Genomic DNA, 72,089 nt, shown 5'->3' on the forward strand with positions numbered 1-72,089 from the left:
AAAGCAGGGAATAGATTTATAGACAAAGATAGCAAATAAGTTGGCTTCCACCCTACAACAACTTTGACAAAGAAAGTGAAGCTTACCATACAATCAGATTCTATCTTTAGAAACAATGCTAAAAAAACATGCATGATCGAGCTCATTCCAGGGTGTAGTGGATGAGTACATGCATGATGTAGTGGATGAGTACATGCATGATGTAGTGGATGAGTACATGCATGATGTAGTGGTATGATATCTTGGAAAATAATGGTATGATGTAGTAGATGAGTACATGCACGATCAAGCTCGTATAAGGGTGTAGTAGATGAGTACATGCACGATCAAGCTCGTATAAGGGTGTATAGTCATGCCTAAACCTTTCCTAATTGATGAAACTCCATTGGCACATGGCACACAAAATTAAGATAAGGAACCTATCATCCCTTATACACTTGAGACTAGGTGCACAGAATGAAAATAAGGAGGCCGCCATTCCCCCTCAAACTCATGCATGTGATAATATGGAGAGATTCTTCTTTAGCTCATACTCAAATGTAATGTTCAAAAGACTCATGTATATCAACAAGTAACCGTTTAAATTCATACATAGGAAGGTTTCTCCACATATGAAGCACGAGAATACATGTGCGCACGTAGCTATACTATTGGAGGAGTGTGTTTTATCTTGGGTTACATAGACTACCTACGTGTTCAAATCTAGAACTTCTTGGGGATCTATATGTGAGCAAGTAAACATTTAAATTCATACATAGGAAGGTTGCTCCACATATGAAGCATGAGAATACACATGTGCAGGTAGCTATACTATTGGAGAAGTGTGTTTTAGCTTGGGTTACATAGACTAGCTACATGTTCAAATCTAGAACTTCTTGGGCATTTGTACGGCTATAAAACTAGTACTACATGTGGCATTATTATGCAATTTTGTGGGTTTGATTTTTTTGGGATCTATTACCCTTTTCCTCTCTCCTTATCCTCCCTCCTCCCAGCCTAGCCCATCCTAGATTAGCCCTCTCTCTCTCTCTCTCTCTCTCTCTCTCTCTCTCTCTCTCTCTTCAACCTTTCCCGTTGTGCTATCCTTCTTTGGAGGTGGCTTGGAAGGACCCCCATCAGCATGACTAAGTGCATCACCTAGCTTTCCCCCCTTGTTGGAATTCTTTTATGTTGCATCTACTAGAGTGGCTTACTCTTGGGTTGCCTCCACACATTAGCTAGGCTTGGCTGAGGTCAAGAACCTATGAATGGCCATGTCTACCCACTTTGGAAGGAGGCTCGAAGTGATAGCGACGATGATGCTGAGAAGGCGTAGTAGGCAATCGAAAGAACATTAGTGAGGATGAAGGAAACACAAGGGAAAAGTTATGAGCATTGAAGACAGGTGATTGGGATGTATACAAGCACCTAGCTCTCGGGCAAATAATTCTCACCAAGATCTTCATCTATATGATGGGCATTGCTAATAAGAAGGCATTGCATGGCCATTTTCATAATCACACCTATATAGTTTTTTTTTTTAAATATGGCGTTACATTGATTCTTTGTGTGTGTGCGCGTGCACACATGCACAAGCCATAAAATTTAGCCCTTTCATTTTAAAATATGGCTTTATAATGACCGTGTGTGTGCACATGCACGTGCACAAGTCATAAAAAATCAGCCCATTCATTTTTAGCATAAGCATTACAAAAGCTACTTGGTGGTTCTACCATGCCCTCAAAGAAGCCATTAGAGCTTGCAGTCCATACATCAGATGGGCAACATGGGGAAACCCAGCTTAGGAGGGCAGAAAAAGTATAGAGGCACTTAAGAGGAAGGATGATGATATTAATCACTTGGGCCAACACACATCTAAGCTAGAAAATTGGAATTCTATGTTAAGGAGGATGGGTGAGAAGCTAAATACGGAAGATATATCAAATGGCAATTTCTTCATGGTGATTTGGTGTTAACTAGTGCCCCATGCTTAACCATTCACTATGTAACCTGGGGGATTCACTCACAATAAAGGGGGACGTCACTTGCGTGCATGAACCTCAAGAAAACCCCCTATATATGATGCTCATAAGATGATAACACCCCCCCTCCCCTATTTAAGTTTATAAGGATACCTTGAAAAATGACTGTCATCCCCCTTCCTTATATCTATGTTTTTTCTCTAGCACTTACACATCCCCTCTCCTTAAATTAAAGTATGTTACTTTGAACCTTATTGAGCGAACATAAGTTCTTCATGCATGCTACTAAGAAATAGATGTTAAGTACCAGGAAATCATCAAAGTAAATCACAACAACCTCCTTGAATCGTTATTGAAGCATGTTGTGATCATTTCTTGATATCATTAGATCATTACCATATATGCACCATGAAAGTAAGTACTACTGAGTCACCTCCCCCTAACTTAAATTTAAGATTTAGTATTTACCTAAATACATGGCCTTACCCCTACCTTATAAGCTTATGTCTCCTTAAAAAAAAAAACCTCTTGTACACTCACGTGATATCATAAGTTTTTTAAGAGTGAATCTCTCTGTCATAGGGGTGAGAAACAATCTAGTTTTATATGATATCATAAGTTTTTTAAGAGTGAATCTCTCTGTCATAGGGGTGAGAAACAATCTAGTTTTATATGATATCATAAGTTTTCTAAGAGTGAATCCCCGAGGCTATGTAATAGGGGTGAGAAACAATCAAGTTTTATCTGATATCAACACCAAGAACAAGCGTATGCAACAATAGTACAAGCAATAACAACAACACAAGCATAAACCTTATAAAAGGGTAATGTTCAAGAAAAAAATCAATGGAATATTGCCCATAGTGAGAGAGGGAGAGGGGATTTGTACTGCATGCAGAAGGGCAAGAGGCATCATAACTTTTCTAAGAGTGAATCCCCGAGGCTATGTAATAGGGTGAGAAACAATCAAGTTTTATCTGATATCAACACCAAGAACAAGCGTATGCAACAATAGCACAAGCAATAACAACAACACAAGCATAAACCTTATAAAAGGGTAATGTTCAAGAAAAAAATCAATGGAATATTGCCCATAGTGAGAGAGGGAGAGGGGATTTGTACTGCATACAGAAGGGCAAGAGGCATGCCTACAACCAAAGAACGTCTAAGAGAGAGAAGCATTTGCTACATGTGTTGTTTCCACTTTAGGAAGATGCACTAGATGTCTTACCAAATAAGATTGGGTCGAACTAATGTTTAAAAACATTTGCTGCATGTGTTGTTTCCACTTTAGGAAGATTCAATAGAGTTTTTACCAAATAATATTGAGTCAAATTAATGTTTAAAAACTTCAAAAACAACACACAAAACTTAGATCCAAAAATAGATGGATCTCATTGATTAATTAATTAATGTAAGAAAGCATTTGGTGGCTTACCACCTCTCAAAACTTTCCAAATACACTTAAAAAAACCTTCAAAACATTACTTATTGGTTGAGACCTTAAGATTGGATGCGTATATAACTAATGAACCACAAAAACAGTATTTGGGTGCCCTCTTTATATTCACCAATTTTGTTTCGAGTATTATATTCATAAATTGGGGGCTGACGCCCCCGAGTTATTAACCTTTACTAAGGCTCGGTCTTGGCATACATGCATGTGGCGCCCTCCTCTCCTCCTCCTCCTCCTCGCGCTCCTCCTCCTATCACTCCTCTCTTGCTTGTTGCTCCACCTCTCCCTCTGCTTCCTCGCCTCCCCTCTTCCTCTTCTCTCCCATGCATAATGATGTAGAAGACAAAGCTCCTTCCTCCCAATCGTCCTTCTTCTGGCTAGCAACTTCGGTTCTTAACAGTCATTACAGTCCTCCATCCTTGTCCTGCACCAGCGATTTGAGAGAGAGAGAGAGAGAGAAAGAAAGAAAGAAAGCTGTATTAACGTCTACGAGAGGCCGAACTCGACCTGTGTGTGTGTGTGTGTGTTAGAGAGAGAGAGAGAGAGAGAGAGAGAGAGAGAGAGAGAGAGAGAGAGAGAGAGAACCCCGTAGAGATAGTGACGTGTCAGAGAGAAGGGGCAATGACTTGTTGTCCATTCACACTCCTTCTTTATATAGAAAAGATCTCTAGAGATGTCCTCCAATTTTTTCACTAAAGTTCATAGAGGAAAATCTTTAAGGTTTCTACATCAAATCTGAAGTATTTAATGGAAAAAGTTGTTGGTGGCCTAGGCACTGACAGTTTTTACTTCGTCTATCCCCATATTAAAATAGGAAAAAATTATCGTGTGAATCAGCTTATAAATGATTGTACGATGTACATAGGCGGATGTACATAGGCGGGCTGCATGAGCAGGAGAAGGTTTGACGATCGCTGATCACAGAAAACAAAGCAGGTGAGCTTACGCTCCGGTTTCTTCATGTACTGTGGTTTTATGAAGAGTCTCTGTATATCCTTCTAGCGAAAGGTGAGGCTTGCAGGTCCCAGGCAAGGCAGGTCCAACCAGAGAATATTTTAATAAAGTAAAAAGCAATATTCTGGAAATACATCTACCTAGAGCACAGCAGACGAAGCACCCAAAACCTCTATAGACAATGTACCCACAAACCTCACCAAAAAAGACAGTGAAGAAAGCCACAGTACCAACAAGACTAATCTTATCACCGCACAGAGGTGGGTAGCCAAAAAGTGCCTTGGCAATCTTCTGGTCACCAAGGACTGGTTTCCTAAGTCATTATCATAACCTTAACACCAGCAGAGTCAAAAGACTCCACAGCTGGGTTCAGCAAGGTCAACTACATTCGAGCCACAAGAGCCCCGCTGGATCTCCAAGAGACCTCTACAGACACAAGGACTTTATGAAAGTAGTCCATGGATATTAGTTCCCAAGCTTGGTGCTAAGTTTGCCAGGTAGGATTCTGCACGGAATGGGGAGGCATTGGTCTGTTTTAATTCTCTGGTCAAATGTCCGTGATGAAATCAACCATGTTGGAGCAAAGGTACTGCCTTTGAATGCCGACGTAGTTAATATGATAATTTTCCTCGCTTCTGGCCAGCTTCATGGCCTCCTCTCATCACTTGTATGCATTCAATCATTGAGCACATTGTAATGCCCAGTTGTTGACTGTCACGTGGTTGAGGAAACACCGAAGACCAATGATTGCTTTCCAATTGAAGAGAACTCCTAGTCAGTGTATCTCTTTTTTTTTTCCGGGAAAAAGAACCTTCTTTTAGTTACTAAAAGAACAACCATGAAGGGCTAGATACAAACTCGCCTCATGTATAGGGCGGAATCAAGTAGTCAAAGGAGGGGAAAGAGACGCATCTACATTGGCTGGCTGCTCTCTAAGGAGAAGGCTATCTCATACAGGCAAGTGGTCTGTAATACCAAGTGGGGTCACCACCTCTATCAGTGAGAAAAGGGCCAGGCCGCCAGAGCCTCAAGAAAGATTCCTGCCGCTTTTGCATGCGGTTAGATCCACCCTGCAACTTTCCCCATTGGCTGTGGAGGGTATGTATGATATTGAGCCAAATGCTCTTGATAGACTTAGTTGACGGAGTTCGGGTACCCTTAATGGCTTCATTGCATCTAGCTCACCATATGTGCTAGGCTGCAATGCTACTGCAAATCTCCCATCTCTGGCATGAGCCTGGTCGCCAGTGATCAATAGGTGGGGCTGTGAGACGGTGGTGAGAGACTTGAAGGGCTAGCCCTCCCCATCCTCCTTGTAAGCCCTGACCACCTCAGCCTCTATGGCCCAAGTGATAGTGCCCCATGTAATGATCCGGGTCGATGCCCTGTCCATAGTGAAGATGCGGAGAATCCGCCGCCAAATCTGCTCAGCCTTTGGTAAATTCCAAAGACAATGTCGTTGAGACTCCTGGGGGTGGTTGCATCTCGGGCAAGCTACTGGCCTACCTCCAACTGCCAACCAAGTGCTGACCGCCAAGCTCCTCTGTGCCATTAGCCAAAGAAAGAGGGTAATCTTTCTAGGCCGAAAACTGTCCCAAAGCCTCTTCCAAAAATCTGAGAGGAAACGTTGTGAGAGGCCTTGTGATTGCCAGTGTGTTGCTACTACCGGGGTGCCGTCAATCTTTGGCATCTGGATCCCGCGGCCTAGCTGCGCTGTATATGCTAAGAAGGGGGCTTCCAGAGTCTCCTCCCGATCAGTGGGATGATGCCAAGTCCACTTGCCCGGGTCGCACTGAAGGCGTGTGAGAGGTTGACACTCCCATATCCATAGCCGCCTGAATCTCTCCCTAGCCACCTTGACTGGTGGTGGGTCTATGTGCCACTCCTGAGTTTGAAATCCAATCACCCTCGCCCTCTCTAAGGTGCAGCCACTGAAATCCTCTAAGTGGAGCTCAGATCTCTCTAATTTGCCATGGAATCCAATAGAAAAGGTGAGCGGACCACTACCCTCATCCGCTTCATCGACTGCCACAAGAATATCGTGCCTGGTAAACATGCCTAGCCACATAGGGGGAGTCGGGTCTGGGATAAGAGTCAGCCACTCTTGAGGAATAGCTGAGTCGATGTCGATGCGGAGCCCATCTTTACCCCGGATCCTTGTCAGGTCTCTCTCCTGCACCTTCGGGGTTAACTGTTAGTGTGTGATCCAGCCTCCAAGGGACCTCGCAGGTCCTATGCTCAATGCTCCCCATGATACATGAGGTCGGGCCCCCAACATGTGGCCACTCGGCAAATGGATCAGGGGTTCCAGACCAATGGCTGCCGAAGCCGCTCCTTTGAGGCTACCGGAGCTATCTGCCCAAGGGCCAGCTTAAGGTGATCCCAAGCTAGAATTAAACTGGCTGCAAATCTGTCCTCAAAAGTTGGACTAAAACCGTGGGCCCGCATCTCTGTGAAGATCCATCTGGTACTCTGCGGCCAAGGGCTCCCTAGACTCGAGGTGCGGGCTGAAATTCGGGCCACGAGGAAGACCTTCCAAGGCTCACCACCGGGAAGGAGTCCTCGAACAATCAGCTTGCCTAGTAGGGCATGTCTTTGAATAGCAGGGTCAATGAGGCCTAGCCCCCCTCTACGTCATGGCTGAATGATCACTTTGCATGCCACCTTGGCCTTGGCAGGCCTCCCGTCACTGCCGGCCCTCCTCTCCTCAATGAATCTAATCTCCGTGCGGGCGGTGGCAAGCTGACTCTCAATCCATGGGCTATATTTGGGGACCTCTCCTGAAGCCGCTGTAAAGAGGCCGGATCCCTCCTCAGACTCCTCTCCTACTCCCGAAATCCCTCCAATCTGCTCTGGGTTGTCTCTTGCAAGAAACCGTTGATCTCCCCTAGGCCCACATCCACAATGTGCACCCAATAGAGCTTGAGATAAAATCCAGTCCCACCCATATCTATTGTATCCTACTGCAGATCTCGGGGTCCTGAACGAGGTTGTCCGGAATCCTAGAGTTCATATGCCTGTCATGCTGCCAAGGGTCCTTTAGGGATAGAATAACCGCGGCGTGATCTGAAAAAGTAGTGCCTTTCGAGATACCAATCATGCCCCATGGCTGCAAGCCCACTCATCAACATAAAACTTGTCAAGTCTAGAGAGGTTGGGGCCGGTGCTCCTCCTATCCGATCGCGAGAAGCTATGGCTCCGGGGGCTGCGCCCAAACTCTGGAAGATGCCAAGGGTCCTGTCCCCTAAGTACCAATATCATCTCCTCCCAGGCAGAGTATTGTGCTCCTGAGATTGTGGCTGTGCCTCCTCCAAGTCTATCTATCATGTTGAAGTCACCACCCATGCACCAAAAGTCAGCCTGGGGAAGGGTTGCCAGACTGTGCTCCAAAAAAGGGCTCTACCTATAGCGGCGTTCGGGGCATAAACATTGAGGAAGCCAACGCTATCCTCTCCAATTGAAATGGTAACCCATTGTGCTTGCCCCGGAACTATCTGAGCCTGTCAAACTGCCCGCAAAAGCTGCTCACTGACAAAAATACAAACTCCTCCCTGCGTCCCTGAAGGGCCGGAGGATGGAGACCAGAAAGTGTGACTCCTTCGTGGTAAAATCTCCCGCATTGGTGGGTGCGCCCCTCAGAAAGGTGATGCTCTTGGAGGAAAAGAATGTCGATAGGTTCCCCAATTGCGGCTCTCTGAAGCTCTCCTTTGAGGACACCTCGTCTTTGAAAGCACTGAAGGCCCCCTAAACCCTGTATGTTCCATGAGACTATCTGCATATCAATCTCTATGTGAGGCAGAACTAGTGGAACTTCCCTCCACTCGAAGAGTCTTGGGTGAGGGTTTAGACGGGGAATAATCACAATCCGTCCTAGGACGAAGGCACGCCAAGTGGGCGTGGATCTTGTCCTCCATGTGATGCCACTCTGTCCGAGAGCGAGAGAGTGCATATTCCAGACTCCATCGATCTCAATGGAGGTACGTGTAAGAAGGGGGAAGAGGTACTGCGACAGAAGTATGCATGAACACAAAAAGCAGCACTTCGAGGCTGGAGGCCACCATCTCCCCGTCCTGGTCTCTGTGACCAGAGCCTCCAAGCTCCATCCTAGCCAATGGCCATAGATGGGTGAGTACGTCGGTGATGCGAAGATCATGGAGATGATGGGAGCTCAACTGCCTATCCCTGCATGGCGGCAGCCCACCGACTCTAAGTCCCAGTCCACCTAGGGTTGCACTCAAAGGGAAAGAGAAGATCATCACGCTATTCTCTAGCGTAGAGGGTCTGGAGTGGTGAAAAACCACACATATTCTCTAGCGTAGAGGGTCTAGAGTGGTGAAAAACCACACATATCCGAATAGGGGCTACTGTCTCCTCAAACATATCTGTCCCTTTTGCTAGAAGACATCGGAAGAAACTATGATCCACAGGCTACCCCAAGATCCTGGGAGAGCCCTCACCGGAGAGGCAGCAATGGTCATCTCAACTGGCTCAGAGAAACAGTGAATCAAGCGGCGAACGGAACTCGATGGCTGCCTCCGCTCTGGGTCGGGGGTTGCTGGGGTCGACAGGAGTGCTTTGGAGAGGCGGAAGGGGGGGGAGGGCAGGCTTTGATGAAGACAGGGCATGAGGGACTGCTGCGGGTAGAGTCGGGGGCGAGGATGGAGGAGGCGGAGAGGCCGGAGAGGGGCACTGCTGGGAGAGATCCATCGGAGAGGAAGGCTGCTGGGAGAGGCTAGCCGTGGGCTCAGTAGGGTCTACGGACCTCATTGGGCAAGAATCTCGACGGGGAATGGGCCACCAAACCGGAGGGGCTGAAGGGGCCCGCTCCGTGACTGGAGGGGGCCCATCGCCAACAGGTAGGTGCTGTGATAAATGCTCAAAACGGTTCTGTGACAAAACCGAAACCTCCTGTACCCTGCTAGCTTGGTGCACGTGGTGACGGTGCTCAGCTTTGGTGGTCGGCTGACGGCCAGGCACGGGCCAACCGTCCGCCACTCTCCGGCAGCTGGGTCGTCCGCGGTCGCGGGACCTGATGCTCCGCTGCCTGAGAATCTGCCTCTCTCTCTACCCCCTGGTGAGGATAGGAACGGGGAATTGGGGGGGGGGTGGGGACCACCGGCGGCAGTCTCCTCTGGAGACTGCCTCCGAGGGCAAGCTCTGGCTAGATCTCCCATCTGCCTGCAAATGAAGCATGGACCTGGAAGGCCTAAATACTCCAGGCGTTGCATGATGGGGTTGCCCAGAGGCAAGGAATAGATATAACACGAGGCACTGAATCCGGCGAGGCAACACAGATGCAGAGGGATGAAATCCCGGTTGCCTGTACGAGGGCCAAGGCAGCAGTAGGGGGGGATTCCATCACTCTCTCGGTGGCACCACCAATCACCGAGAGAAGGGAAGGTATTTCTTCCTAAGGCATGGGAAGCCTGACATGCTAGCTAGAGGGTCAGAGGCAGGGTCGAAGCCATGCTACCACCTCACAAAGAAGGCCTGCACCGTACGCAATGCAAGGAGGCTCAGTTGCATGACTCGGTATGACGCCGCTGGCGAGTCGAACTCCACTTGGTAGTAGCCATGCCGTAGAGGGTGAATGTCTGTGATCTTTGCAGGCTCACCAATGAGGCTCGCCTATAAAAAATCTTTGAGTTGTCCGCGCGCAGGGTGGCTACCAACAATTTTGCAAATTAGGGTGGAGGCGTCTAATGTTGCAACAGTCGTGACGACGAGGACCTGAAGGTCCGCTTAAGCAAGCAACGACGGCCTCGGTCGGGGTTGACGGAGCGGCTGCCATGGAGTCCTCTTGAGGGTGAAGACGAGAAAGTGCCGAGACTTGTTGAGATGGAAATGCCTTGAAGAACCTGAAAATTCTACCTATGGGAAGAGGGAGAGGACGGAGAAATAGGGAGAAAACACGGAGGAGGGAAGGCGGGGAACCGGGAAGAAGGGGGGGGGAGGGGGGTGGCACTGAAAGCGGGAGAGCAGAGAGAAAAGGCATAGAACGCCAATGGCTGGGAAGAAACGCGGAGGAGGGGGTGGAAAGGGGGGGTGGGGGGGGTGGAGGGGAGAAGTGCAAAGAGGGGCAGAAAAGAGGTACAAATACTACAAAACCACTACCACATTAACTTGAGGAGCCTTTAGCTGTACTAGCTTGGGAGCTTCTCACTCATGCTCATTCGGCTTTAGTGCAGGAGACTTTGAAAGTTTGAGGTTGAAACTACAAGAATATTTGGATCAGGAGAGAAGTAGTAGAGTGTCATGCTTGCTCTTTGGCATAAGTAGTCTTGGTGGAATCATAGAGTTGGCATGAGAGTAGCTAGAGAGCAAGAAGAGCATTAGACTTCCCACCATCACTCTTTGGTAGAGAATGATAATTTTGCAGCAATGTGATGAGCTATGGTCGATCAAATGTAAGGATAAACATGATCAGTAGTAATTAGAAGGTGATTAAGGTGAGATTAGTACACAATTAATCTAATAGCTTAATGTAGGCATGGATACCAAAAAATCAGCAAGTTCTCATTAGGCCAATGTCCCAATTTATAGATTTTACATCCACAAGATGCCAAGCATCTAGTCCCACTGATTTCTCCTTGATTTGTGCCACCTCCTCTCTACATGTGGGGGCACCTTTTCCTAGAATCTTTCCACGTCCCTATATTCACTCATGCTGCCCTTGATTCTCTCATGCAATATATTCTTCTCACCTTTTCACTACTACCCACTCAATTACAGACTCCGTTTTGTAGTCTCTAGCTAAGAGCTTGTTCCCGCACACACCCATTCACTTGCATATTTCAACACCTCCCCTCAAGTGAATAATTCTAGCACACCTCAACCCTATACCAAGTTTCCCTCTTTTACCAGTGCCTCAAGTCCCTAACTCATAGTCCTTGACACTCTCTCTCTATGTGTCCAAGGCTACTACAAGTGCTCGTAACTTTGACTAAAGTGCTCACACATACATCTACCACATGGCCTACATCATCAGTGGCATAGAGGTGGTTTTACTCTATTGGGACAGGTTACATTGGGTTGTGGGGTTTCTCTCTCTTTCTCTCTCAGAAAAGATGTCCTGACTCCTCTACCTTCTTAGGAGTCTCCATGAAGTTTGTCGATGCCAATCCTTCTTCATTTGGTTTGGTGTAGCAGCCTCTAGCCATGTGTCTTGGCTTCCCACAGTTGTGGCAAGTGAAGGTCCTTCCTCCTCCCCTGCCTCTTCCCTTAAGTACGTACCTTATGATAAGGTACATTTTAGTGTATAGTAAGGCACTGTACCGTACGGTACGGATCCGTATGTGGCAGTAAAAAAAAAAAAGATCCTCCCGCAGTTACCAATTTTTCACGGCCCATAGGTGCCCATTGTAGTCGTTTATTTATCCACCCATAGGCGATGCAATGAAGTGGATTGATCATTGAGCACTCTACACTGTGCAGAGAAAGTGACACTAGTGACTAGAACTATTATTTTTTGGCTTCTCTAGATAGTAACCTGTCTTTTAACTTTTAAATTTTGATTGATTGCTTATAGTATGTAACCCGTGGCATTTGAGTCATGGGTACTGAACGTTTGAGTGATTACATTTCATGAAACCTATTTATGCTTTTGTTTACTGATAGCTCTCATTTTGGTAATTGTGTTGTTGTTCAGAAATGAATTGTTTTTCAAATTTAAAGTTTGTAGTTTTTCATTCATTTTTTTGTATATATATACACTATATAGTGTATTTTTTATGTTTTTATGTACCTTACGTATTTAACGTACCTTAAAATCTCAACCCGTACTTGATGCGTATCTTACGTGCCTAATTCGTATCGTACCTTACATACCTTTCCACCTTGGAAGGGGGAGCGGCACAAAGAAGAGAGGGGAACGGGGACAGCAAGCGGACAGGGGAGGGGGGGGGTGGGGTAGACGTAGAGAAAGGGGGGGAAGCAGGGTAGGGTGTCACCATTTGGTCCCTCCACCAGTCTTGATTAGCATTTCAGACGCTGGGTGGAACCAAGGTGTGAACGAGGATTTTCCACAGAAGAAAGCTAGAGCACTTTACTGGCATGGTTTGGCCTGAAAGATGGCCATACAGCATGAGCACCATGAGATTTTATCATTAAAATGACTTATTATATTTGTAAGTCATTGTTTTCACATGAAGGGCTGGTCATATTATTATTTTGGGCATGGACAGGTGGACAAAAGAAGGTACCTAGATGAAACTTGGGCACCAAGCCAGGAAAAGCATAAAAGTTGATATTTTTGGGCCAAAACTTGGGAGTACAAGCCAAGGAAAGCATAAAGTTGATATTTTCGGCAAAGTCCAGCTATTTTGGGAAAAAGGGGAAAAGTAAGGCAAATTTGGCCCATTGGTTTTATTAAAAGGGGCTGGCTCTCTCTCTTTTGCCATGCACATCCTTTTGGAGGCTTCTCTCAGCCGGCCGACTACAGTTCACCCTCTCTCTTCTCTCTTGCGCTGGCCGTACAGCATATCTGGGACTGTTTCACCTCGTCGACTTGCTCTATGACTTCTACTAGGCTAGTCGACTTCTTCCAGGCCTCCCATAGTGCTGGTTGACTTCTTCCAGGGCAGCCACATGGCTGGTCACATTCTCTGGGAGCTTGACATGGCTGGTCCAATCTTTTCTGGGCTGTTTTGGGACTGTTTCGGGCTGATTTGAGAGCTCTTTTGGTGCTGATTTTATGGCTCTGTTTTGGGACTGATTTGGCACAAAATTCAGGGCTGTTATGGGCTCCGTACCGGCTTGTTTTATGGACAGTTTATGAGCTGATTATGGGACTGTTTTGGGACAGTTTATCAAATGGACTTTGGTGCTGTGTTTGTATCTTGGCACGAGATAGATGAGCTGATTATGGGACTGTTTTGGGACAGTTTATCAAATGGACTTTGGTGCTGTGTTTGTATCTTGGCACGAGATAGTTTACGTGTGCAAGATTTGTGCTGAGGCTTTGTGGAAAATCCAGTGTTGTGTGCACCCGCACCTTGGTATCTTGTAAAAGCTTCTCTATCTGTAAAGAAGTTCCTACGGGGGGCCGGCCGTTCCGGCTTAGTGCAGTGTTATTGTATTGTTTATGGTTCTTCCGCTGTGTTATCATGCTCTGTGTTTGGTATTTGGAAGTGTTGGTCTATTATTATTGTCGTACCGGGTTCTTGCTATTTGTGACATAGGGCTGCACAGAAGTGAAGGGGGGGAGGGGGGAAGCGGGCTGGGTGGGCGGGGAGGGGGGGGGGAGAGAGAGAGAGAGAGAGAGAGAGAAAGAAAGAAAGAAAGAAAGTTGTATTAACGTCTACTAGAGGCCGAACTCGACCTATGAGACAAATCAATGTACAACTGTCAATGTCTTCTGGATGTCCAGAAAAAAAAAGAGGACAAAATGAACATGAAATAAACTATGAAAGTACTGAGCTAGTGGGGGGGTGTGATGGATGGAGCACTACTGCTAGAGGCTTAGTATGCAACCTATTTGCGTAGGGTATACAAGAATGCAATGCAGATCTGTCTAGCTCCAACCAGTACCATAATGGGGGTGTAATATGTGATACATAGGCGATGGCGAGGCAAAAATACCTCGGAGCATGATCTCCGGGTGTGAGTGTAAGTGAGCTAGCCGCTTCTGGATATGGTGCTGATGTGGAGCCCGTATCTCTGTGATCTCCCTCTGATGTAGTCTGGGATTCTGGTAGCCTGGTGCTCTCGGTCTTCGTTTGGGGAGGGGCATAGACCAGTGAAGGGGGGGAGGGGGGAAGCGGGCAGGGCAAGGCGGTCAAAGGGGGGCAGAAAAGATGGAGGGGGGGGGCAGATTAGTGTGAAAGGGGGGCGTAGGACGTAAGTTGAAAGGGGGGGGAAGATCAGAGAGTGCACAACTTTTCCAGTCAATGCATCTCTACCATGCCACTGAATAGAAGACAAGGCTAATTTCCAATCACGAAGATGGGAAGATGCATAAGGGCATCTCGGAATTTTTCCTTCAAATTTACTAAGGAGTGCTTCCCAGTGAGAAATGTGCCAATTGCCATAAGCTCTAGTCTTGATAGAAGAACATATGTTTGCAAGCATTATGGCCCATGGCTGCCGAAGTTGTAAAAAAGCGGGAATCATGGTGGCCTTTCTTGCCAAGAGATGATAGTGCAAATCGAGTATATTTAGTCCACCATGCATTTTAGGTGTGAAGAGTCCAGACCAAAGATCGTCTTAGAAGACGTAGCGCTGTCATAAGGTGCTTCGTTTTCCACAACAACTCCAAGGCATCAGACATAAAAGTGTCAATATTAGTTTTACATCAAATCAACAATGGCAAGTAAAATTGCACATAGGCTATAATGATCAATTGAACAATCGTGAGAAGGCCATGTAGAAAGCTTCCAATATGCTAGCTTGGCCTTCAATTTGTTCAATACCCAATGAATGGCATCTTGCGTAGACATATACCATGCCCTTGGATATCCCAAATGTCTAACCAAGTGATTTGGTGAAATAATTTGTCTTGGCCATAACAGTGCATGGTAGTCACAAGAAGTCAACGGAAGTAGTTTAGACTTAGAAAAGTTGATATTAAGTCCAATTGCTTTACCAAATAATTCCAAAGTTCTGCACTTGAGATCATTTGGGCATGAACAAAGAATCGTCTGCAGAGGCTTGCGCCACACAAATGTGAACCATTGGGTGACTTCAGGCCATGTAATTGCCCCTATGGATTCGAGACATCCATATACATCTAAAGTGGATGTGTGGCAATCGCATACAATAATGCACTAAGAGGGCATTCTTGACGCACATACTTTTGCAATGTCCACTTGGATGAGAGATCACGGCCCAAAACACATTGGGCAGTACTATCTTGATATAACCAAAAAATAGCTTGTTGCATTTTGCGACCAAAGCCATTGTAGCCATGACCTTAGCTATGTAGTCCTATTGAATTGTATCGAAGGCTTTTGCTACACCCACTTGCATAACAAGGTCGTCCTGATAAGTACATTTGACATATTCCATTGCTAGATATACATTAGCAATATTATCCATAATTTGTCTTCCGGGGACAAAACGATATTGTTGTGGATGCAAATCATGAAAAAGTAGTCCGAACCACACACACACACCAACACAACACCAACACCAACACCAGATCTAGAATCAACTACCACTACTAGCTTCAACATTAAAAAAAATTGTGGTTCAGACGCTCGATTATTTGAACTTATTTTTTGAGTGGATGTGAGAAGCTCTGTATCTACTCAGCTCTTGCAAGTCGATCAGTCATCTTGCTTTGCTAAGCTGTACTTAGTCGTGCTTGTTAGTTTTGAAATTCTGTATATGGTGTGCGATATGGGGCATTCACAAAATTAAGGGGTGAAACTGGTAGCTTTAACTGAACAAATGTTCAGCTTGGCCTTAGGCTTATACTCAAATGGTTTTTGGCCAAATGGCTTGGCCAAATGGCTTGTATTACATTTTAGTTTTTTGGGTTGAGTGGAAGGGTCCTTTGAGCCGGGTCCATTACGATTTGATTTGTATTTTTCCATTTTGCAGGGGAAATCAAAAGAGCACCATTATGTCCATTCCATTAAGTTTTTCACAGTGGGGATTTTGTAAGGGCCCTCAATAGCCTGCAATGTTGATGACCAGGTGGTTGTCAGGCTCGGAGAGCCGTCAAGATTCGAGGCGTGTGTTTGAAGACACTTCTGTTAGCAATGATCAGTAAGGAAGTGAATCCTTTGCAGCTGTCACGTTGAGTGAATGATAAACCAATCTGCATGCTGTTATGATGATTTTAAGTTGCTTTTTGATGCATCTATTCTAGGCTGCTATGGTTTTAAGTTTTTTTTTTCTTCTTGAGAAGTAGGATGCTGGTGTGCAAGTTACTCATATCATGTCTGGCCATGCGCAGGTTCACTGATACAACTTTAGAGCTTCCATTGCTAGGCCGAAGACAAAAAGCAACTTCAATTGGAGCAGCCTTGTATGTTGTTCTTCTGGTAAGCTTTGCTAGGAGCTGTTGTGTATGTTGTTCTTCCGGTAAGGTCTTCCAGGGCAATGTTTTTGATGGACTATAACACTTTGCTTTGTGTGCTTTTCTGTCCATTTTATGTTGTTCCTGTGCATCCTTCATGAAGATTTTCAGTGTTTATATCAAAAAATGTGTTGACATGCAAGAAAGTATGTGTTGCAGGTGCTGTATGCTGCTGTCTTGATTGCGGCTCCCTGGATATTCGCACGAATTACCCAGTACTATCCTGCCATTTTGTGTAGCTGCAATGTACTACTGCTTGTATTAACAGGTTTGTTCACTCTGCAATATAAATGTTTTCCACCTGTTCATTCTGCAATATAAATGTTTTCCACCTGTTTCTTGAAGTCAGCACACTGGAGTTGCTGTAGGATTCTACTTCAAAAAATTATCTCAGATGTATGAACTAGAACCTTGTTTTTTTTTTTTTTTTTTGGGGAAAAGAGACTTCTATTAAGTATGAAAAAATATCTCCCTTGTTCGGTTTGAAATCTCCCTTTTGTATACTAGAACCTTGTTTTCTGTACGCTTTCTTTTTCGACACGTGAGTTAAGGGTACAATCATCTTGTCTCATACAACCCTGAATTCTCTCCATATTTTAATTAATGGTGGGTTGCTTATGAAGAAAACAGTAGGTAGGTAGGGAGGGAGGGGGAGAGGGGGGGGGGGGGGTGGAGCAGTGTGCTTCGAAAAGCATGCAAGTTTCCCCTTGGTATTTTTCCTAGTCTTGAAGCTCTTAGCTGCACACTTTTAGGGGATTCGTTGTGTAGCAGGCCTCAAAGATTTAAAAGAGGGTGGTGCGAGTACAACATTTTACATGTGATTTGGGTATGCCTTTGATTGTTTGTTACTCCTAGACTTAATTATGCTCAGTTTGTTTACATAGCGGGCCTCCAATAGTTCATAACTGGTTTAGAAAATGTCTTTAATTGTTTGCAGGTCCTTGTCTTAGTCCTTTAGTCTAGATGTTTACCCATGAATAGTAATTATATATATATATATATATATATATATATATATATATATATATAGATATATATATATATATATAGATATATATATATATATATAGATATATATATATATATATAGATATATATATATATATATATATATATATATATAGATATATATATATATATTTTGAGAGAAGTAGTTTTATATATTGAAAGAAGAGCCAGGTTCAGGAGTTGATGTTTTTATGTTTCGATTAGTGCTGTTTAAGTCGCCAGAAAAACATGAGATTTTCAAGCACTTACCTCTGAGACTGGTTTGCAGGGTTGCTACAGAAGCATCTATCAAAGCAAGTCAAGAAGGAAAGGAGACAGGTAATTGCTTGAACTGTGTAAACTGTCATGTAAAAGATGCAGGCAGTCTTCTCGGTTTCTTTTTGGACTTGTTCTACAAGTGGTGGAATTAGAATATTGCTCCAATGTATAGGAAGCATCAAATCGCTGTATGTATCTACCATAAAAGGGTTAGGGATCAATTTTTTAACGCTAATGTGAGAGTACCATATGTCAACAAGAGGAGTTCTGGGTGACTAAACTAACCTCATGAAATACAGAGACCCTTGAAGGGGTGGTATCCATTTAGAGAATATGTGATGATGAACTGACGCTTGGGTGCTAGAACTAAGCCTCAGAGCATTGCTTTCCCAATAGAGTGTGTAGGGCTCAAGCTTTCTCCAATGATAGCATCTTCTATGCTTGGGTCAGGAGCGGCCAAAACTATGCTTGAAAGATGAATCCAAAGTTTGGGAGCTCTTGTAGATATTTGATTTGCCATCCACGAGTTGCTTTGATGTGCTTGTAGGTTCAAACCTACAGCCGCCAAGTTTTCATTCTCCCACTTTATTATGGTCAAGAACAGTCTCAAGGACTTTTACTTCTTCTCCAAGTTCTCCAAGTCTTGGAGTCATCAAGGAGCCTTGGTGGTTTATCTGCCTGCTTTTAAGAGCAAACACACAATTTATGCACAAGCAATCAATTGGTCATGTTACATGTCCTGTATTGGTGGGATCCCCTTATCGATGGGTGCATATTTAGGGAGTCTAGAGGGCTAAACCAGCAATTGAGGTGGCCACTGTGAAGAAAGGCCTAGGGGATGCGGCATGCCTAAAGGCATTACTTGAATGCTTAGGTGAAAGGCCCAAATGGGTTTAAGCCTTAGAAAGTTTATTGGCTACATACATGGCAAGTGCTGTGGGTAACGGGGTTGTGGCCTAGCCTTTATTTGTGGAAATGCTCAACTGGGGGCTTCAAGAGAAAGAGTTGTGCAAAACTACCATTGGCAGTGCCCCAAGATTTACAAAAAACCTCTCACAGAATTCAAGTATTCACAAAATAACACATGCAATAGTGTAGATAATATGAATGCAATGCACAGGCCAAGCTTGGGCTGTATACTTTCTTTATTTTTTGCAACAACTGCACTAGGTAGGGATATTGCACTATTACCAAGTCGTGACACAGATTTAACACTAGCAGAAATTGGTTGTCGGAGTTGAGGATGTGGAACTTGTTCACAAAAAGACACATCTATAACCATGTACAGCCAGCCCTGTTGAGTTGTGTCTTGTTCTAGGTTTCCTAGACTTTATAAAGACAACCTGCGGGCTAGGGTTTTTGTACAGAAGACGAAGAACAAGAAGATCTCAAAAAAATCTGCAAAACGTAGAACAACTTTAGTAGTATGAAAGTTTGAAACCCTTGTGTGGGTCGAACTAGTTGCCTGACTCAGCCCAAAAATCTATGCACGTGTTTCTTTTCCTGTCCTCTTGTGTACAAGAATACAATCGTTCATAACATGCGTGTATTGTTTTTTCAAGGACTTGTGCTGGCTTGGGTGTTGTGTGATCTGCTAAAAGCTAATTCTTTAAAGTAGCCAAGAAGGGTCTTTCTTTTACAAATGTTGGCTGCCTTGCAAAAAGAAAAGTTTACCTTCCTTGCTTTTACCATATTGGTATGGATTTTGCGTGATATCTGACTATTTGCATTGAGTCTGGAATTAGGCAAGAGCCCTCGTCTGATCCATGCAAAGCACTGTAAAAGGCTAATGATACAAGATACCTTTTTGGGGGGGACTTTTCTCTCCTCAGTTCCTAGTTCAGTGTACAGAATACCTACAAGCCTGGAATTAGGCACATGCAAAGCACTGTAAAAGGCTAATGATACAAGATACCTTTTCTCTCTTCGGTCCCTAGTGCAGTGTACAGAACACTCACAAGCACAGCATGATGGGCTAGGTTGCCTTACACATCTAAGTACGTGCCTAAAACAGGTGGAAGCTATGCATCAACAGTTATTGCTGAAATTTTTATGGTAGGGCAGGATTTCTGCAAAGCAAAAAAATGGGCTGTTTTTTTACTGAATTGATTTGAGGTCTTTTTAAGTGCTTTTAGTAAGATGTTGACACTTGAGGATATGTGCAGGGTTTCCTCAAGTTCTCAGAGCATTTAAAACCACTTATTCACATTCCATTCATTGTTCTATCATACGGCAAGTTCTCTTGACCTGCAAACTGTGAAACATGTTCTTGTTAACATACATTTTGGACTGTGTAGGGCTACGCAGAAAGCCTATCTTGTCAATGGAAGCTTGCAACTGTGTTTAGTTGGATGTAAAATTAGTGCTAGTGTTGGGGTGCCATTTGTGCATATCTGCCATGATCAATCATGATGTGCCCAGCTTGTACCTTGTGGGTAGCTGTCTAATCTATGGAAAGAATGCTGGCTCATATATTAGAAGGCTTGCGTGATCTCAGCCAGTCATTGTACCAACAATTCAACCTTTATATCCCCTCTTCCACGATATTGTATGGATGTGTAATTTGTCAGTTTGTTGGTGGTGTCCCCATTCTCCTTGAAAGCTAATGACTCCCTGTGTATGATTGAGATCAAAAGGTCATGAACTTGATCATACCAAGGTTGTCTCTTAGGTCCTTGCCTTAAAATATTAAACATAATGTCCACTTTCCTGGAAAGACAATGAATTCTTTTGTAGTTCCTTATGGTTAGGATTGAAGTAATCACAATCTTGGCTTAATATGTACACCATAGCTGCAATGAGTCATTCGCGCTAGGTTACTAAAGTCTATGCTGATGAATGTGGTCTATACTAACACAATCCATCCTTATTTTTTTCTTCAGGAACTTCAGGGGTATTGCTGATCATAGTATGGTCAACTCAGCTGAGGGAAGTTCAAGTGCCGGTGGTGCTGCTTTTACGGTGAACACCCCCCTCCCGCGCTTCTTTTTCCCTTTTGGGCTTACAAACATGTGCATGGTGCATGCTCACATACAAGTTTTGATACTGCTAGGAATGAAATATAATTTTGATGAAATTGTTGCAGTGCATACGTATATGGGGCACAAACCCTTCTCTACTTTGTTTAGTTGATTTTCTATTTATCACTGCAACGTTTACACAATGAAATATTAAACAGCTTAGAGAAGTTACGTGAGCTCTCCCTCTTAGGCAAGAGTAAGTGGTAGAAAAGAAGAGCCTACAATGCTAGTTGTGGCTGATCATGGAAAAGCACAGGAGAGAAAGAGAGTATTTGCTTTGATTGCTGCAAGTGAATGAGTACAACCTGATTTGGGGAATTCCCATAGAGAAATTTCCCTCTGCAGGTTGACGAATTGGCTGCTCGGGCTGAGAACAACTCCTGCACATAGACAGCCTGTAGAGGAGACGATGACCTGTGTTTTCCTCATCTGACAGAGGGCTGAAAAACACGACTGCCTCCTGGTCCTCTTGCTTGCATTAATGTTCCTCCTTGCCTGGGGCTGAAGCACATGCACTTGGCTTGAGGGATTGCAGATGGAAAATGATGGGATGCAAGGCACACATTTATACTGTCTCCATGAGCAAGCTGGCCAGTAGCAAACAGGCCAACTGGGCAAATTGGACAAAATATTCAGTGATTTGCTTTCCCCCCGCTCTTACTTGGGCCCATAAAGCATCCATGGCCAACCGTTCAAGGCTTTCACGTAGCTACTCCAAAAATCCTAAATGATGTGACTTGTATTCCGGACACTCGACCATGGTTCTAATAAGTGCTTGGAACCCTGTACATCATTACAGCTTGCAAGTGGGTTACATGTGACTGTGGGACTCGCATATGACTTGACCGGACCCTAGACCTAGATGGCGCCTGGTGACATGTCCCTAGACAAGGGCACACAACATGCACAATGCAGGTCCTGCTTATCTTCTGGATGGGGCTATTGTTGCTTCTGAACAAGCTGCCAACAATGTTGGATCTTTCTAGTAAAACTTCTCGTCATTTCTTGGAGGGTTCTCTGCATTGGGATTTGGAACTGTTGCCTTCTTGACTTGACTTGCAGGCAATGATCTCCTTGTCTTTGATATTCATCGATAGATGACATAATCCTTCTTCTTTGGCATCCATCGGTAGACGGCGGACGACGACTCCTTCATCCGACTTGGTGGTGGACAAAGCTGTCTCAAAGTATCCAACCTAGGCTTCCCAATGTTGCTTATGTTCATGCTCGTGTCTAGCTCGTCTTTGTGCTTTATTCCTCTTGCTTGTGACAGACTTCAAGAAGTCCCGAGAACACTCATTCTCATGGCTAGCAACACGGTTAGCTAAAGGAAAATGAGAACTAGCACTAATAATCACAGTGTTGGTACTGGGAACAAACTGTGATTGGAATGGAGTGTAAAATTAAGCATACGAGACCCTAGGTGCAGAATCACTTGTGGAGTTCTGATCCAGGGTCAATTGAGGTTGAGTCCCCTTGGGTTTGGAACCATTGGCTCCATTGGTCTGAGACGTTGTCTGGGAAGACCCCTGGGAATTTGGCTTAATGTAGAACACTTGTGCCTATGGTGCAGAGGATGATGATGTTGATGCCGGATGAACTTATTTGATGATGGTTGCTATCTGTGTTGACTTGATGATGGTCCTCGGCTGCTTGTTGACGAGCGTCCCATGCATGGAAACACTCCTCTTCAAGCATCCTCTTTTCTTCACATTCTCGACGTCGTTCTTGATGTTCTAGACACCTTTCTTCAAGTTGAAGACGAAGGTCTTCAATTTCCAGTGCTCTTTGGTGCTTGTCTTCTTCCAACTCCCCACGGGATAGCAACAGTTGTTGCAGAAGAGCCTTATTTGTGTTGTTTTGTTGTTGAAGAGCTTGGAGGATTGCCGTGAGAGGATTGGCGGTAGGAGTACTCGGTGTAGATGTACCGTTGGGATTGCACCATATGTCCCTATCCTTCATGTGTTGAATAGGTCACCATGTCTAAGGTTAAAAGCTTTGTAAAATCAGCTCTTAGTTCATATCTGTTAGGCTCCAAAAGCAAGTGGATTGTAGGAGATTTTTTAGCCTAGAAATTAGCCTACATAGTTGGGATATTGCACCATATGTCCCTAGCCTTCATGTGTTGAATGGGTCACCATGTCTAAGGTTAAAAGCTTTGTAAAATCAGCTCTTAGTTCATATCTTTTAGGCTCCAAAAGCAAGTGGATTGTAGGAGATTCTTCAGCCTTGAAATTAGCCTACATAGTTGATTAGTGCCCTACATCAATGGAGGAATATGTCGGAGATGGATGATCTCATCAAATGTAATGTACTTTGTACTCTCAGCCTATATATGAGGCTCTCCATGAATGAATCAAATAAGTCGTGTTGTCTCTTCTCTTGCTCTTATTACCATGTGATTAAGCTCTAATTACACTAATTAACTTGCTTATGTCTATGTTAACCTAATGGTGATCATATGCTTTAATCCACCCAGCCCAAGCTCACTAATCCTCAAGCATTGCCTCATTAGCAAAAATTGGTATCAGAGCCATGTTACCTTAGCTTAGATTCATTCCCTTAAGCATCTATTAGTTAGCATTAATCACCGTTATTAGCAATAATGCTTCTCTCATGTTTCTGAAACATGCCGCCTGCTTATTTTTCTCCTTTCTTTCTCATTAAGCCTTCATTGCGAAAATTCTCGCTTGAGCTACCTAGAGGACTCTAAGGCGTAGCCCGCCTTGGCTCCTTACTGGTGGATTTGCTGAGAAAATCGGCTGTGCTCACACTATCCACAATCACCTCTGTTTTTGGGACAAAACATCACAACAGTCTCTGCATGACAAACCAGTGCAATTCCACTTAGGTGTGGGGGTTTTGGCACATGCTCTACACGCATGTAGCCGCCATTCGTGCAGTAATCAACTCCAACATGTGGTTCTGAGTCAAGGGTATATTCTGGTAAAACAGAGATTAGTCACAAGTTTGTGGTGTTTTAAGTGAAGTCAAGTCATTGCTATAGCTTGCTCAAACTTCATTTTGAGTAAATTCCTGTCATTGTCAAGGATTGAATGACTGCCATGTGGCAGTGCCACATGTCACTTGCGATGTCTGACTCTGCCCTGCATACTTGTAGGTGTGTCACATGTGGGATGCTGCTACTACAGATTCTAGCCCGGAGCAAAGTAAGCCATCCAATAAAAAATTTGCACCCCCTCCTAAGCTCTAATACCACTGTTACATGTGGCATAATGGAAGGCTTTTTAATCGTGGTTAGGTGAGCGTTAATTGCTGATTATGTAAAAGCGGATAGGAGAGAGATCGAGAGAGAGAGAGGAGGAGAAATGAAATGATATATTAACATCTCTAAGAGGCCATAGAGGCCTATGAGACCAAAACTGAGAGTACATCTGAAGTTGGTGTCTCATCAAAGAGAACAACGCTGCTCTATCAGTGGTGACTCCCTGGGAGCGTGGTCGGTGTCTTGATGGCCCAATGGAGGAGGTATCAGGAGGGGTGTGGGCTGGGTTGCTGGTGCTGGTGCCGAAGAAATCTGTCAGGGTCCTCTGTCTAGGTACATCATGGCTCGGCCTCGTGTTTGCTAAGAGGGTCTCTCTGTGTCTCGTGAGCTCAAGTAGAAACAATCCCAGGCATCTCTGATCCTCAAACTCCATGACCTTGCGTAACGGCCCAAAACCCTCTCGGAAGAGGCAGTGATATCTCCCTCGGATCTCATAATAGACTGTACACCGGCAAATGTAGTGTTCCTCTGTCTCTACCTCCTTGTAGCGTAGTTGACAAATGTGGTCATCCAAGATCTGGTGCACATATCGCCCTTTCTCAATCTGCAGCTTGTGTGATGAGGTCCGGATCTGTTCAATGGCACAACGTATCCCATGTGATAGGTGTACATCCATGTACATCGGGCGGGTGATAAAATCATCCGGTGAGAGTAGTAGAAAATGGCTCTCGTAATGAGCCATTTTTGTGCCCAAGGGCTCAAGGGGGCTAGTCCATGTCCTCTTTGTGTCCACTCTGATGATATCCATCCTGATCACGCGGTTTTGCTCTGAGCGGGTGAGATCCAAAAATGGACAATCCAGACTATTTGAAAGGGTGGTAGTGCCTCTATCCGCAAACCATGTAGGTCAAACCATGATCTCATCTGAGCGTACCAACAATGAGTATCTCCATCCTCTGCCAACTGTATGGATGAGGTCAATGCCAATCGGGAGTACCTCTGCTGAGGGAGCTCCCATAGCCGTTGTAAAAAGGTAACTGCTTGGAATAGGGCGTAGGTTACTACTGGTGGGGCACTCAGCTCAGCCCGAACAATCTCATGTGGTACTGATGATTTGCTCCGAATCATGCGGGCAATCATCATAATCAGTGGTCTCTCCATTTGCCTCCATCCCTCATCTGTTCCTCTCTGAGATCTGTGATGTATACTGGGCCCCCAAATTGGAGCTCCGTACAGGAGGGTCGGTGTGACAAGTGTATCAAATAGCCACAATTTGGTGCGTGGCTCTTGAAACTGTATGTGTGCACATTGCCTCTCAAGTGCCCCCAAGGTTGCATGCCCTCCAGCTAATCTAGCTGCTGCTGCCTCCTTCAGGGAGAAACGTGGTCTTGTGAAAGTAACTCCCAAGTAGACATATGACCTGACGTACTCTACCGGCTCCCCTCGGAAAGTGAACTGAGGCTCTGATCTCGTCACCCATGCCTGCGTGCTGTTAAACACCATAACCTTGGTTTTCCCAAGGTTCACTGTCAGATCTCTATCCGCACAGAAAGCATCCAGGTGTCTCTGTAATCCCTCCGGAGAGTCTGAGATTAGAACAATATCATTAGCATATAACAGGACGGGTATCAACACCCCTGCCAGGCATGCCCTTGGGCCTCCCAATCTGTCTACATAAACAGAGATCGCATCAATGTACAGTCCAAAGAGGGTGGGCGATAGCGGGCATCCCTGCTTCACCCCTATCGTGGAGGTCACCCCATCAGATAGTCCGCATGGAGCTCGGACTCTGCCTGTCATCACAGACTCATACAAAGCATATATCCCCCACTGCATATCCTCGGGTACCTCAATGTCATGCAATCTGTGCATAAGCCTGGCATGTGGTACGGTATCGAAGGCTTTGCGGAAGTCCACAAAGTAGCAGTATATCCTTCTCTTCTGTGTCGTGCCCTCTTCAATAAGTGCCCGAAGTGTCAGTATGTGATCCAAGGTAGGAAATCCTCTCCTAAAGCCAGCCTGTCCATGTGCTCGATGATCATGCCTCTCTGCCCATCGGTTCAGCTCCGACTCCAATATAGAGCCATATAATTTTGCCAAGTAATGACCAATCATGATCGTCCTGTAGTTGCCTGGTACCATGGGGTCTCCACTCTTAAAGAGTGGTACAATCATATGCTCTGTCCAGCTTGTCGGGAAACCCTCACAAATGGCACAATTAAACACATGTACGATGAGCGCAGCCAAAGTGTCTCGTGCATATGAGAAGTGCTCTCGAACTAGCCCATCATGATCCTGTGCCTTTCCATTTTGTAACCTGTCTATCGCATCTAGCACCATCCGCATAGTAAAAAAGGTGCTGCTAGCCGGTCTAGCTCCCAGTGGAGGGGTGGTGGGGGGCTGTCCTGGTGCATCATATAGCTCTCTAGCATAAGTATGCCATGCCTCAGGTGTAGTAATCGGAGTACCAGGCTGTCTCTCCTGAAACATCTTTCATGCCCTCTTGTTGTCCTTCCCTAGGAAGAGTTGGTAGATCTCCTCCTCTAGCTTAGCGAGATAGGCTCATTTCTTCCTTCGCACAAGGCGCCAAAAGATTATCCTAGCCTGTCTATGCGTGTGAGACCTAATGGCAATCTCATGCTGTAGCTGTGCTCGTGTCTCACGACACTCATCATCATACCAACTGTTCTGTGGGGCAGTGCTGCGGGGGTGGGTGGAAGGGATAATAGTGCAAGGAAACGCATATGAGGCGGATGCATGTAGTACACCTGCCAATCCTCTCGTGATCTCGTCCAGAGGGCTATGCGGGTCTAAAGCGAACAAGCCATCAGATACTGCATCTCGATAAACCCCAACTGTCTCATGTGTAAACTGATATCTCGGGTACCTAGGTAGATGAGTGGCTGGCCCATCTCTTGGGGATCTACCTACTAGTGTGAAACTCAGGTATGCATGATCGGCTGCTATGCCAATGGGCCTATTGGAAATCGTGAAACCCCGCACATCAGGTATCAATGAAGGAGATCCCATCAAGTAGTCGACTGTGCTCCGCACATCAGGTATCCAATGAAGGAGAGTACACAGTACCCCTGTTGGAGTCCCAACCACCTAGGTAAAGCCCCCCCCAACCCCCTCCCCCCCCCCTTCTGAAGAGAGTATTTGCTTTGATTGTTGTTGCAAGAGAATGAGTACAAATAAAAGGCTAAATGCTGTCCCAACCGAGACTGACCTGATTTGGGGAATCCCCACAGAGGGCTTTTCCCCCCCCCTAGAAATAGATCCTTATATTAGTTACTGATCTGGGACCCACCTCTCCCCTCTGATGAGGAGCTGAGTTGGGAAAGGGGGGGTGGGGGGAGAACTAGGGGCACCCTCTTGGACTAATGACGTGGACAAGCTCTAGCAAGATGTCCCATTTGCTAGCAAATGAAGCATTGACCGGGGAGGCTAGAGTACTCCACTCTTTGTGGAATAGGATCTCCACGGAGACAAAGAAGCATTATGACATGAGGAACTGACTTCAAAGAGGCAATGTAAATACAAAGAGAGGGCATCCCTGCCCTCTGGGCTAGAACTGAAGTGGTGGTGGGAGGGGATTCCATCACTCTCCTGATAACACCACCTATTTCCTTCCTGAGACCAGGAAAGCAGACTATCACATGGGAAAGCCTGAGATGCTGGCTAGAGGGTCGGACGTTGGGTGGAAGCCGTGCTGCCACCTTGCAAAGAAGGTGTGGGCCGTGCGCAGTGCGACGGGGCTCAATTGCACGACTTTGTCCGATGCTGCAGGTACCATCAAAAGGATGTTATAGAAGCTCCATAGGCAGAGTACTGTAAGCCCAGTACCTCGGGTGTGCTATAGAACAGCACCTAGCAACTTCTCTAGTATCCACATCCCAAAGGATGAATATCAATGATCTTTCTAGGCTCACCAATAAGGCTTGCTTGCAAAAGTTCCCTGAGCTGTCCGTGTGCTAGGCGGCTACACAATCTCGCAGACCAAGGCGGAGGCCTCTAGGGAGGTGACTGTCAAAGCAAGGAGCTGGAGGTCCGCTTCTAAGAAGGAAAGGCAAGGGACGGCAGCCTCGGTTGGGGATGATGGAGAGGCTGCTATGGAGTCCTCCTCGAAGAGAGAGGAGACCAAATGACGCTGAAACTTGCCACAAAAAATTGCCTGAAGCCTGTGCACACTTGATGAAGGAGAGGCTAAAGAGGATAGGGTGACAGGGGGGACCTGAAAACGGGGGCAGAAAGGTGAAGAGGCAAGGAGGGTGGGGCTGGCGAAGGCGAGCTGGCTGGGTGCAGAGGGAGGCCGTGCTGGGTGGAGGACTGGCAGGCAGTTGGGACAAACAGGAGGGGGGCGAGATGGAAATGGCGAAGTCGATGGCAAGCAGGCTGGGCGCAGAGGGGAGGATGCGCTGGGCGGGAGGACGGGCTGACGGGCAGGGCTAACAGGAGGGGGGTGAGATGAAGATGACGCTGGTGAGAACACAGGCAGAAGGGGGGTGGTGGGGGATGCATGCTTCCCATAGAGAATTACCCTCTTCTAGATGACTAATTGGCTGCCCAGGCTGAGTACTACTCCTGCACATAGGCAGCCTGTAGAGATGATGGTGACTTGCATTTTCCTCTTCTCAGAGGGGGCTGCAAAATGCAACTGCGTGCTGGTCCTTGTGCTTGGGTTGAAACTCCCTGCTTGGAGCTGAAGCACATGCAGTTGGCTTGAGGGATTCCAGGTGGAAAATGATAAGATGCAAGGCACGTATATATACTGCCTCCATGAACAAGTCAGCCCGTAGCAAATAGTCCGATTGGAAAAATTGGACAAAATATTCAAATAAAATGGTGTCCTAAGTGTACTGGCTACGTAGAACGCCCACGTGGCAGCACCCTAGTACAACAGTGTGCATGGTGACATCGACTTTAGACACCTAACCTTCATGCAATTGTGGAAGATGAGTTTGCATGGCCACATGTTTTTCTACAAAAGAAGGCGATTTTTCTTCAGCTAGGGTTATAAGGAGGAGGCACCCCACACCCTGTCTCATGGCCGGCTTGTGCTCCCCCAAAAGCGCTGCCCTGCCCAGCCATAGCAGTGCTCTCTTTTAAGCTCTGATACCAATGTTACATGAGTGGTATCGGAGGCACTTTAATGATGATTAAGGCATGTGTTAATGTTAACCACTTCGACATGGTTTCACTTGTCGGATCTACCGTGAAGTGTTTTGCCATCTTACTCGCTCGAACGGGCACTTATCCTTTGTAAGACAACATTGGAACATATAGACCAACCTTATCTTGTGCCTAAAGCTTCGTCAGCAATGTTTGGTTCCGCTTCATCTTTAATCTTTGAGAAGGGATTGGACCTGCATATGGCTTGAGCCAACTGACATGGAACAGATTGTGCATGGTGCAGCTCGAAGGTAACTTCAACTTCATCGACACCTCGTTGATCTTTCTCTAGATAGGAAATGGTTTGAAGCTTCTGAAAGAAAACTTTGGGCATCGCTTGCCCACTTGTTTCAGCCGTTGCTTCATTATCCGAAGATATACCCAATCTCCTGTTGGTCATGACTACTCCCGGTTAGTTCAGGTGTGAACACAGCTTACTCATGGACATTTTTTCCCTGTGGCTGGACATAGGGTTTTTCCCCGTGTGAACACACTTATGTGTGTTGGGCACTTTACCCTAGGCTATATTTTGTAGTCATTGTACTTTTGTACTATCATTATCATTAGAGTACTTTTCTAGCAGCTAGCTCTCTCACGTGTGTTGTTCAAGCTTACTGTGTGTGTGGTGGTGTACAAGCAAGCTCTCCCCAATACCCTAACATTGGTATCAGAGCTATTTAGGGTTAGGGTTTTGCCTACCTACAGTGTGCATTAGGGATTCGTGCTGCCTAGCTTCGAGATTAGTGCCGCCTTGCATATCAGCTAAGCTCTGCGCCTGCCCAACGCTGCCCTACCTTCACCGCCTGTCCGACGCCCTGCAACGCCCAACAGTGCCCTGTCTGCGCCTATCCACTGCCCTACAACGCCCAACGCCGACCTTCAGAGCCCTACATGCGCCGTCTGCGATTGCTGCCTTCGCCGCCTGTAGGCTGTACCTACTGCAGTTCGCTGTTGTACAGATCCGGATCTCTGTCTTCCACGACTGCAGTCGACTTCTTGAAATCAGTGCCACCAGCAAAAACCAATAATTTTTTGCTATTATTTCTAATTTCTATCAAACATTACAGAAAGTGTTGAAAAATTAGCAAATTGACAGCATTAACTTTGGGGCTTTTCATCATTGAGCGTGAAATTGCGACATTGGCATACATTGGCATTGATTTCCTCAGATTTGGTGCATAATTGTACTAGAAATTTGGAGATTTTGCAGAAATTAACACTATTTGTGTCACCATTTGGCCACCCGTGCTTTCACATCATGTATGTACATTGGACTGGTGTCCATGGCAGTTGTATATGCCGGGGATTAATGCCACTCATGTGATACTGTGGACTTGGCTTTCCATTGGGACTTGTGTCTTTGTGTACATGCCCAGAAATGCCTGGTGGATTGGTGTTCCATTGAGTCTGGTACCTCGTGTACTTGCCTGGAGCACATCTATTTTGGTATAGTTTCATGAACGGGGATTGTCCATACCAATGTTGCATTGCATAGCATCTTTATGTGCTTGCTTGCAATTGAAATTGCATGCTGTTTTCATGCTTGCTTGACCAATGTGTAGTTCTGGGTAAGGGGACGCCCACTCGCGAACCGTGCATGTGAAACTGTCTGCTGACATGGTTATGTGGCATGTGACAGGTGGTAAGTATTGGTCATAAACCTAGCCTTAGGAGTTAGCACTAATTTATAAGTGAGTGTGCACACACTTCATTAAGTTTTGGGCGACCAAAACTCACTTATAAATTATGACCAGCCCGGTGTTCACACACACACACTGATGTCCTGAGGTGGACAAAACTCAATGTCCACCGCCCAGACCTTATCCCCTTTGTAACAAGGGAGTAACCAGCCATGTGTCCACTCTAGCTTGCTCCACAAAGCACCTGCCTGCCATCTACACTGGACAACTCACCACCTCACTCCTCTCTCTAGAGATTGGCGTGTCCTTCATGAAGGCATTTGGGCTATATTTTTTGCACTTTCTCCTTCCCAACTCCATATCCAAGCTTGCTAAGGTGTTTCTCTAGCTTCCAAGGGTGTTTCCGGGTAGTAATCACTCTCTTACACACTCCCAATGATTGAAATTTAGCAAAACAGCTCTCTTTATTGCTGTAATTTCTAGTCTTTTTGCTGAAAACCGTAATTTCAGCCCTCCTTTCTCAAGTTGAACCATAGGGGAAGCTTTCCCAGTGTTCCCTTCATCCTCTTGAAGACTTTTGTCGCGAAGAAATGCGACAAATTGAAGATCTCATCACTCCAAGGACTTCCATTGTGAAGACTATTGGGTGTTGGACTCACACACTCACACACAAACCTGCACATTAGGGTTAGGTGCAGGATAGAGAAGCTCACACAGAAATGAGAGAGAGAGCCAAAAGTGTGGTATCCACAAAATGCAAGTCAACCCTTGCATGTGTGCCACATCCATATAATATAGAAGTACAAAATATTATATGTTAGTGTCCTTTCACATTTGATGTCCAAGGGGAAAAACCACATGGGAAAAAGTGCCCTTGGTTAAATCCTGTTCACACACAGCACTACCATAAGTGAGCATATGCCTACAAATCCCCCCTGTAGTGGAAGTGTGAACCTGTACAAGGTAGCAGATCACTCTCTGTATGAGAGTAAGCCCAAAGCTTTGCGGAAAGCTTCAAACTTTTCTCGAGGTAAAGCCTTTGTGAATAGATCTGCAACATTATCCTGTGTAGGGCAGTAAGATAAACTGATCTCCCCTGCATGTACCTCTCTCTGACATAGTGATAATGAATCTCAATGTGCTTGGTACGTGCATGAAATACTGGATTTCGTGCCACAGCCATAGCACTCTGGCTATCAGTGAGAATGGTGGTGGGTGTCTGCTGACACTCACGAAGATCAGCCAATAGTCTCCTCAACCATACACAATCTACGATAGCTGTAAAGACTGCCCTGTACTCAGCCTCACAAGTAGATGTAGCAACAGTGGGTTGCTTTTTACTCAACCAAGATATGCATGAACTGCCAAGAAAAAAAACAATTCCCACTGGTGGATTGCCTGGTATCATAATCACCAGCCCAATCTGAATCACTGTATGCATAAAGCTGCAAGCTGCCCCCCCTGGGATAGAACAAACCAAGATCTAGGGTCCCCCCTATGGATGGTGTCCGCATTGGACCACATACATCACTATGTATGAGCTGTAATTTACTTTCAGCTCTAACAGCTCCATCTTTGGGGAATGGTTTTCGTTGCATCTTTCCCAAAATACACCCCTCACATACATGTCTTGGTAGAGACTCAAGAGGCGGCATATTATCAACCATATGATGCTTCTGCAAAAGCATCAAACTCTGAAAATTTACATGCCCAAAACGAGCATGCCATAGCTCTGCATCATGCATAGCAGGAGTGTGGGCAGCCACTGTATTTGCATCATAAGTGCGCTTGTCATAGCTGTCCAGCTTATACAAGCCTTTGTATCGTGTTCCAGAAGTGACTATTTCATAACCCTTTGATGGGTCTTTTACCAAACACTTCCCATCTTCAAATTCAACCTTTAAACCTTGGTCGTTTATGGCTGAGACGGAGAGCAGATTTTTCTTTATCCCTTGAATATACAAGACATTTTTCATACATATATTGGCACCATTGGCTGCAATAAGTATGACATTGCCAATTCCCTTTACTGGATATGTGGTATGATCTGCACATGATACAGTGCGGCCATTTGAAGCATAAACCAAGTGCTGAAATACATCTTTGCATGAAGTGATGTGGCTCGAAGCACCACTATCAAAATACCATGATGCATTCTATTTGTCAGATGCAATGCAAGACATATCAGTGTTTGAAGCACTTGGGTGTGCCACTAGTGCATGTGACCAAAAAAGTGTACTCTTCTTGGATTACATTAGCTGATTGCTGTGCTTTGTCATCATAAGAGTCTGCTACTGCATTGCCTGCTTCTTTCCTTTTCTCTTTTGCAATCCGCTTCCTACATTCACTGATGCAGTGTCCAGGCTTATGGCAGTAGTGACATTTTCCCTTCTTTTTGGGCTTGTTTGCATCCCCTTTGTCAGACTTTTCACCACCAAAAGAGGGCTGTCCATGACCAGCCTTGCTAGACTATTGTCCCCCATGCCTAAAGCTCTTTGCTTAACCCTTATCCTTGGCTGTAAATGCCTTGTCTCCACCACGGTTGCTCGATAAGTTTGCTCTTGTTTGCTCTTCCTGCAAGAGTAAACCTACGAGCTCTTCAAAAGTGATGGGATCACCACCTCCTCTCATTGAGAGGTTGAGAGAGGTGTGAAAGGCCAAGTAGGAAGGCGGTAAAGAATGAAGAGTGTTGGTGACCATCTGTCTGACTGGGATAACCTCATCAATGTTGAGCAATTGTTCCTGCAAATCTTTCACTTTGGTGAGATGATCTGCCATAGAGTCACCCTCATCCATAGAAAGAAGATCCAATTGCCTCTTCAAGTAGGCAACTCTTGCCTCGTTGCGTACCTGATACATTGCTTCCAATGTGTCCCATGCAAGCTTCGATGTCTTGCAAGAACGAATGTGCGGAATAATAGTCCTTTTCACTGAAAGGGCTATCAATGACATGGCCTGTGCATCTCTAGAGTCCCATCTCTTCTGCTCTTGTGTGGGAGCAGGTTCTACATCAGGAGCTCTTTGAGCACCTCCCCTTTGAGGCGTGTCTGGCTGTATGGTAAGTGGGCGTGTGTCATCACCACACATGATGCCCCAAAGCCCTTTGGCTACCAGCAAATTACGGATCATGAAACTCCAGAGGGAGTAGTTAGATCCATCCAGCTTATCCTCCTGGGTGAGCACACTAAATACATTTGTAGCATTCTGTGCCATGTCAACAAAATATACCTGCAAGCAAACCAAGCACCAATGTGCACTGCCAGGCAACCAAATGTCCTGTGCAAATGTATGCCTGCAAACCAAAGCAAGTGTAAACCTGCACGAAATTGTCCAATTACACACAATGTGTATACATACGCGACAAATCACAGCTGTAATGCCCAATTACATGCTCCAATTAGAAAATCCCCAATTTTTATGCACTCCAATCGCTTCAATGTGCATCTAATTGGCCAATTTTCACAAAAGCCCCAAATTTCTGTAACTAAAAGAGGTTCAATTTGCTGATTTTGACCTCAATTTTGGAAAACCCCCAAATGCAAGCAAAGCAACATGTCCAATTTTTCAAATTGGCCTCAAATCGAGAAATCCCCCAATTTGCCTGAATCCTGTACCACCTGCAAGCTTTCAAATCTTCCTGGCAAACCCCTAAAATTTGTCGAATCTGGAGCGGAGTGCCTGCAAAGCTTATTTTGTTTACTTTGTTTAATTTTTCTGTTTGCTGAAACAAAGGTACCTGCACGTGTGGGCAGTACTGATGCACAGTCGGGAGAGGCCTGGGCGTTGAGCTTCGGTGGACGGAGGCGGTGGCCTCTGGGCGACGAAGGGTTGTCGGCAGGTGTCGGGCCTGTTAGAGGCGCTGGGCGCAGGGTAGGGTACGGAAGCGGTACGAGCACGGCACTGGAGTCGGGGGCCGTAGGCAAGTCGAACGGACGGGAGCCGGTAATGGCAGGTGCTGGAGTCGCTGGCGGCGAACAAAGGTGATGAGGCATGCGGGATAGCCGTGGGCTAGCACGGAGGGCGCAGGGGTGGCCTGGAACGGGCTGGCCGTGTGCAGAGGTCGGAGCAGGACGTGCCGGCCGGAATGGAGCAGGACGGCGCGGGTACTACGTGCGGAGGTCGGAATAGGACAGACGGACGTCGTGGGAACGAAACAGCAATGAGCGACGGCGGCCGCGACGGAGCAGTGACGGCGACGCCGACCCGAACAGGATGGCAGTCGTGAGCCGACGGCGAGTGCAACGGAGCGGAGGGGTGACGGCCGGAAGGGAGGGGCGGAGTGGTGCTGGGCGGTGGCGGGGCTATGGGCACTAACGCCGCCCACGAGCTGGGCGGTGGTGGTGGGCTCCCCACTAGCGCCACCCGTTTCTGGTGGCCGGACGGTGGAGCAGCGAGACGGAACCGACGGACGGAAGCAGGCAGTTCGGCGACGGAAATCCACAGTCTGGCGACGGAAATCCGCAGGCTCTCTTCCAGCGGCAGAATTTCAGGGCCAGCTCCCAGCTCTCATACCAAATGTTGGGTGTTGGACTCACACACTCACACACACAAACCTGCACATTAGGGTTAGGTGCAGGATAGAGAAGCTCACACAGAAATGAGAGAGAGAGAGAGAGAGCCAAAAGTGTGGTATCCACAAAATGCAAGTCAACCCTTGCATGTGTGCCACATCCATATAATATAGAAGTACAAAATATTATATGAGTGTCCTTTCACACTTGATGTCCAAGGGGAAAAACCACATGGGAAAAAGTGCCCTTGGTTAAGCCTTGTTCACACATAGCACTACCATAAGTGAGCATATGCCTACAAAGACTTCCGCTGTCATCGACTCTACTTGCAATTGGTAAGCTTTTATGCTTAAATATGGAAGCAAGTAGCAGGAGAAAGGAACCGGAGTACAAGATCACATACCCTGTGTAGTGTTCTCTTGTCTTACATGCTCTCTTGCATATTGTTGCTACCATGTTTTGGTGGAACAATAGAGAGCAGATGGTAGGGAACATTGGCACTTGAGAGGGTAGTGTGAGTTGCAAGTTTACATCGACAACCACTTGTTTGCAATACTGTATTCATATGCATTGGTATGGAAATGTGGTCAGAAATGCCCATGACACTATGTACTTGATTCTCCCAAGATCAATATACTTTATTTGAGGGAGGGACCGGCCGTTCCGGCTCATTGTGTGTCTCTTGTCAATTCAGCAAATTACTTCTTGTATTGAGCATGTGTCCATCAAATCTTAGCGTATTTAAGTGTATTGATTAGCATTGTGTTTAACCAAGTCACATTGGTATCAGAGCATACGGTTCTCGTTCACTTCTATCATGAGAGACGATCACCGTGAACACTAGCTATCTCTACACTAATAACATTATGGATAGCCATATAGTGAATGTTGGAGATGGTAACACAAGAGACAGGGACAATGAAATGCATGCCTCCAATGCTTTACATGATGAGCAAACTCATGTGGTGCACAATAGGGAACATGAATATGTGGGACAGCCGTCCCGTGGCAAAGAGAAGATGTAAGAAGAAGAGTCTATAGTCTTGAGGGCTGAACTTACTCGTATGCAGGCTCTTCTCCATGCACAACAAGAAGAATTGAATCTCGCTGCGAGGATCCATTGGTACATGACCGTTTGAAGGCCAAGAAAGCTGAATCTTATATGGATCATCTAATGGCAATGATTGCTCAAGAGTTGCACATGCAACCGAGGGATGCAGCACATGCATACTTGACCCGTACCGAGGATGCCTATGCAGAAAAGGCAACCATCCCACATGTCTTGGAATCCCCACAAGTGCCCGAACAAGAACTTATGTCTAAGAGGAGCAATCTCCATGCTATGGGAGAGGAATAATCGGTGACTTCATGCCATGCAGGAATACCTTATGTAGCCCGTGAAGCACACAATGTTTATGGTAGTGGTCAAAATGTATGTCAAATGCCATTGCTGGCTGATAATGTGCATGCACAACACATGCAACATGGGCTGCAATTTTCTGTTGGTGCAGGTATCCCGCGTATCTCTCATGCCACTCATGCCTTCGAGTGTGCTCGTGAGGGAGAAGCTATGGCTGAAAATGCAGCAATGCATGTTCAGGGACCAGCCATGCCTCATGCTTACAGGGCACATGTATCTATGCCTTATGCATCACCTTTTGGTCCTAAAATGATGCCAGTCTCACAGGGGCTGTCCTAATGGACAAACATGGGGGAAAACATGTTTAGATGCAGGCACATGCATCAAAGTCTCGTGACTTCAAAGCCGTAGACAAATCCGTGAAGTCTAACGCATATCATGGGGAATATGATGCATCAAAGGCACTTGCTTTTATTGCCCAATTTTATATTGCTTTCAGTGAACGAGGATTTCACTCAGAAATCCATGATCCGGCATGTAAGCATGTTTATGAAAGGCATGTAAGCATGTTTATGAAAGGCACTGCTGCCCATTGGTGGCTCACGGCGAGAAGCTCTCACCGAATCCTGTTAGATCATGGGAAGAGTTCAAGGAGAGGTTCTATGCTCAATTCTTGCCTCCCAATGCATTGAATGAGATAACAATGAAGTGGGATTGGGTGAAGCAAAATGAGGTGAATGCATATGTATAAAAGTTTTGGAAAGTGCTTTTGGAGGTGTCTCCATTTATGCATGTCACCGAAGCGGAAAGGAAGAGAAGGATTCAATCGGGATTGCAACCCGTGTACAAGGCGGGACTACAAATGTATCTTGGTCACACCTTACACCAATTAATCGCAACTGTCACTGCCTGTAGGCATATGCTCACTCATGGTAGTGCTATGTGTGAACAGGACTTAACCAAGGGCACTTTTTCCCATGTGGTTTTTTCCCTTGGATATCAAGTGTGAAAGGACACTCTATCCATATAATATTTTGTACTTCTATACTATATGGATGTGACACACATGCAAGGGTTGACTTGCATTTTGTGGCTACCACACATTTGGTTGTACTTGCTCGTCTGACATCTCCTCGTGCTCGCCCATACCTATAGTCCCGTACCTTCTGTACCTGCTCGCCCGTACCTGCAGCCACGTCCCGCCGCCGCCGTTTTGAGAACCGTCGCCTGTGCTCACTCCACCTGCGCCCACGTCCAGCTCCGGCCGATCGCCGTGTCCATGCCGTCTCTGGTCACACAAAACTCCGCAGTTGGTTGCGTCGGCTCGAGCGCGTAGCTCCACCCATGCGACAGCACCGTCTCCATGCCCACCTTTCCAGTCTCCTACATAAAGCTCTGTCTAGGCGTTCAGCTCCGTCAAGGCATTCCGCTCCCTGTAGTCAGGAGTTCAGTTCCGTACAGTGTGCAGCCTGCGCGCTGTCTGTAGCACCATTTGTACCTGCTCGTCTGACAGCTCCTCGTGCTCGCCCGTACCTACAATCCCGTACCTTCTGTACTTGCTCGACCATACTTGCAGTCACGTCCCGCCTATACCTGCTCGACTGGCCATCTCAAGCCTTGCAGGTATTTTAAATTCTAATATTGAAAAGAAAATAAATTTGCAGACATTACCCTGCAGGTTCAATGAATTTGCAGACATTACACTGCAGGTTTAATGAATTTGGGGGGTTGGCAAAATTTCCCCTCGCATGGAAAATTACAAGAGACAAAATTGCATTGAAATTATTTGCTGCAGAATTGCCCATGCTGTTTTGGTTGGATTTTGGGGGTTTTTCAAATTAAGCTCAAAATCAGCCAATTAAGCCTCCCCTGGTTGCAGAAAGTTGGGGCTTTTGTGAAAATTGGGCAATTGACTACACATTGAAGCAATTGCACTGCATAAAAATTGGGGCTTTTCAGATTGGAGCATGTAATTGGAGATTACAGTAGTGATTTGTGGCATATGTATACACATTGTGTGTAATTGGACAATTTGGTGCAGGTTTATACTTGCTTCAGGTTGCACGCAAAAATTTGCACAGGACATTTGGTTGCTTGGCAGTGCACATTGGTGCTTGGTTTGCTTGCAGGTGTATTTTGTCGACATGGCTCAAAATGTGTGCGCTCTTGCCGCACGTGTCGGAGCTAGGGACTTGCCAAGCACCGTGTGCGAGCCACGAATGGCTGCAAGCGCACAACCAAGAAACCAGCAAGCTCAAAACAGGGAGCAATGGTGTGTCACTCACCGCTCAGACAGCCGTTGTGAAGGATTCTCGCGCCGCGCTACCGCCTCGCCGCTGCCGTGCCGCCACGCAATGCTCGATCGCTACACACTCTCTCTCTCTCTCTCTCTCACACACACACACACACACACACACACACACACACGCCGGGGGAAGGAGATGGAGAAGATGAAGCAAGAGCACTCCTTGTATTCAACACTCCGAGGGTGAGAGGTTTTAGATTACATTTGACTTTTATATGTGACCTGGCCGTTCACACATGGGCGCCCACACATGGCCGGCCGATCTTAACCCTTATCCTGATGAAATTTGAGGTGCGGCTCTCATCAGCGATCACCCAATCCCCTTACCTTTACATGTGGTGCCGACAAGCCTAGCCCACGACTCAGAATACGTAAAATAATTATATGACGTAAAAAGTAATACGTCTCAATGTCTGCCATAGGTTAACATGCCCCCCTTTCTGATGTAGATTCTGTCCTCGGAAGCTATGGTATGGTAAGCTCGACAGGGTTTGTTGTGGTAGACTGTATCTGCAAAGTCTTATGTACTAGACGGCCATCTATTGGGCCGGAAGATGTGTTTGATACTTTGTTGCCTTTATTCAATTCCAATGTGGATAATGTAGAGCCCGTTTCAGCTCATTTACAGTCACCTATGCCTGCTGAAAATCAGCAGCTGAACTTGCCCCAAATTGATCCTGAAATGCCTCAAATTGATCAAGATTACTTGGGTGATGCATTGGCAGAGGAAGATGCAGATACTAGGAAGTCAAACATTGTTCCTAGATGGCTGGTTGAGACTTTGCGTGACAGCAAACAGTCTACATTTATGCCAAGTCGTACAGGTGCTGCTTCTCGCCATGCATCTTCACATTATCTGGATTCAGCTCTTGTTGCCACCACTTGTAATCAGGAACCTATTTCTCATGTTGATACATTGGAGGATGACAATTGGGTGGCAGCCATGTGTTCGGAGTTGGACACCATTGACAAAAAATGGTACTTGGGAGTTATGTGACTTGCCTCGTGGCAAGCATGCTATTGGCATTTCAAGCTAAAGCGTAAGCCTAATGGTTCAATTGATTGCCATAAGGCTCGCTTGGTTGCCAAAGGGTATGCCCAACGTGAGGGCATTGACTATGAGGAGACCTTTGCTCCCACTTCACGTATGACTACCATGCGTACTGTTATTGCATTGCCTGCACACAAACAACGGCATGTACATCAATTGGATGTCAAAACTGTCTTTTTGAATGGTGATTTGCAAGAGAAAGTTTATGTATCTCAGCCTCTTGGCTTTGTGCAAAAAGGTGCAGAAAGTAAAGTATGCTGTTTACATAAAGTACTGTATGGTCTTGAAGAGGCTCCTCATGCTTGGAACCACAAAATTCATGCATACTTGGCTGCCAAAGGGTTTCAGAATAGTTTAGCTGAGAGTACATTTTATGTTCGCCACATTGGGAACAATGTTCTCATCCTTTTTCTTTATGTGGATGACATGCTCGTCACTGGCTCTGGAGAGGGTGATATTTCAGCTTTTAAAGCTGATTTGCAGCATGCATTGATGTCCCAGACATGGGGCATTTACATTACTAATGGATCCTATCACTACAGTAGTTGGGCGGTTGGCTAACCCATGGGATTGGATGGGGTTAGGATGGACTGATGGATCCCTAAAACGAGACTCAATTCTGTTAAGTTACGATAATTGAAGTAAATCCTGGATAACCCTTGTTGTATGGAAAAGAATCAACGACTGTGCCTCTTGATGAGGAAAAAAGCGTTGGACTCTATGATCCAAGTGCAAGTCTTTTCCTTGATCTGACCATGTGACTTACGGGTTTGGTTGGATCAGTTTGGTTGGTTAAGGCTCTTGACTACGTTAGAATAAAAATATCATGGAGGAATTGCCTGTCTGCTGGGCGAGGGAAGTTTTTCCGGGTTCGGTTTTGGAAGAATCGAGGGATTAGTCTCTTGTCTGGAACAGTTTATACCTTTTGCTATTGAGCAGCTCCTTGAGCGTTTTCACATGACAGATTGTAAACTTGTTTCTACTCCTATGGAACCAGGTCTAAAACTTTCACTTGAGCATGCTGGTAAGCCTTTTGATGTTGCCACCTATCAGCAGGCTGTGGGATTCCTTATCTATTTATGCTCTACTCGTTTGGACATATAGTATGCTGTTTCTCAGTTGAGCAGATTTATGCATTGTTCGAGCACTATGCATTGGCAAGCATGTAAGTGTGTCTTTTGCTATCTTAAAGGCACCGCAAACTTTGCCTTGTTTTATGGCAGTTCTTCTACACTATGCTTGCTTGCATTTACAGATAGTGATTGGGCAGGTTGCTATGACACGCGAGTGTCAACCAGTGGTAATTGTTTTCTTCTTGGTGACTCGTGCATCTCATGGCTCAGTAAGAAGCAGCCTACAGTGGCCACTTCTAGCTGTGAAGCTGAATATAGGGCAGCCTTTATAGCTACTGTGGAATGTGTTTGGCTACAACGCCTTTTAGCCGATCTTCATGTTGGACAACAGTCCCCTACCACCATTTACACTGACAGTCAGAGTGCTTTGGTAGTTGCATGAAACCCAGTATTTCATGCCCGCACAAAGCATATTGAGATTCACTATCATTATGTCAGGGAAAGGCTCCATGCAGGAGAGACTGACTTGGCTTATGTGTCTACACATGCCAATATAGGAGATGGGTTTACGAAGCCTCTTTCGAGGGAAAAGTTTGAAGCTTTCTGCAAAGCTTTGAGCTTATAGTCTCTACCACGGTAGTCTGCTACACCATGTCTCCATTCACACCATTCACTTGAGGAGGGTTTGTTGGTCATGACTACTCCCGGTTAGTTTAGGTGTGAACACAACTTACTCACGGGCATTTTTTCCCTGTGGCTGGACACAGGTTTTTTCCTTCTGTGAACACACTTATATGTGTTGGGCACTTTGCCCTAGGTTATATTTTGTACTCATTGTACTTTTGTACTATCATTATCATTAGAGTACTTTTCCAGCTAGCTCTCTCACATGTGTTGTTCAAGCTTACTATGTGTGTGGTGGTGTACAGGCAAGCTCTCCCCAATACCCCAACATCTCCTTCCGAGAACTTCACAGTGCACATCCCTTCTATCTTTATTGGCCTGTCGAGTGTAGGCCTCTTGCGTTTAGCCAGCTTGTCTATGACTGATTCCAATATTTCGTGGTAAGTCTCCGTCAATCTATTCGCTTTAGGGATTGAAGAGAGGTCCAGTTTTTTTTCCCCTCTAATCAATCCCCTTTTCAGAATAATAAAAGATCTTGTTTCTAAAGGCAAATGAGATTACCTTGTTGATCATGGACATAACATTTCAACACGCCAAAGGCCAACTGGTTGTACATTTCTGTTTGGCTGTTTGTGTGTGGGTGAAACGCATTGGAAAAGTTCAATTTAGTACCAAAGTTTTCAAACAATGCTCTCCAAAAATGGCTCGTAAACTTGGCATCACGGTTTGACACTATGGTCATGGGAATCCCACCAATTAGGTACCAATGCCAAATGAACAAGTGGGTTGTAGCCACCAAGGGTGCCCACATGGTGGACCATCCACCACAACGTGACTGTGGCAGTGAGTCAATGGAGGCCCCAAGCATTGGATCATCAAGTGGAGACGCACCACCACAATGGACACAAGGAGTTACATTGAAGGCTCCAACGGCACCGATTGACACTCCACCGCATCTCCAGAGATACGAGATTCCTCCAAAGGCTACGTTGCCATCCAGGGCATCCACCAAGGATAGGAGATGCGACCGAATCGACCTCAGGCATATATGGCCCTCGTCCCCACCTTAGAGGACATCCTTATCCTCACTTGGAGGACATCCTTATGCTCATCCTTCATACCACCTTATACCCTTGTTCTATCATCAGCTTGAGCTGTTTTGTCCTCTCCACTGTGACCTCTGCTGAGTATGCACGGTACAGTGAAGGACATGTATCGATGTTCTCTAAGTAGTGCAAGTGTTTTCGTTCCTTCCACAGTCTCGTCTCTCCTTGTGTTGTGTTCCGCTGCATAGTGTCTTCTATGTTGTGCCATGAGCATCGAGAAATCCGGACATGCTGTCCAGAGAGGAGCCACCACGTAGTGTGTCGGCAGCCAGCCCTGCTACATGGGCAACGTCCTCAGCGGCCACTTTGGCCCTATATGGAATAAGCATAACAAATTTGCTAAAACAATCAACAATCATCAAACACTGAGTATTACGCTTACCTAAACTGGGAGGCAGGTTCGTCACAAAATCCATTGAAATGTCTTGAAAAGGTCGTTCAGGAATGGATAAAGGTTATAGCAATCCTACCTTCTTCCCATGAGGAGCTTACTTTCTGACAAACCTCACAATGTTGCACATGAGTAAACATGTCTCCATCTTTGGCCAATATTATTGCCTTTCTACCTTTTCCAAAGTCAAATTCATGCCCTTGTGACCACCGATGATGGCATCATGGGCGTCATGGAGAAGAGTTTCCCTGAACGACTTCATGACACAAAGGCGGCCTTTGTAGAAAAGCCAATCATCCCATATCAAAAAGTGGCATGGTCTTGTGGCGTCCAATGCCTGTTCCCACTGTGTACCAAATTCCTCGGAATCCGCATACATGTGCTTCATATCATCTAGTCCTGTACCAACAAGATCTAGTCTAGTGGTCTGAATCTTAGTCACTGTCCCCTTCCTGCTCAAAGAATCGGCCACTAGATTGGCCTTACCTAGAAGGTACTCGATCATGTCACCAAATTGTTGGAAAATTTGGCTCCAGCGGTGCTGACACTTGGCATTGTTTGAATCCAACGCAATGCACTGATGGTCAGTGCGAACCTCAAAGTCTCGCCCATAAAGGAAATGCTTCCAATTTTTTAGGGCTTGAATCACTGAGGAGTTCCTAACTTCCTGATCATAGACCGAGTAATTCTTTTCCACGGGCATAATTGCAATGAAACGTGTTTCATTCAGTTTGAATGAAACGAAACGTTCGATAAACATTTCATACGAATGAAACACGTTTCATTCGTGTCCATCTGGAAACTATATGATTTAAGCGTTTTTTACACAGATTCTTTAGTTTTAACTTGTAAACATGTTTCATTTGTGTCCACCTGGGAACTATATGATTTAAGCGTTTTTACCCAGATTCTTTAGTTTTAAATTGTTTTAATGTGTAAATGATGCATGTTTAATATTGTTTTGCAAGGAAGGCAACATATTTTTAGAGAACTTGCTTTTTATTGTCAACTTATTGAGTGCACGATAATCCACACACAATTGGGAAGAACCATCCTTTTTCCTGACAAACAGGATCAGGGTGGCAAATGGTGGCACACGAGAGCGTATGAAGCCAGCTTACAATAGCTCTTGGAGTTGGCGGTCCAACTTCGTTTCCATTGCCTTGGATAGACGGTATGGAAACTTGCTCGGGGGATCCGAGCGTGGGGGGAGATCAATCTTGTGGTCCTCCAATCTAGATGGAGGGAGATTGTCCCGAAGAAAAATCTTTCGGAACTTGTCATGGAGAGCTTGGTACTTCTTGGAAGCATTGGTCACCGTCAAGGCAGTCTGGGTATAAATCATTACACATTGTGCACCTTTCCATATTTCTCGTTTAGCCTGCATGTGGCTTATGAGAGGAAAGTTTTGGATCCCTGGCTCAGGCTTACTGATTACTGGGGGATGGGATGGCCTCGCCCTCTAAATACCAACTAGCCAAGATCACTCTGTCAGCATCGTTCTTCTTAACAACATCAAAATAAGCTTCGAATTGATGCAGCCAAGAATAAAGGGTCGGGTCGAGTTCATCGTTATACTTACTGAAGTGCATCCTCTTGGGAGGATGATTGGAGGAAGAAGCGGGTGTCGCTCTTGCGTCTAAGGCTGCAAGAAATCTTTCATGCTCCACGCGTCATCTGACGTCTTCTTGTATGGCAGCGCGAGATGCTACATCACGGTCTTCCATCAATTGAATCTCCAATGCTCGTATCTGCAACTCGAGTGGCAAACTAGGCTGCAGTAGTAATCCTCCAAGAGGGTTATCCGGAAGAGGATTTGCTATCGGGTTTTGGGAAAGAGAGGGAGAGAGAGGAGGAGACATAGAAAAAGGGGTTGGAATACGGGTTCCTTCTTCCAGGGCAAAGATCTGTGCCTTATGTTGTTCCAACTTGGTGTTCTGGTTTGCAAGTGCTCGCATCATAGTGTGGAACATCTCGTGCACACTCATGTTTGCCGTCCCCAAAGGACTCCATGGTGCTCCTTGTTTTGGATTTCTTTGTTCTCTCTCTTTGTCGAAGTTCGCCATAGTGGTAATAGTCACGTCTATTCCAGACTGCAACAAAACCATCCATTATGAGTGTGGAAGACTTTCCGGAGGCTAAAAACCAACCGTCCTTCAAGGAATAGAAGTCACACCGAAAGGGGTGGTCCTCCGGAGTCTAGAAACCAACCACACAAGCGGAAAAAAAATTCTGGTTTTCTGGCTGAATCTTCACACTTGAAGAAGGCTCATATACCAATGTAACATGCGGAAGCTTGATGAATAGAATTGGTTCTTCAATGGACAGAATTCAGCAATCGTTCATGACGAAGTTAACGCACAAGATAGAGAGATATGTGCAGAAAAAGAGAGAGAGAGAGAGAGAGAGAGAGAGAGAGAGAGAGAGAGAGAGAGAGAGGGACACAGTATTGGGTAGTGAATACCCTTTGTAGGGCCCCCACCACGGATGGTGTATTTGCTGCCTTGCAGTTTGGCTGCTGCACAGTGTCCAGGCTGCGCATTTTTCTGTCGAGGCCGCCTTTGAGACTGGCCAGCTGCTGGGCTGGCCGACAGGCTCCCCTGGCCGACCAAGGCCTAGCCCCTTCTTGGGCTGTTGGGCATTGACATGGGCCTCTTGGCCCCTAAGAATGGCCCACAAGGGATACACCCTTGATAGACAAGGGTTACAAACCCTTTTCTGGGGTAGCCTAAAGGGCTGCCCCTTTCTTCTACATGCAACTACACATATGCGTGGTATCTAGCTACGAACCAAACACTTGGAACACCTGTCATCATTCTAGAGGGTGGCTCACAGTACGGACTAGCACTGCTTCATGTGCGGGACTTGCACACCTGACCAAGACCATGTACGGGACTTGTACACTTGACCTTGGATGCTTAGAGTGGAACCCTGGCTGATTCGTCCCGGACTAGGGCTCACAAGGGACCGGTTTCCACTCCAGGTCTTGCACTTGTTGTACAGATGTCCGCGTTGCATGATGCATCCAAGTGCGGGATGCACGTGACAGTTTCTCATATACGTGAGAGAACCCTCCATCTAGACTCTACAGCCCTAGAGGTGTCACATCCTTAACTGGGCTTAGCACATCCCTCTAACCCCGGGTCATCCTAACCCCCTGGTAACATTGGTCTAGACTGTTTCTCATATAAGTGAGAGAACCCTCCATCTAGACTTTGCAGCCCTAGAGGTGTCACATCCCTAACTGGGGTTAGCACATCCCTTTAACCCCGGGTCATCCTAACCCCATGGTTAACACTGGTCCTAAGCCGTAGTCACTAGCCAAATTCTATTGTGGTCATCTTCTCGGATTTGTCATGTGCATCTTCAACCCCTATTAGGGTTCCATGTATGAGTGTCTTTCTTTAAGCCCTAACCCTAACCCCAGGTTAGCACATCCCTTTATCCTAATCCCCAGTTAACACTGATCCTAAGCTTAGTTAGGGATGTAACAATAGGTTCCTTGAATTTTATTCAAAATAGAGGCTAAATCACAGGCAATATCTGACTATATCATTGAAAAGGACTAAATGTAGAAAGTGTGTGCGCCCTCAATGCCCTCTTGTCATGAAGTCAGAATCCCAATAATTTGCCAATCAGTGTTCTCTGTTCAATGATGCGGTCCAAATGGTGATTATGGAATTGGATCAAGGTGTACTTAACCTCTATTTGCATTGATGGCATGATCCATAAAAATCAAGGACAAGCGGCCTAGGCTCCATAAACAAAGGTATTGTGGCTCAAAGGGATATCAAATGAGTCTCTCCTGATTTGAGACAGGAGCCATGCAATCCTCCACCTTCCCCTCTGGGCCTCTGTGCATCCCCAAATGCAAAGCGGAATAAATTTATGGGGGAACCACATCTTGGCACTGAAGGGAAGCATGAGCGAAAATTTCTGGTAGTGCATTGTGAGCTTCTAGTTAAAAAGGCAAGGTGATCTTCTGGATTCTGCCACAGTTTCAAAGTTTCCTCTTTAAATTAGAGGACGCTTTTCTTTCTATTGACACCAGCAATTGCATTTCCAATGTGCAGGTTGGTTATCTTGTTGGAGATTTTGTTGACTGGAGCAGTCATTGGCCTTTACCTTTGTAAGTAAAAAACATTACAATCTTTAGATTTTGATTTAGAATAAAAACACAATTGCATCTTAATTGTTGTCAATAACACTTCTCCTCTAGATTTTGATTTAGGATTACAATGTTGTTTGTCAATATGACCAACCTTATAGATACCAGATTATGCTTTTTGTGGCATTCTCAGCCATGGTGGTGGGTGCATTGCTGCCAAGTAAAGCACTTATCAGGCTTATATCAGCTCTAGGGTTTCATCTTTATGATGAATCTGGAGTGACCTCTAATCTGTGTATAAAAAAAACTGCATTTTACCAATCCTTTAAAAGACTTGAACATGAAACATGAAACATGATTTCTAGTTCAAAGGCATGCAACTAGCTGACTTGTTGATTATACCTCTTTGTAATATAAGATGCCCTGGGATTCAGATAGACCTCCTGGTGCTCAAGGAGCATGATATAGATACCATGCAGTTGTTGGGGGTGAAATTCTCGCAAGGTTGGAGGGGGTGTGGATGCATTACTGGAGGGTGCCTCGGATTGTCCCATAAGCGGAAACATGGATAGGTCAAGAGTCATATATAGGCTAGAGTGGCACTTTGTCATAGTCACTTCCCCCAGGCCCATACTTTTGGGGGGGACGGAGGCTGGGAGTGGGGACCCCAGCCGGTGGCTCCGTCCAGTGCCCTTGCTTGTAGGTTGTGCGCTGAGATTTGGGTTGGCCGTGCTAGTGGTGTGCAGACTGGCAACGATTTAAAATTCCATCACGGTATCAGAGCTCGGTGGTGATCTTGGACTGGCCCTCGTTCAAATGGAGGGGGGTGTTGGGGGTGCAATTCTCGCATGGTTGGAGGGGGATATGGATGCATGGCTGGAGGGTGCCTTGTATTGTCCCATAAGTGGAAACATGGGAAGGTTGAGTCATGTATAGGCTAGAGTGGCACCTTGTCATAGTCACTTCCCCCGGGCCTATACTTTGGGGGGAATGGAGGCTGGGATTGGGGACCCTAGTCGGCGGCTCCGTCCAGTGCCCTTGCTTTTGGGTTGTGGGCCTCTTGGGAGCTGGGCTGGCCATGCTAGTGGTGTGCAGATTGGCAAAGATTCAGATTCCATCAGCAGTATGCTAGGAATAGTAAACATTTCTCCAGTCATGCAGTCTGAGGTAGAGAGACAAGATGTTTTGCAATAGAAGAGGACTATTAGACTCAAGCTGGCTGCACTTTAGAGGGGGGACAAAAAACGCCATTGGTCACAGCTTAAGTCATTGACTTAAATAGCTTTATTCAAAACTCACATAGAGGTGGTAGTAAATTTAAGTTCAACTTTTCAAGCTTAAAGAATATGCTGCTGCTTTAAAGATCTCTTAAGTATGCAGCACGTAATTTCTCATTGATGGAAATGGTGGTGATCGCAGGGCAGGTACGTTGGCATAATTTATCACATCTGCAGCCGGATGTCATATACTCTCTCCACTCCGCTATTCAGCCACCCACGTTTTTGGGTGACTTAAGGTCTGTAAAGATCTTCAACCTGCTTTCCATCACAGCTGTATAGTTAATGTAGGCTCATGCATTTGGTCTACTCATCTGGTGTGCTGACATCATTTATGAAGAGAAGGAAAATCTGCCGGGCAGCCGGCAGCTCATGAGCAGCGCACATGTGTTACATTCTTCCCCACTAGAATGGCAGTTGTCCTCGAATGTGTAGGCTGTTGATAGACAAAACTCATCTCTTACCCAAGGTAGTAGGCACCATGGGATATCCACTGAAGCATTGACTCCCTCTCTGAAGCTTACATGCTGCCTTCATCTTGTCAACACAAAAACTTGCAGTTGTATCCTCTGATGATTGTATGAGTGCACCTATGGCAAAACATCTTGCTTAGATTTTTTTTTTTTGTGCGTGAACTCTCATGATGGAATCCACTTCTTTATTCATTTAAGTACACCCATCCACTAGTAAAGCTGCTCTGGGTGTCCCCAAAACTCTGTCTGTCCAGCAAAATTCTGTGTAGAAAGCTGAAAGCACTCCTGACGCAGAAATGATGATGTAGAGGCTGCTCACAATTTTGACTATAAGCAGCATCTACCTGTGGCAATTTGATCTGCATGTTTAGATCACCAACATCTACCAACTCCATGCAATGCATAGGTCCTCCTTCTGGACATAAGCTTGTGGAATATGCATATCTTTCTTACTATATACAGAAGAAAAAATTGCAGCCATTCCCTCAAAAGCATCTGCAGGTGATTCTGCTTATGATTGTGGTAAAGGCACATCAGCTGACATGTTCGTGTTGTGACTCAGCTCTCTAAGGGACTAGTGACGACCCTCACAGACTCTACTCCCAATACATCTGATGGCATTGAAGATACTTTGTCACATGCCTGATGGAGAACCATGTTGTTCTGAGACAGCTCACTCGGGAAATTCTCCTCCAGCGTATGCCTAAATTGGCGGTCTGAATCAGGGTTCATTCTTGGACCTATTATCAGATTCCTTGCATTGCACAGCAAAGCATCCCATGAACACATGCTGGTTGCATGGTACAATCCTGCAACCTTGATGTGCAACTGACGTAGATGTGAAAGAGCCGAGGCAGTTGCCCACACATCTCCTCTTTTGGTTTAGAAGTAGCCTCCTTCCAGGAATGTGCCCTGTCTTTGTTGACAATCTCTAGCAGTTTGCTTGGTGGAGTCACACTTGAAACATTGTCCTACCAGCTGCTTTTGCTTGAAACTCTTCTGGAGAGAGGGATAAGTTTGACACTTGTCCATTAGAACTGTTCATATTCTCTATGGCCGTAATAATTTCCTATTTGAAATTATGCTTCTTTTCTGCTTTTGCTTGAAACTCTTCTGGAGAGAGGGATAAGTTTGACACTTGTCCATTAGAACTGTTCATATTCTCTATGGCCGTAATAATTTCCTATTTGAAATTATGCTTTTTTTCTGCTGCTGGGTCTGTTTGTGGTTTCCCCTCTTGTCCCTCAAAGGGTTTTGGCCAAATGGACAGCTCTCTTTGCCTTGTGAAGCATCAACACTGGTCAACTCTTATCAGAGTGGTCAAGGTTGGTCAATTCAGGTCAGAACTGCTCAAAACTGGTCTGAACTAGTTCAAAATGGTCAGTGCTCAATCTTCTAAAAGTCCTCTGCCTGCTCAAGATCCTCTGAAACGTGACCCTGGCATGATTTATATAAAGCGGCTGCTTTTTTGTAATCTTGCTTTTTCCATTCTTCTGCATTTGCTCTCCTCTTTATGTTTTTGTGTTGCTTTTTTGGTAGACTCAAAATGGTGACAAGTTCTTTGATTTTACTGCAATATCTCCATTGACTTACCAGGTTCACTGTTCAATAAGTTGCTGGAGTCATGGCAGGTGACATAAAGTATTTAATTTTGAATTATGAATGAGCAACTTTACCCTCACATATTTTGTTAAATGTTTCAGATATCTTGATGGAGGGAGGTTGGCTGAACAGCAAGCACTTCTTTTACGCTACCAGCAAGACAACCTCCTATATCTACATGAGGAGGTAAGGTGTCCCAAATTTAAATATTGCCACAATTATGTTTATGTAGGCTCTTTGAGTAAAGTTTTGGTATACTCTGACCAGTCACTTTGGCAGAACAGATTTTGCGACTGCAAGAAAGTCTAAACAACTATGAACGTTCAGAAGACGGTGCTCCTCAGGTTAGGATTTTTTAAGTTTATTTTACAAGGAGATTTAATTAGTAGTAAAGTGATTGTCAAGCACGTTGGTATCCTCAATATTTATGCCCCCAAGCATAGAGGGGAGAGGACTTCCTTCTGGAAGCTTCTCACGAATGATGGCTTCCGCATGTAGATCATTGGATCATTGGGGGAGACTTTAATATGGTTGAGCAGCCAACAAATAAAAGATGTGGACATGAAGGGGTGATACACCCTGTGGAGATGCTACTTAGGAGAGATTTATACTCTCTATACATGGCAGGGACTGTTGAATTGAGGACAACAATCTTAGGAAGCCCTCTTCCCTCCTCTACATACAGTTGGTCGAATAGACGAAGAGACGCAGGATGTATCTATGCCTGCCTAGACGGCTTCTATGTTGATGCTTGCGTTCTTGAGAGGGGAGGATGTATATGCATTGTAGCTGGGACTATGAAGTCCGACCGCTTTGAGTATCAAAGAACTTGGGCAACATGGCTCTACGTCCCGTGTGTGCATCTCGAGCACCACGGCTGATGAGCTCTCCTACCAGGTAGCTGACATCTGGAGCTCCCAAGACTTCTCTAATGGCCCACAAGGCATTGCAGATGATTAGTGTTTTACCACAAGGTGGCCTTACAGAGGAGATAGGATATTATTAATCATGAGAGGGCTATCAGGCACAGGTTGGCAGCGTTGCAGAGGGAGCATGGAAAACATCTTGATGCCCTTTGGATTTTTCAGATACTCTTTGCACTGTCAGGACTGAGTTGTAGCATGCCATGGAGCAGAAGGCAGAGTATCGATACCATGCCTAGGAATCATTTTGGGTCAGTGAGGCAGATTGCATTTGGTTTTTATCGTCAGCTACTTTCTGTCTGCTGAGCCTCATTCTCCTATGAGAGAGAGTACAGTAGAAGGTGTGGGCCACCATACCATAGCTAATCACGGAAAATATGAGGATATCCCTTGATATTCCATTTTCGGCTCATGAGGTGACGCAAGCATCCTTGCACTGCCCTGTGGTAATTGTCCAGGAGAAGATGGTTTATTGCCCTCCTTTTTCTTGGCTTTTTGGGATGACTTTGGGGAACAAATCACTATGGCCTTCCAGGATATGTGGAACACAGGAAATGTGCACTCTTCTCACGAAGGGTCTATTCATCTCATCCCAAAGGGAGGGGATAATACAGACATAAGCCAATGGCAGCCGATTACATTGGTGTGTCATGCTTGTATAGTGATGTTCATGCGCTTCCAGAGATCTCATGATCTGTTCGTCAGGGATGCCCCCTGGCCCCCTTGCTATGTCTCATTGTGGCTAAGGCTTTGAGCATATATCTCCAATCCATGGCCGGGGTATCTGGCTTGAGTCTACCCTTACGCAGAGAGGTCTAGATTCTGAGCTTGCAAATGACACTGCTATGTATCTCGAGGGTGCCCACATCTGACTTTGATTGCCTTAAAGGATTTTTGTTTAGTCGCAGAAGCTCTTATCAACTGACAGGCAGCATTGCGAGATACTTGGATGTCAGGTCGGGAATGATGTATCCCCTACACAGTAGTTTTTGCACCAGTTCTCATGAGTATAAGGAAAAAGCTGCTTCATTGGAGCTCTAGGAAACTGGACTTAGCCTTGGTGATTAAGTCTGCTTGCCTCGGCCTGGTATATCTTCTCCTGTTGGTGCTTTTCACGAGGACACATTGGTCAAATGCGGAAATTGGACAGATTCAGAGGAGTTCTACCCTCGGGCCACACTGGGAAAGCTTTGGGATTACTCTATTGAACCATTTGGGGAGAGATTATTCATACCCTATGGCCACGTGGGCCCATATACTTCAGGCTTCTAGGTCAGCACAAGCGAAGCACGTTTCCTTTGTGTGGGATCTTCTTCTTCTGGACTCCCACTGGTCTTTGACTGGCTGCGATTACCTTACACTCTGTGATGAGGAAGCCATGATTTTGTATTGATTTTTTTCATACTTTACAGAAGTCTTTTTCTTGAAAAAAAAAGGATTTTTATCAAGTTAATTCAATTAGTAGAATGAACGCAGGAAGATGCATGATGCCAGAGTACTCTGAAATACCTTGAGGGAGGGAATGCCCTTAAAAATTGGAAGCATCTCAGCATGTTTGTCATGCTGTGGTTTGCTGTCTGATTGTAATGTGTTAAGTCATTAGGTTGCTATGCCCTTGATGCTGAGCAATGAGTGACACTCATATTTGACCCCTGCCATGCCGTGACAATGCTTTATGCGAGAGTTTGTGCTACATATTGTGATTATGTTATGTCTAGTCTAAGGGAGGGTTGAAACCTTGGAAGTGGTTCCTTATTAGGATTGAAAATAGATATGCTTGAATCCCGGAAACGCTCTCTATTGACTTATGACCTTGCAGGAAAATTCTTCAAGGCAGAAGTAACTCCTTTTGGTCCCATGCTTTTGGCCCCTCCGGGATCTAGGGCGGGGCTATTTTTGTCAAATTGGGGCTTTTCTTTTGCCATTAAATGTTAATTGGGCATCCAATGTTGGGAATTTTGGAGAATTAAAGCCATTTGTGAAAAATTTGGGGCTTTTCTCATTTTTGGGGGTTTTATGATCAGATTTTGGGCATCTTGTGAACACTGATTCAGCCAATTGAATCTCTTGAACTATGCTTCATTAATTGGGGACTTCTAGCCATTAGGGTTTCTGTAAAATTTGGGGGTTTTTCTGTTTTCTATGGGGTTATGATGTCCAATCAGGAATTTCTGTTTGTATTTGGGGCTTTTATGTTTTTGCTTGTGTTTATGCTACATCTAAAGGGGTTTCCTTTTAATGCCATCTACACTTCTAGTTTTTGTTTCCCATTTATGTATCTGTGATGGAGCAATCAGTCATTTACACTTGGTTTTAGACACATTTTGGGTCTCCATCCCTCACTTCTCGCCTTCGAGATTCAGTTCAAGGGAGGGTTCCGCTCCTTCATCCTCAACTCGGCTTCGAGGATTCCGTTGAAGACCATCCTATTGGTGTTTGTTCGTGTGGCATGACATCCTAGAGTTGCCATCATTTCCATCATCACGCATGATATTCTGCTGGGCCCATGCATGCCTTTTTTTAGCTCATGACTCCTTTCCATTGAGGGAGGGTTTGTTGGGAAAATTCAATGTAAAGAAGTGTGTATGAGTAGGGGCATGTGAATCACCCCTTGTATGGATTATGTAAGCAGGGATGTCATCCAGTGTGACTAGTCATCCTTGTCCTATCACGTACTTTGGGATATATAATAGCCACCCCTATGTGTATATGAATATCACATTGGGCAAGATGTAGCCCTTGTGGATCTAGTGTTTTAGCTTAGGGTTTATTCTTTTAATTAATCTTTCTTATGATTAATCTTGTCTCGTGCCCCATCCTTCTCCCTATGCAACCCTAAATCCCCCCAACCCTAATCCTACAGTTCTTATCCCTTAAATGCAAGGCGCTTCTCTCTCTCTCTCTCTCTCTCTCTCTCTCTCTCTTAGATAATGTGCTATATAGGGCAGGAAAGGACAGGATCATCAAAAGAGCCATCACTAAGAAGCATGGTAGGGTCATCATACAAAAGTGCCATGAAGGTATTTATGGAGGACATTTTGGAGCTGATTACACAACCAAGAAGGTCTTGAATGCAGGGTATTATTGGCCAAATATGCATAAGAATGTGCTAGTGCATTGCAAGTTTTGTGAGGCCTTGGCAAGAAGGATCTCAAGGAAAATCTTTTGCACCCTACTTTTCTCCTCATGGATTTTCAGAGATGGGGAATAGACTTTGTAGGTCCAGTGCCAATCACTGCTGGAAGGAAAAGCTACATCTTGGTGGCCAGAGACTACTTCACCAAATAGGCCGAAGTCTTGGCTACTTCAAAGTGCAATGTTGTTACAGTAGCAGAGTTTATCACTAGCAACATATGTGCCAGACTTGGTGCCCCTTAGTAGTGTCCAATCAGGATACACATTTCACGAGAGCAAGAGAGGTGGTGACAGAAACTCTCAGTGAAACACAGGAGAAGCAGTCCTTACTATCCCAAGACTAACGGACAAACCAAGAAGACCAATGGCATTCTTTGTGACATTTTGGGAAAAATGTCATCATTGGAACTTTGGGCTTATAAGGTAACCACCAAATACACACCCTTTGAGTTAGAGTATGGAACTGAAGCCATCATGCCCTTAGAATATGAACTCCCTACCCTGAAGGTGTTGATGCAGCATATAATTGAAGATACAGACGAGATGGAACTCAAGATTCTCCAGCTAGGAAAGTTGGAAGAAACTTGCCGGTTAGCAAGACAAAATACGGAATAAATGCAGGTCAAGAGAAAGATTGCATTTCCTTGATGAAATCAAAGAAGAAACCTAGAACCTACAAAAAAGGGGATTGGTGTTGATGTTTGATGCTTGGCAAGAAAGACTTTTGGCAAGAAGTTCTTACCCGGTTGGAATGGACCATATGAGGTAATTGAAATGCTAGACCGTGGAGCGCTGGTACTAAACAGGTTACAAGGCAACTCACAAAGGTATATAACTCCCTATATCTAAAGCTTTCGTGACCCGAGCAACAATGAGCTTTAAGGAAGATGGCACCCTCACCAAGTTCCTTCAACTTCAAGTCAATTGTATTTACTTCAAGTTGAGGGGGGAATTGTCACAAGCCAAAAAAAAATCCATGTACATATATATAACAATAAGGAGCATGTGGCCAACCTCTAGCTAAGAGGTTGCTTATATTGGTGCATATTATTAGATTAAGGTTAATAACATCTTTGACTATTAAAGTGGGATTTGAAAAGAAGATAATTTTAATATTGTGGTGTGTCTTCTTGTAATAAAGAGGTGTGGGGTGGCTATTGGCTTGGGAGTTTTCCCATTCACACTCAACCCCACTTCTATCCACCACATGTATGGATTAGCTTGATCCACTTCACCTTGTCCTCCATGTGTGCATAGAGTGCCATGGCATGTACCCATGGGCTCTGTCTCCATTTGCTATATAAGGTGGGTCATTTCTTGTATTGATCATCCAAACCTTTCTTAGTGAAGCTCTTTTTCTTGGAGTCCTCATCTAGTCTAAATGATCAAGTGTAGTGGTGTACAATCATCTCTCCTGGAGGTAAGTCTTAGCTTGTACATACTTTAGCAATCATCATGAGTGTGATAGTTATAATTGTGTTTGTGTATGGGATTACAAGTGCATATCTTGCAAGATAGAGTGGCTGGGAGGCGTTGAGAGATTGAGAGTGATTTCTTATTCCATCCCTAGAGGGATTTTGGATCCACTCCCTCAACATCATCACGTCCATTCAGCATACCATGATTTGCTATGGCATCGTTAAGTAAAGATACATATACATATGTTATAAGTGATGCTGTAGGTGTATGTAAGTAAAGATACATATACATATGTTATACATTTGTGTGTGTGTGTGTGTGTTTGTGTACATACATACATATGATAGATAGGTATGTACATACATACATACATACATATGTATGTACAAATGACGCACATGCACATGTGTGCACGTGTATGTAGGTAGGTGGGTAGGTACATACATATATTTGAAATATGCAGTTTTTGGGCTGAATATTTCATGTGCTACTAGGGTCTCATCTTACCATAGAAACAAGCTACCTCTTCTCATTCCTTTTTATAAATATCGCGAGGCTGGAAAAAACAGAGCATTGTTCTTTTTCTCAGTTTAGTGTGGTCATTGCGTTGATCCTAAAGCCAATTAATTTGAATGCACAGGTAGATGTGGTCCACATTCTCGCGGCCCGCGAGCAGGAACTGAGAGCAATGACAGCTGAGGTAAATTTTTCTATTTACAAGTCTCTTTCAAGAGTGTGAAGCTTACAAATGAACATGCAGGAGGTAAAGTTTAAGGATGTATAGTTGCTAATGGAGAGATTGGTAATTGTCAAATAAAAAGCGCTGATGCGGCGGATACACACTGAATGCATGCAGAGGGACCAGCTTCAATCTGAACTTCGCCTTGCAAGAGGCCTGATTGCTGAGCGGGACTCTAATGTGATTCAAATACAGGCAACCAATGACAGGGTGAGTTCACTTACATTTTGTAAAGCTATCTTATATGGTGAGCTGGGATGCGTATGGCACAAACTTTCATGGGTGAATTAAGCTTCTTGGGAACATCAAGTTCTCAATGAAAGTTTGTATGTGTAGTATGTGGAAGAGAATGAGAGGCTTCGGTCGATGCTAGGCGAATGGAGTGCTCGTACAGCCAAAGTAAGCTCGCTTGTGTTTTAACATCTTATTGTGTTTTATATGATCTTCCCTGTGTTCAGTTCAAGGCTGGTTACACAATGACAGCCACCCATAAGGGGTGACCTAATCATGGGCATGGATGGGCAATCTTGCCGGTTTGTGAAACTCCATGCCTGACCCATGGGCAAGGAGATGTTTGGTAAGGCCGTAAGGTTGATTGCACAATAGCAACCGTCTGTGACTTGGGCCCAATCATGTTGGCCTGTTAGCCATGCATCGGCAATCTTGTCCATCCAACTCCCTGGCTGTCCCAGGGGTGTGTCCCATGGACAGGGAGATATCTGTAGTGGCCCAAAGAATATGTTGCTTCAAATGAATAAAATCGTGAACAAAATACCAACAAGGATTCTTATTCCATTGTTAAGTGGCAGTTCTTTTTGCTTTCATGTATCTGTTTAAAGGCAAATCTATATTTGACAAAATGCTGTTTGTTTTCTATGTAGCTTGAGTTGGCACTTGAAGCAGAGAGGGTATCCAATGCAGAGCTAAATAAAAGGCTGGCCATCCTCCGGCATGCAAATACAGAGTCGACTGGAGACTAAGGTTTTGAGGACAAGTAAATGAAAACAAAATGCTGCTCAACATGGTGAGAATCCATGGTTTTAGTTCAAACATGAAAACTGCAAAAGAGGATCAATGAGGTGGAAGAAGTGGTTAAGCCACGGTATTACATGGGCTTGTTGCTCTTATGGGGTAAAGCATGTTCTCACTTCTGGTTGAGGAATCTTTCTGGACCACACTGAGGGTTATATGACCCAGTACCATGAGGAAAATAACTAACATTGGCTCTGCTGTGTACCGTGGGAGGGCACCATCTTTAATTTTTTCAGGCGGGGCGCCAAGGCCATTGGCCCCTATACTCCAAAGTGGAATGATCAGTACTTAGGCTTTGCAGGGCCATTAGTGACTCTACTCTTTGAACCAATACACCATCATGACCACTGTATATGTATTGTGTTTATTTTCCTGCTACCTCTTGTGCTTTATAGGAATGAAGTCGTCCCCATGTGATTATAGAGCTATTACAGCAACAAAGACAACCCAATGAAATCAAAGGGAGTAGGATTAAACCAGGATGCTAATTTAACAATTACTTAAAGCATGTCATGAGTCACTTGAAAAATGTCATCCTTGTGAGAACCTGCTTCAATAAACAGATGCATCAAACCTGCATGTGACTGTGCGTGCAGGTGTGAGTGTTACATGCATGTGAAGAACTTACATAGTAGACTAATGGGCAACTTGCGTGCTGCTTGGGGATAGTGTGGTGTACTAATTAATTTTGTTAATAGTGAGATTATAAATAGTTTACCTTGTCCAATTAGTTTGGGTATATTTTAACTTTTCTAATTGAAGTCATGTATAGTTAATATTAGTAATGGCTTTACAATACTGCAAAAAACATAGCATCTGAGCGATTACAGCTTAGACAAAACTATCACTATGCTTTTCTAAAATTTTGTTAGAAAATTTGCTATGGAGAAATTTTTTCAAAAATTAATTTCTTCGTACGAGAAAAAGAAATAAAGAAAGATATATTAAACGGCTACTAAAGACCTAATGGGCGTATGAAGAGATACAATAATGTCCATGGCATATCTCATCATGGAATGGAAAATCAAATAGAAACAAAACAAAACTTATCTCACTGGGAGTGATACAAAAGTGTCCATGGAAATCTCATCATGGAATACTAGGTAGGGGGGTGTTGAATGTCGGAACTATTTAATAAATGTAGTTAGAAAATTAAACTATGTAAAAAGTTAGTTATTTATTTATTTTGGGTGTGAGATTCAGTATTGAAATAAGATGCTCTACGGTAGATTCGAACCCATTACCTCCACAAAAGTTAGTTATTTATTTTGGATAAGAGATTCAGTATTGAAATAAGATGCTCAACGGTAGATTCGAACCTAGTGCCTCCACATTAAGAGGCATGTTAGAAGATAAGTTACTTTCCATTCTTTATTAAAAGTTGTCATAGTGTGTCAACAAGTTGGTTGTCACTTTGCACCACTGGACTGGTTGTAACTTTGGGCCGCCAAACTGGTTGTGACACCGAGCTAGTTGTCACTTCCGGCCTATGTGCTATTGGCAACCAGTTCACAAATCCTTACTTAGATCTTTCAACCAAGAGTCTCTTCCTTCCAATCTAATGGTCTCCCCCATCATCTCAACCTCAGGTTGCCACTACTATTCCAGTTGTCTTGACCATTCATGACCCTCTAGTATACCTTTGCTCAAACTTAACAAAAAAATGCAACTACAAATATAATCTCGAGGTAGCAACCTCCAACCTCTTCACCCTCTCTTCAATACCGTTGATGTTCACCTCAAGGGTCTTCCTAGGCTCTTCTCTTTTGAACCAAGCCTATTCCAAGAGGATTGCAAAAGAAAGTGGAGGAGGATGCACCTCGTCAACCTCTCTCCAAAGAATGAGTAGTATTTATCATCAATTATTAAGGAGGATGACCATGGAAGAGGTTCTTAATGCACCAACCTTGTAGAATAATCCAACTACTCGCAACAAAGTGAAGATGAAATTTATAAAGGTAGCTCATTGTCCCACCTCCTCTCTTTACTAAATCACCATATACAAACACACATATCTGATGTGGTTATTAGACAAATCCATAGTTTCAAACCCCTCTTTGAAACAATCATTTTTTCAGATATACCAAAGCTCGAAAATTAGGGTGTGGATTTTTATGGCTAGCCAAAGGTTAATTGTGAATTAACTATTACCTTATTGTTAACCACTCCATTGGTTAACATGGTTTTGCCTGTCCGATCTATCGTAAGGTACTTTGCCATGTAAATAGACACTTAACTTTTGTAAAACGGTGTTGAAACATGTAAAGTAACCTTACAATGCACTTAATGTCAAATAGTAAAGTGTACAAACTTACGGTACATAGTTGCTTAAGACTAGCAATAGAGGCTATACCATTTTTAAGTTTGGTTGGTCTAGTGTGAAATCTAGTCACTTGTATATAAGTGATTTTTGACAATAAGCAAGACACAATAATTTGCTCGTAATAGTTTACTTGTGAGCTCTACCATTTTCTTACTTGCTTGTATGCCATTGAATCTTACTTACTTGATGGATGCATGCTAGAGAGGTTTGATTGTAGGTTTTCTTCTTGCATTAGCTTCTTCTTCTTCCCTTGCCTTTTGCGAAGATGAATCTCTTGTTGCCTCTTTTTTAAGACAGAGAGAATTCTCCCGTCACTCCTTTGGCAAGGGGCATACGGGTATGACAACTGAGTGAGAATGCACGACGGATGAGCTAGTGCACCCACATGGAAAGTTGCACAAAACCCAATGACATGCTTCGGTAAGTCTAAGATAAGATTTTGACTTGAATATATTCGGCACCATTGCTGGGAAGTAGCCTTGGACTTAGCTCCATTTTTTCGTCCATTCCAAGTTATAGGGATCGCCCAATATTACCCAATGTTGATTAGGTCACACTCCAAGAAATGTACGGTTTTAGAGCATTGGATGTGTTTGTTTGTTGTGTTTGATTTTAATTTGAGTTTGTAGATTGCAATAAGGCAAAACCCAGTGACATATGCTTCAACAAGACTAAGATAAGCTTTTGACTTGAACATATTTGGTGCCATTGTTGCTGGAGACTAGGCTACTAGAGCTTAGCTTCATTTTTCAATCCATTCCAATTATTGGAATCACCCAATATTACTCAGTGTTAATTAGGAGGTCATACTCTGAAAAACATACAATTTAGGAGCATTGGATGTGTTTGTTTGTTATGTTTGATTTTGATTTTGAGTTTTATTTGCATTAGGATATTCTATTTTTATTAGTAGAGCAAAACTCTAGTTCTTTGGTGATTTGTATGAAATTATACTCCAAGAAGAGGCTTAAATTTCATTACTTTGATCCAAGGTTTAGCTTAGCAATTGTGATTAGAAGTGGAATCCACTTTGAAAACATGAGCATTGAGCTCCATTAGGTTAAATTAGAGTGATTATCAATTTGGATTTATGCATTTCATATCTTTCCATTTTATTCGTGCATTGTTGGAATTGGTAAATTAGAAGCATGAAAATCCATCAAAGAATAATTAAATAAATATTTAATAGTTACATAGTAACAACTGAAATCAGGACCACTAATCACACCTCATCCAGTCTAAAGATCTCAAAAAGTACCAAAAATCAGATCAATTCACGGGTAAAGAACGTGAGCTCACAGTCTTGAGCAAAAAGACGCGAGTCTAGACACATGAGCCGTGAGTTTGGACACATGAATCATGCATCTAGACATGTGAGCCATGAATCTAGACACATGAGCTTACAGACGTGAGTTTGGAGATAGGTATATCTTATATAATACGAACGAATTATTACTACCATAGCGACTCATTCAGTCACATCTCCCTATGTCCTTGGAAGATTTTCTTGTCATAGCTACAAATTCTAAGAAAATTTCTTGTCTTTCATAATTATTGAAAAATTAAGTATACTTATTACCCAGTAATAACACACCAACCCTACCATAGGTCTAGTTCTTAGATTTTTGTTCCAAGGTGAGCTACCCCAATGGCAAGGGGGGTGGGCCTCCACGTGCTGGATCGGGCGAGGGGCACACTTATTTCATACAAGGAAAGCATGTAAGCCAAGTTTATACAAAAACGATGTCAGTGGAGACGTGAAACTACAAATGTGAGTCAAAAGGTGTGAACCTAGAAGTCCCAAAAAAAACCTTCAAAAATCAACTTTACAATAAAATAAAATAAAAACTTATATGAAACCATTTTCAAACCTGCACCCTAAATACCAAGAGCCTTTGTGAACCCAATCTACACTAACTATTAGAAACGACTATACAGTCAATTGTAGCACATTAAATCACACTTCCTCAAACCCCACCAAGTCTTTGATCCTAGCAAACGACTAGTACTTAGGAGAGTGCTCCCCTGTTAAGAAAGTTAAACTCCTTTGAATCCGCCTCAAGCGAGGAGGAAGTGAGCGAACAAAACACATATGTGAGTGAAGGAACAATGGAACCCCTGAAAATAGGCACCATGGGCATCCTCACCACAACTAGCTCTGTGAAAACATCACCTTATGGAACTGGAGATCTCATTCAGTACCTAGAGAAACTCAATCAAATTTGTGAGGGCGATGGAACATATTAATGGTCCCATGAAGATCTGCTCATTCGGACTTTACTTTGAAGACAAAGCAACAAGCCAATGGTTTAGATCACTAAAACTACTTAAATAAGGCCACGAGGTCTTGAGTGCGAAGAATATAGGGGAGAGGATAAGCTTGAACTCCTTATAAGCAAACACACACACACACACACACACACACACACACACACACGAGTAGACAAGCACATAAGAGAGATGGATGGCTATTTTTTTATTATTCTCTTATCTTTTCAATAATCATAATATAAAGAGATAGAGTACCTACTATAAGAAAAAGTCTCTTAATATAAGGGAAAGTGCTCTTCTACACTACTATAACATACTATAAGAGTAAGTACTCTCCTACTATAACATACTATATGGGAAAGTACTCTCCTATTATAACATGCAAAGGTCGGTCTATAGTGTGAACTCAACTACACGAGCTAACGCTATAACTATGCCATAATTCTAGTACACTAAAGTGACTCTCACACAGACATTTCTCGAGGGCCCGTCTTTCCATTTCAGTGGTATCAGAGCCCAAGGTACACTCTGTCAAAAAGGGGTGGTGTTTTTTTGGGACACACAGACGACCTGGGACAAGGGGTCTTGTTGTGCATGAAGTTAGAGTAGGCCGGAAGCCCAAGAGAGCCGAGGTGTGGGAGCCGACGCCAAAGTACACCACCCGTGCGTTAGCGCAGTGAATACAGGCTCAACAAGCCTCCCATCAAAGTGCCAGAGGGGAAGCATCCAACTATAGTGAACCGGTTGTGTATCACCCCGCACCAACCAAGGCGACAGTGGCGGCAACAACCAGTTAACTATCGGGAATAACACCCGCCGATAGGAACACCAGCCCACGAATCGCCACCAACAACATGCCGACATCCAGCAAGAGCAACGCGCATACTCAAGCGGGGATGCTTTTGGTACACGCTTGGGGAGGCAGTTGGGACCCAATCTGGTATTCTCTCTCATTTCTGTATTTTTTGGTCGCACATTTCCTGATGTCCCGTTTTTCCATTTCATTCATGCCATGCTTTCTGGCTCTTTCATGTTGTGCTTTATATGTCTGCACATGCTATGGAGTGTGATTTCAGTCAATAATATCTAGTTCCTTTTCATCACCTGTGTGATTTCAGTCAATAATATCTAGTTCCTTTTCATCACCTGTGTGATGAACTCTCGATATCCTTTTCCCATAAGGGAATTGATCATCCTTAATTTCTAAGCCTAGAAATTATTCTTGTTCAACTTTTCGCTCACAATTTGTGGCAAGGTGTTAGTACGTCTGCAACAACAACAACTTAAGAAACAATGCTTGTAAAAACTCTTCTTCACTTACAATAGACGTGCAATCTTGTTAACCTATGGACATTGAGACGTATTACTTTTTACGTCATATAATTATTTTACATATTCTGAGTCATGGGCCGGGCTTGTCGGGACCACATGTAAAGGGTAAGGGGATTTGGTGATCGTCGATGAGAGGCGCACCTTAAATTTCATCAGGATAAGGGTTAGGATCGGCCGACCATGTGTGGGCGCCCATGTGTGAACGGCCAGGTCACATATAAAAGTCAAATGTAACCTAAAACCTCTCATTCTCTAAGTGTTGAATACAAGGAGTGCTCTTGCTTCATCTTCTCCATCTCCTTCTCCAGCGTGTGTAGCAATAGAGCATTGCGTGGCGGCACGGCGGTGGCGGCTCCTTCTTCATCGTCTCGCGCACGAGAATCCTTCACGACGGCAGTTTGAGTGGTGAGTGACACACCATTGCTCCCTATTTTGAGCTTGCTGGTTTCCTGGTTGTGTGCTTGCAACCATTTGTGGCTCGCACACGGTGTTTGGCAAGTCCCTAGCTCCGACACGTGCGGCAAAAGCGCACATTTTTGGCGCCGCTGTCAGGGAATTGCCCTGCACCAATCTCCAGATGTATCTCGGGCTGCTGTTTGAAGTCTATTTTATCCTGCAGGAAAGGCAAAGAGAGGCGTGTTTGTGTGTTTGCTGCTGTTCTTCAGTCTTTTTCTATTCTGTTGTTCTCATTTTTCTATTATGTTGTCCTCATTTTCTGCACAGTTCAGTCTTTTTCTATTCTGTTGTCGTCATTTTCTGCACAATTCAATTCTGTGTGTTAGCTGTTAGAGTAGTAAGTTAGTGAGTTAGTTTAGGGCTATTTTTCTCTAAAAACATTTTTTAAGTTAAAAATAAATAAATAAATAAATAAATAAATAATAAAAAAAGTTAAAAAAATAAAAAAATAAAAAAAATTAAATCAACCCAACCCGCGTGGAAAGAAATTTTTTATTGAAAAAAAAATGAAAAAGAAAAAACCCCCATTGACCCCGACCCCGGTCTTTTGATATATATATATAGGAGAGTGAGCCTCCATAGCTTTCTCTCAAGTGAAAGCTTAAGGGGAGTGAAGCTCTCTATATAGTCTACCCCCCAAGGAGTGGAGTGGGTATGTGGGACAAAGCCTTCACCTTTCCCCCCACAGGCACAAATAGAGTATTCTGAGGGCCACGGGAGCTCCGGATAGGCGAACACTGTGCTGTAAAGCACGCTAGGACCCCTTGAACTATACGCTCGTCTTGAGCTATCACACGCCTTAGTCCAGTTTTGACCATAAGTAAGGGAGTAAAAACAGGTTGAAAACAAGACAAAAACAAGTAAAAACGAGGTGCGAAACACTTGAGAAACCACTTGTGTGGGCTTCAAGGGTAGTTACCAACGCCCGTAGGATACCCACGTCACATGCATCTACGATCTGGTTGGGTACTAGAGTCTGAGCAACTAGAAAGCGTTTCAGTTTACGCAGGCTCACACCATCCCTCCACGTTCGCATCTTGGCCTTCAGTTGGAACCCAAGGAAGTGCAACCCAAGCTCCACGAATAGCGGCTAGTGACTCGTCCTCTGACTCTGAAGTCATGGAAGAGCATCCTACCCAAAACTCTGAGGAAGCAAGCCAAAACGTGCCAGTTTGGGCCCCACAACCCGGATCTAGCATGTTTAGTCGTCTAATAGAGACTTTTAGTAGAGCTACACACTCTGAACCTACGACAAGTGAAGTAAACGAAGGAGGTGGGGAAGTAGATTCGCCATTCACATCTCATGTAGACCCTGCCCTCCCAAAACAAAGAGTGTCCATGTGGATATTCTACCCACTTCATTTAATGAAGGCCCTTCTGAGCTACCACCTTCTGACGCTCTTCCTAAAGTAGAGGCCCCTAGAAGTCAAACCACAAGAAGTGACATTGCGTCCACTTTGAGAGAACCTTTTGGCACGCCAAGTTTGGATGGGATATTTCTCAATGAAAATTGGGAATATGACCTACACACGGAGACTCTGACTGACCTATACACGAGTTACACATACCATGTAGGTTGGTTAGAAGTCACACGATCTACATCTAGTGCCACCAATCTAGATGAACAACAACAAATGATATGTGAAGTTATCCATAGAATTATCCAATTCGAGAGGCAGAATAGGGGAGTGAACCTAGTTTCAACTAGCCCTATGAGATTTTTGGATACAGGCAAGGCTAAACAACCAACCCTGTTGCAATTGGAGACTCCCTCGGTGAGTCTCGTAGATCCTTCGTATGTTGTTTCGCCTGGAGTCTCAATGCAAGTTGAGCCCACGAGCAGTAACTTTAGCTTTCCAACTTTGGCTCAACTTTCCATTAGGGAATCCAGAATGCCTACTCCGATGATGAGCATAACGAAAAGTGCATCCAACCACTGTAGTTAGTACAACACCGCTACCTAGTGGTACAGTACCTACAACAGTGTGTACCAGTGCCTATCGACCATATGTACCTATCGCTACTCATGCTCATGTAGCTCCTATGCCTCATGTTATGCCAATGGCGTATGATCCACGAATGCCTTATCAGAACCCTTATCCAAGAGGAGCTATGCCTAGTCACATATCATATCCTGCGTCTGCATACATACCAAGACCAATGCTTGCCAACTCATGTCAACCAAGCCATCCCAGAAGTGCCTCCACCAGCTATGCCTACTCACTTAGGTGATCTAGCAGCGTTTGCTCAAACGATCGGACGATCTATTGCGGAAAACATGCGTGGCATACCTGAGAGAGAGCCTAGAAAGCAAGGTGGTACAAGTTGCCAAGCTTACTTAGAACTTTAGTGGTAACGAAGATATTAGGAAGCACATTGAAGTTTTTGAACACGTGTGTGATTCCTTGGAAGAGCACAATGAGCTACATAAGTGTAAAGCCTTAGGCTTAACCTTGAGTGGAAAAGCCGGAGATTGGTATCAAACTTTAAGGGTTGAAGAGCGTACTCACTATCCCACTCTCAAGAGATTGAGGGTGTGCTTTGGGGCGTAGCATCTCAACTCCAAAAAGCTGAACACGAGGAAGGAGAGTCAGTGAGAGACTTTATTAGTCGACTAAAGCATCTAAATTCTCGCTGTATTTTCGATGAGCGCTTCAATTAACAACCAACTTCTTGATAGATTCATTCGAGGATTGCGCCACGAGGACATATACAATGGCCTAGTCATTAGAGGTCTTATGACGACGTGGGAAGCAGTCAACAATCCAGTTATTAGAAGACAACTTGATGATTGCAGGTAAAAAGGTGTCTTCGAAGACAAAGTCTGTTAGTTTGCAAGTATCTGGGCATGAGTCAATGATTGTAAAACCTATTGCCAAGAAGCCCAAGATATCCGAAATGTCTATAGCTGACCTTACTAAGGCTCTCCAAGAATACTTTAGGGGTAATAGAGCTCCTCAAAATAGCCATATGTACCCAAGAAGAGAGCAACAATGGTGCTCGGTTTGCTTAGGACCACATAGCACAAGTGAATGTCCCACATTCAGAGTTAAATTCAATGGGACTTGCAATACATATGGTAAGTATGGCCATCAATCTAAGGATTGCCTAGTACTTAAGCGTATGTTAGCAAATCAGGCACCACTAGCCTGGTCAAACACACCTCAAGTACCCCGCATTGATGCCTGCACCACCTGTCGAGCAACTGTCACAACACATAGTTCCAAGGAACCCAAATTTAGTCCAGTCTGTGCCGTTACCACCGCCAGTGCTAGGATCACAACCTCCACATCCGAGGGTTACCCCTATAAACCAGATGGGTTGTGAGTCACATAGTGCATGTGGGGATTATGAAACCTAGAGGAACAATAGCAGCAGTCAGGGGCTTGGTCCATCATGTAGCCGGTGATACTACAAAAGTAGGATCCACTCGGCTCACAGAGCAGGTGTTACCATTTCGCTCACATGGGCATTCTTGCCTTGGATGTCCCGACTTGTGGCATAGGTCTTTGGATCATTTCATGTTCAATAATCCTATATATGCAATCATAGATACCCTATAATTGTTCTTCCTCTATTGTGGCCCCATATATTGATTGGACAATCCCTTCCTAACTAACACTATAAGCTTGACCTGTGGAGAAATCCACAAGAGTCTCTGTTGATGTGTATACTCCCAATCATTTATGAGAAGACGTTGATTGAAGATTTTCAAGCCTAGATCTTTCCCCGAGGTAGATGCAATGTTATCTAGATTGAGGCTACCGGGTAGCACTTGTGTAGTCCTGTCTTGGGACTCATTTTGGGTGTACTGAGCTGTTTGGGCTGTAATCGTTGTTGTGCCACTTGCAAAGTCTCTTTTTCCTTTGCTCTGGCAATTTGGATTAGTGCCTCTAATACTTGCACTTCTTCTAATGTCCTACCATCAAGCATAAGCACTTATGCAAGGTGTGGTTTAATAGTCTCACAGTTGTGCCAGCAAGCTGAACACAAGCTATATGGACAAGGATATCAATGTGAACGCTCCTTGCTTATAAACGATGAGAGTACACCAAGTATCTCTCTGGAGTTTACCTCAACTCCTTCATCATGTGGTCTGTATGTAGTAAGATTTGGTTTAGAGGTAGCGATTAAGGCCAAACCTCTCAGGTAGCTAGCCACGCGGTCAAAAAGACTGATAGCTTGCTTGACTAGTGAGGCGGCCTGGTTAGGGTTCTCACTTCTTAGGAGACTGGGGATCCTTCCATTGACTCAAAATCTTACAATGTATCATTGGCCTCTAGTGCAAGTCCTTGTACAATGCCAAATTGGGTTTCGACTGAAGCGTTCCGACTGAAGCTCCTGAACCTTGTGTAGGTTGGTATGCACGTAGTTCGATAGATGCACTATCGTTTAAATGGGCCTCTACTACATGCCCAGATCATAGATGCATGTGAATATGGAGTGTTTGAAGGTCCCATAGATACCTTGGGCAAGTAAGAATTTTTGAAGAAAAAAAGTCAAAAAAATTTTGGATTGTCCAAAGTTTTTTCGAAACACATTTTTGGTGTTTCTTAACCCGTCTGGCACCAAAAATAGTGTACTTTTTTGGGTCAACCAAGCGTTGTAGGCACTGGCTCCCATAGTTAAGCTCCTTAACTATGTAAAAATGTAATTTTTTAGCATGTTACTATTAACCCATTCCACAAGGGCTACTGCCATTATCTTATATCAAGGAGTCAAGGTAGATACACCAAAAGGTCATACATTCAAGATATGAAGCAATGGTGTCCAAATCTATAACTTGGACGGGCGCTCGTAATGGTCTGATGGAATACTTCAGACAATTCCTGCTTCAAGAGTGTGTGGTAGCAAGTTAGGATGAAGTCCCAAGTGATGTACATTGATATATTATGAGAGTAGTCATTGTAATAGCATTAGGCCTCTTATGAGCCTAAAGTGCCCGGCCGGCCACAATTTAAGTGAGTGTGAACACTTATGGTCATGTATATAAGTGAATTTCTCTCATAATACAAGGATACTCTCCCATTGTGCAATAGAGTCTTGCTCTTGCTAATCCTCTTGTCGACAGACCCCCTTTCCCTTTGTATCTCCTAATAAACGGTGAATCTCTACTGCTCATTGGAAAGCCGGTATATCGAGCTCTTTGAAATTGGTCTTGAGGGTTTGAGGGCAAAATCCATTGTTTTGGCCTCCGACTAGCAGCCTCAAAATTCAACCTAGAAATCGAGGCAAAAACGGCCCTAAAAGCACTAAAAATTACCCAAAACAACGCGAAAACGATTTTGCGAATTCGGGCTACTTTTTTAGGGTCTAAAAACGACAAAATCACAAAAAACTCAGAGAGACAAAGTTGTAGTACTCCAAAAATACTACAGCTCTCTCATACATAGTTTTTCCAAAATCCTTTTGGAATACCTTCAAAAACAGGCTACGAAATAGGAAAAATCTTCCTGAATTTTTTTTCGTCCTCAGACAGTGATGGAAAATAGGTTTTGAGGCCTCCTCTTCCACCTAGGATGCTACCATCATACACTTTTTTTCGAAAAAAGGTCGTTCACGTGCATGTAGCATCTAAAAGCTAATTTGGACAAACGGACACTCGTTTGACCCAACAAAGGGTACGCCAGGCCTCCTAAGGCTATAACAGTCTATAACAGGCTGTCATAAATCCTAAAAAGCAGAAAAAAAGGAGTGTGCTTACTCATTAATAAGGAGCAATTGGTAGCGTCAGATATTAAAACGATAGAAGGACTACACGTGGGCCAACACCCTCACTGAACCCAATGGCTGAAATTCAAGCCATTGAGATAAATGCCCCAAATGCACCTCCCAATACAATTGGCCATGCTGCCGACAACAAGTGTGTCATTGGGTTTTATACCCCCTATCACTTCAATACCACAACCGAGCTTTGGTCCTTTACCTAACATTCCCACAAATCCTATAGGTGCCAACCCTTTGCAACCCCTAGATGCCCACACCTTGGATATATTGACTAATAGGAAGGGGGGTTACCCAAGGACTAAGTGAGTCCCTACCCACAAGAGCACTCACACACGGCCTTAGTGACTTATACAAAAACACGGCCATACAGATTTTAAAAATCATGGGCAAATATGACGGAACAACTGATCCTGTTCAATTCATTCAAATGTTTGAATAGAGATGTGAAGCCTTTGGAAATCCAAACTGCCCCACCAAGGTAAAAGTGTTGAACCTATGCTTAGTGGGAAAGGCTAGTCGATGGTTCATCACATTGATGTCGGCGAGACAAACTTCATGACCTTAAAAAAAGCCTTTATCCATGGCTTTTCAAGACAAGGTGATCGATGGAGTGCAACAACAGAACTCTATTCAATTGAGCGAAAACATTTTGAAACCATTCAGGATTTTATTCTTTGGATAAAACTCTTGGACTCACGATGTGAGCCATGGGAGAAACTAAATGATGCTCAATTAAAGAGGTTTCATGATGGGCTTAAAGAATAACAGCTTAGACAACTTGATCATTGTATCCAACCCAAAAACATTCGATCAATGTTGTAAAGAAGCAATACGGTTAGATGACAACATGATGAAAGATAATCGTGATATGAGATGTTCCTCATCTAAACCAAGTGAAGCAATGGCTAACAAAAAATTGATCTCGGAGTTGTCATTCCTTGAATTCTATGCAGCCTTGCTTCAAAGCTTACAAACTGACATCTCTAACAAAGGATGAGATCCTTCAAAACCAAACATCCTTAATGCCTCTTCAAGTGATGAGCAAAAGGCCTTGTGTTCAGTGCAATCACTATATGACCATCCCAATCCCCATTATGCATACAAGGCACCTGTTTTTCTGTACTACACATATTGCAAAACCTTTGGTCATGACACAACCCTATGTCCCAGCTCAATAATTAACTTAAAACCTCTATCTCCCGTGCACCAAACAAAAACAGTCCAAAGAGTAGAAACCGCTCAAGAAGCAGTTAAGCAAACACTTCAGTGTTTCTATTGTTGTGGACCTCATAAAGTGGTAGACCACACAGTTTGGAATACTTCCATGCGCGTAGTCACTGACACTTTGCAACCCATGTGTGAACGATGTGACATTGATCACATGTTCCAAGATTACCTAAGGCGAGTTGCTTCAATGCAACGTGTCTCAAAAAATACAACTCTTAACATCTTAAGTGTACAAAACCATGCGCATAGTCACTGACACTTTGCAACCCATGTGTGAACAATGTGACATTGATCACATGTTCCAAGATTACCTAAGGCAAGTTGCTTCAATGCAACGTGTCTCACAAAATACAACTCTTAACATCTTAAGTGTACAAATGGGCAATTGTCCATGGTACCCTTGAATGTGCTTACATGCTTACAAGCCAAGGCATGAGAGACAATAAAAAATAATACAAAAGTAAATACTTCAAAATGGGTACAAGAACATGCTTTAAAGAGGAACCAAAAGAAAAAGCAAAAACCTTCTAAACCCAAGAAGGACAAGGGGCAACAAACTATCAAAACCAAAGCTGAAATAAAGGACACGGAAAAAGAGCCTGTGGAGGACATAACCCCAAAAGAGCTAAAAGCTACATATGATGTAGAAGCATCCACCTCAAAGACTACCACACAAACCACAACACCCATATGTGTGACACAGAATACAAAAGCCCGAAAGAAAATTTATTCTCGTCGCCATAAATAAACATAATGAAAACCTAATGATCCAAAGAAAGAAGATGAAATAAGTTCTAGTACATCACTAAGTGAGGATGAAACAAGTTCTGATTCGGCACTAGGTGCACCACTTCACAGACCAATCAAGAAACTAGAACCCACCCAACTACCCCAAATTGAAAATGAT

General features: G+C 44.4%; 1 protein-coding gene across 3 annotated transcripts; it reads left to right on the plus strand.

Annotated features, from left to right (window-relative positions):
* Positions 1 to 4,205: 4,205 nt before the first annotated feature.
* LOC147630400 (protein FIP1-like) lies at positions 4,206 to 58,196 on the plus strand. Of its 3 annotated transcripts, none has more exons than XM_086810258.1 (15): positions 4,206 to 4,353; positions 15,913 to 16,080; positions 16,271 to 16,358; positions 16,553 to 16,661; positions 17,670 to 17,719; positions 19,825 to 19,891; positions 20,542 to 20,620; positions 47,212 to 47,267; positions 48,666 to 48,762; positions 50,700 to 50,784; positions 50,883 to 50,942; positions 56,716 to 56,775; positions 56,932 to 57,024; positions 57,151 to 57,213; positions 57,696 to 58,196. In XM_086810258.1, the coding sequence occupies exons 2-15, from the start codon at positions 15,995 to 15,997 to the stop codon at positions 57,792 to 57,794; spliced, it is 1,092 nt and encodes a 363-aa protein (XP_086666384.1). In that variant the 5' UTR covers positions 4,206 to 4,353; positions 15,913 to 15,994; the 3' UTR covers positions 57,795 to 58,196. The 3 variants fall into 3 exon arrangements, with proteins under 3 accessions (XP_086666384.1, XP_086666386.1, XP_086666385.1); XM_086810260.1 differs by lacking the exon at positions 4,206 to 4,353 and adding an exon at positions 15,484 to 15,597; XM_086810259.1 differs by lacking the exon at positions 4,206 to 4,353 and adding an exon at positions 15,545 to 15,659.
* The last annotated feature ends 13,893 nt before the right edge of the window (positions 58,197 to 72,089 follow it).

The sequence above is a fragment of the Cibotium barometz genome, chromosome 16 (assembly GCF_041138505.1).
Source record: "Cibotium barometz isolate CiBa-2024 chromosome 16, ASM4113850v1, whole genome shotgun sequence".
Classification (NCBI taxonomy): Eukaryota; Viridiplantae; Streptophyta; class Polypodiopsida; order Cyatheales; family Cibotiaceae; genus Cibotium; species Cibotium barometz.

What these genes read in the sequence shown, in the direction of transcription:
- LOC147630400 (XM_086810258.1), top strand. Translation starts at nt 15,995, where the DNA reads ATGTTGATGACCAGGTGGTTGTCAGGCTCGGAGAGCCGTCAAGATTCG. An exon ending in CCTTGTATGTTGTTCTTCTG is followed by an intron (nt 16,359 to 16,552) that starts GTAAGCTTTGCT and finishes TATGTGTTGCAG; the next exon opens with GTGCTGTATGCTGCTGTCTT. An exon ending in ATTCATTGTTCTATCATACG is followed by an intron (nt 19,892 to 20,541) that starts GCAAGTTCTCTT and finishes TTTTTTCTTCAG; the next exon opens with GAACTTCAGGGGTATTGCTG.